Below are 72,089 nucleotides of genomic sequence, written 5' to 3' on the forward strand. Positions count from 1 at the left end.
AAATGTTTTTCTAAGCATTTTGTCCAAGATGGGTATTGACAACATCTTCCTCCCATCTTAAAGGGGGGTATTAGATTAGGATATCAGTTAGTTATTTTTATCTACTAGATATATAGATTAACAACTTTATATAAATAGTTTTTTAGTTTATATAGAAACTTACTTGTAATTTTCTTTTTGAGCAATTCAATGATGTATATTCAAAAAATTATTCTCTTCTTCCTCGCTTTAATTTCCTCATAACATCAAGATTATCATACTTTCAATAAATTGACAAGTATAAAGGATATTAGTTAAGATCAAGATTAGTTGGCATTTTTGTTATAACAAACTGTATTATTAGCTTTATAAACTCATATCTTGTATTTGTTTTTAACACATCAATAATAATTTTCTTCTTCAATTTTATTTTCTTCACATGGTATCAGTATAGCCTCTCGAACCCTAGGACTATGGCAGAAGCTTCCGCATCGCAACCCTTTCTTCCCCAAACGTTTTCTTCTTCCATCTCCACCAATTGGGCAATGATAACTTCCTTATCTGGTTTGAACATGTCGAATCAATGATTAAGGGCCAGAAATTGAAGCAACACATCATCGGTGTAGACGTAATCCCTCAAGAATTCCTATCAAAGGAAGATGAAACCAAAAATAGGGTTAATCCTCTCTTTGAGAACTTCAAACAACAAGATTCTCTTCTCAAATCATGGATGTTAGAATCCATGCCTCATTCAAGATTCAAGTAGCAGAGTGCACCTGGTGTTACCAGATTTAAAGTGTACTGAAAATGTATTTTGCGTCCTAGACGAAGGCAAGGGTCAAACAAATCAAGATTCAACTTCACAATGTTTGTAAAATGGGAACGATGAGTCAATACCTATTGCAGATAAAGCAATTGACGAAAACATTGGCAACGATTGGCTCTCCGGTATCCTCGGAAGAGCACATTGATTTTATTTTCAATGGATTTATGGAGGAGTATGACCCTCTTGAAACCTTGTGTCTAACGAGGAGCGAACTTTATATGGTTTCTAAGATTGAAGCTCTCTTGCTTCATCAAGAAGAGAGGCTTGAATGCCGCAAATAGAGAGAATCTGAAATGATTCAGGCAAATCTTGCACAAAACTCTAAAATGCCAAAGAGGGGAGGATCAAACTCTACAAGAGGAAGCGGCTTTGGTCGAGGACAAAATCGAGGAAGGGGTCATTTTGCAAAGCTAGGATACAACAATGGAGGACGTGGTCTTAAGATTCAATGCCAATTGTGCGGCAAGAATGGACATTCGGCTTTTCACTGCTAGAGAAGATTTAATGAGAATCTTTCTGATCCAGCCACGCAACAAAACACAACAATGAATCACAACATTGTAGAGAGTCAACAAGAAGCTATGTTGGCCTCTTCGCTTCATGCTCAAGCAGATGACATGTGGTACCCGAATTCAAGAGCATCCAATCACTTGACAAATGACATTTCCAACCTGATTACAAAGTAGGAGTACCAATGTAAGCAACATGTTCTTGTAGGTGATGGTAATAACCTTTTAATATCTCATATAGAACATTCCAAAATGAATATTGCTAAACCAAATATTATTTTCTCATTGCCAAACATCATGTATGTTCCTAACATATCAAAGAATTTGCTTAGTATATCAAAATTCACTAATGATAACAATGTATTTGTAAAATTTCATCCTAATGAATGCATTGTAAAATCTCAGGAAATAAAGATGGTGCTTCTCAAACAACATCTTAAAGATGGATTATATGTCTTTGATGATCTTCAGCTTGTTCACACACATTGGATTTGTAAAACCATCGGGTGCTGTCACTACTCTCTATAATATTGTATCTTGTAATGATGTGTCAATCTGGCACTCTAGGCTAGCACATTGTTCCTTTAAAGTACTGAAATGTGTAATGACATCTTGTAATATTTTTGTTACTGAGAATAAAATGCCATTTGTTTGCTCATCTTGTTGTATTGGTAAATCTCATACAATTTTTCAATATCTAACACTGTTTACAAAGACCCTCTTGAAATGATCTATTCTAATATCTGGGGCCTTTCACCTACACCAAGTAGAGATGGATTTAGGTATTATATAATATTTGTAGATGCCTTTTCGAAGTTTACATGGCTTTATTTCTTGCACGCTAAGTCTAAAGCTCTAAATTGTTTTATTCAGTTTAAGAATATGGTTGAACTTCAGTTAAACAAAAAAATAAAAACCTTACAAACTGACGAAGGCAAATAGTACATTGTGTTTTCTAAATTTCTCAAGCAAAATGGTATTCAACATAGATTTAGTTGTGCATACACTCATGAACAAAATGGCTCAACTAAGAGAAAACATAGGCACTTGACTGAAACTAGGCTCACATTATTAACTGATTCTGGTTTGTCTTTTCAATTTTGGAGTGACGCTTTTGCTGCAGTAGTTTTTGTCATAAATTGGATACCTTCATCTGTAATAAAATGGAAATCCCCTTTTGAAATGTTGTTTCATAAATCTCCTAATTATACTCTCTTTAAGCCATTTGGTTGTGTTTGTTTCCCTCATTTAAGACCATACAACAGGATAAAAATGGATCCAAGATCTCAATTGTGTTTTTTTAGGGTATAGTACAACTCATAAGGGTTATAAGTGCATGACATCATCTAGAAAGATTTTTGTCTCGAGATGTGATTTTTGATGAAAAAACCTTTCTTGTGAAAGAAAACAATTTTTTCAAAGAGAAGCATGCTACTCATAACCCTATGAATACCTTTTACCCAACTATACCTATTGTGCATAGTGTTCCACATCATATTAATGACACAATTGTTATGGATGAAAATCAAACCACCATACCTGAAAATACTAACAACTATCAGGTAGAAAGTGGTCCTACTACTCATCATAACATATCTAATAGTATAGATCAACATGTGACTGAAAAAACACATAATATAATAACTAGGTCCAAGTATGGTATATTCAAACCTAGAGTTTTCATTGCTGAAATCGAACCTAGTACTGTTGCTTTAGCTATACAAGATCCAAAATGGTTTAATGCTATGAAAATAGAGTACCTTGCTCTAACGAAGAATCAAACATGGGATTTAGTTCCTCTACCACCACATCGGAAAGCAATAGGATCAAAGTGGATATTCAAATAAAAATTCAAACCTGATGGAACAATATCTAAACATAAAGCTAGACTTGTGGCTAGGGGTTTTAGTCAACAAGAAGGCCTAGATTATACAGAAACTTTTAGTCTGGTTATCAAACTCATAACTATAAGAATAATTCTTTCTATTGCTCTTACAAAAGGATGGCCAATAAGACAAATTGATGTCAATAATGCTTTTCTAAATGGTTCATTAAAAGAGGATATATATATGAAACAACATGAGGGGTTCAATATTCAATATCCTACTCTTGTCTGTAGGCTTAAAAAGGCCATATATGGTCTTAAACAGGCCCCTAGAGCTTGGTTTGCTAAGCTAGCTTCTACTTTGATCACTTTTGGTTTTAAACCAGCAAAGTGTGATAATTCTCTCTGTATTCTTGTTAATGCTGTTCATACAATATATATATATATATATATATATATATATATATATATATCTATATATTAGTCTATGTGGATGACATTTTGATCACAGGGAGCTCTCAAGCATTAATACAAAATTTCATTAATAGATTGAATACTCTGTTCCCATTAAAAGATTTGGGAAAGTTACATTATTTTCTGGGATTGCAAGTTCACTATGACACACAGGGAAGTATGCTTCTAACTCAATCAACATATATAAATAATTTGCTAACTAGACTTAATATGTAGGATTCAAAACCAGTAAAGACACCTTTTCGTCCTAGCTGCAGAATGCCAACAGATTCAACAAAAAACTTTGACAATCCTGGTCTATATAAAAGTGTTCTTGGAGCTCTTCAATATGCCACTATGACACGACCCGACATAGCCTACTTTGTAAACAAATTGTGTATGTTCATGCACAAAACCCTGGAATTTCATTGGAGATGTCTAAAAAGATTGTTACGATACTTGAGCATAGGGATGGCAATGGGGCCCCATGGGGGCGGGTAATAGTAAATTCGTCCCCGTCCCGCTAGATAAAAATTGACCCCATACCCACCCCATATTTGCGCGGGTATCCATTAAGTGAGTATTCATGAATTTCTTGAATACCCACGGGTATCCATGAATATTTATAAATTTTTTAAGAAATTAAAAAAATTATATTACAAATAATTTTAAGTTTATATTTAATGTTATTGAAATATTAAAAATAAAAATTCAATGTTAATTTTGAACTTGTATTTAACGTTAATTTTGTTAAAATAATAATAAAAATGTAAGATAATCAATAACTTAAAATACATAAATCTCACAAGTAAGTGAAAGTCTCATCACAATAAGAGTGTATTTTTAGGGTTATGTGATACAAGGATAATTAGGATATTTAAGAAATATTATTAAACGGATACTTGCGGGTATGGATATCATCATACCCGCCCCCGCCCAGTTTATAAACGGGTAAAAAATTATCCGTCCCCATTATCCATGGGTACCTAATTAACCTATCTATTTATTATCCGTAGCGGATTTTACCCACAAATACTTGCGGGTGCGAGTATTTTTGCCATCCCTACTTGAGCGACACAAAAAACCAAGGATTACACTTCTAAAAATCACCCAGTTTGACAATAACTGGGTTTGCAGATTCTAATTGGGCAGCAGACAGAACAGACATGAGATCTACAACAGGGTACTGTGTGTATTTGGAAAAAAATCTAGTATCCTGGATAGCTAAGAAGCAACGCATAGTTTCAAGATCAAGTACAGAAGCAAAATTTAGGAGCTTGGCTGCCACAGTAGCTAAAATTATGTGGATTCAGTCTTTATTAACAGAATTGCATGCAAAACACACCAAACCACCATTAATTTGGTGTGACAACTTGGGTGTTGTCCTCCTTACTGCAAATCCAGTGTTTCATTCCAACTCCAAGTCAAAACATTTTGAGCTTGACTTGTGGTTTGTAAGAGAAAGAGTAGCTCAAGGTCTCATTGAAGTCAAACATATATCTTCATAGTTTCAAGTGGCTGACCATCTAACAAGTTTCCTTTAACAATCATCTTTCAAAACTTAAAACTCAAACTAAATGTTATTTCCACAAACAAGTTTAGTTTGAGGGGGACTATAAAGGATATTAGTCAAGATCAAGATTAGTTGACATTTTCTGTTATAACAGGCTGTATTATTAGCTTTATAAACTCATATCTTGTATTTATTTTTAACACATTTATAATAATTTTCTTCTTCAGTTTTATTTTCTTCGCAATAAGAAATAAGTTTGGGAAATAAAAACTAAAAAAAATTGTATAAATTTGCCTGAGCAAAAAAAAACGAAAGAAGAAAAAGTGACGAGATTATATATTTAATTTCCACACTGAAATGCTAATAACTAATAAGTGAAGAAGAAATCATTACTACCCAAAATGTGAACTAATCTTGGTCTAACTAGTATCCTGGATAGCTAAGAAGCAACGCATAGTTTCAAGATCAAGTACAGAAGCAAAATTTAGGAGCTTGGCTGCCACAGTAGCTAAAATTATGTGGATTCAGTCTTTATTAACAGAATTGCATGCAAAACACACCAAACCACCATTAATTTGGTGTGACAACTTGGGTGTTGTCCTCCTTACTGCAAATCCAGTGTTTCATTCCAACTCCAAGTCAAAACATTTTGAGCTTGACTTGTGGTTTGTAAGAGAAAGAGTAGCTCAAGGTCTCATTGAAGTCAAACATATATCTTCATAGTTTCAAGTGGCTGACCATCTAACAAGTTTCCTTTAACAATCATCTTTCAAAACTTAAAACTCAAACTAAATGTTATTTCCACAAACAAGTTTAGTTTGAGGGGGACTATAAAGGATATTAGTCAAGATCAAGATTAGTTGACATTTTCTGTTATAACAGGCTGTATTATTAGCTTTATAAACTCATATCTTGTATTTATTTTTAACACATTTATAATAATTTTCTTCTTCAGTTTTATTTTCTTCGCAATAAGAAATAAGTTTGGGAAATAAAAACTAAAAAAAATTGTATAAATTTGCCTGAGCAAAAAAAAACGAAAGAAGAAAAAGTGACGAGATTATATATTTAATTTCCACACTGAAATGCTAATAACTAATAAGTGAAGAAGAAATCATTACTACCCAAAATGTGAACTAATCTTGGTCTAACTAGTATCCTGGATAGCTAAGAAGCAACGCATAGTTTCAAGATCAAGTACAGAAGCAAAATTTAGGAGCTTGGCTGCCACAGTAGCTAAAATTATGTGGATTCAGTCTTTATTAACAGAATTGCATGCAAAACACACCAAACCACCATTAATTTGGTGTGACAACTTGGGTGTTGTCCTCCTTACTGCAAATCCAGTGTTTCATTCCAACTCCAAGTCAAAACATTTTGAGCTTGACTTGTGGTTTGTAAGAGAAAGAGTAGCTCAAGGTCTCATTGAAGTCAAACATATATCTTCATAGTTTCAAGTGGCTGACCATCTAACAAGTTTCCTTTAACAATCATCTTTCAAAACTTAAAACTCAAACTAAATGTTATTTCCACAAACAAGTTTAGTTTGAGGGGGACTATAAAGGATATTAGTCAAGATCAAGATTAGTTGACATTTTCTGTCATAACAGGCTGTATTATTAGCTTTATAAACTCATATCTTGTATTTATTTTTAACACATTTATAATAATTTTCTTCTTCAGTTTTATTTTCTTCGCAATAAGAAATAAGTTTGAGAAATAAAAACTAAAAAAAATTGTATAAATTTGCCTGAGCAAAAAAAAAACGAAAGAAGAAAAAGTGACGAGATTATATATTTAATTTCCACACTGAAATGCTAATAACTAATAAGTGAAGAAGAAATCATTACTACCCAAAATGTGAACTAATCTTGGTCTAACTAGTATCCTGGATAGCTAAGAAGCAACGCATAGTTTCAAGATCAAGTACAGAAGCAAAATTTAGGAGCTTGGCTGCCACAGTAGCTAAAATTATGTGGGTTCAGTCTTTATTAACAGAATTGCATGCAAAACACACCAAACCACCATTAATTTGGTGTGACAACTTGGGTGTTGTCCTCCTTACTGCAAATCCAGTGTTTCATTCCAACTCCAAGTCAAAACATTTTGAGCTTGACTTGTGGTTTGTAAGAGAAAGAGTAGCTCAAGGTCTCATTGAAGTCAAACATATATCTTCATAGTTTCAAGTGGCTGACCATCTAACAAGTTTCCTTTAACAATCATCTTTCAAAACTTAAAACTCAAACTAAATGTTATTTCCACAAACAAATTTAGTTCAAGGGAGGCTATAAAGGATATTAGTCAATATACAATTAGTTGGCATTTTCAGTTATAACAAACTGTATTATTAACTTTATAAACTCATATAGTGTATTTGTTTTTAACACATCAATAATAATTTTCTTCTTCGGTTTTATTTTTTTCATAATAAGAAATAAGTTTGAGAAATAAAAAATAAAAAAATTTATATAAGTTTATCTGAGAAAAAAAACGAAAGAAAAAAAAGTGATGAGATTATATATTTAATTTCCACACTGAAATGCTAGTAACTGTGAAGAAGAAATCATTACTATCCAATATTTATTGGACTAAATATCGTATTCAATCGATTAAAGTCCATGATTAACATATCGTGTACACGCTTTTATGATTAAATCAAATATTTAATCAATTAAATAAAAAAGTCGATTATTTAATTTAAAAATAATCGAATTTCGTTTTGTTTACTAATTTGGTTTCGGCGTAGGCTGACCGCGATGGCGAAGCCAAACAGCATTTTAGATCCTAAACTTTGAACCCTCAACCCTCCAATTTCAACCTTTCTCCTTCATTTTCCGTTTCCCAAATCCACTTCCCTTTGATTTCAATCGCAATTGGAAAGAGAATCAGAAGCAGAGGAATCGAATGGTTTTCCCCTAATTGAGTTGCAATGAAGGCAGGGAGTGCTGCCAAGTTGATCGTCGACGCTCTGCTTCAGCGCTTCCTCCCTCTCGCACGGCGTCGTATCGAAACCGCGCAAGCGCAGGTACACACTCTTTTTCCTTCTTCCAAAATGACCTTTCCATTTCCTCGTTTGGATTCGGTAACTGGTCTGAGGCTTCACCGTAGGATGGCCAATACCTGCGTCCATCTGATCCCGCCTACGAGCAAGTGCTCGATTCGCTCGCAATGGTCGCGCGCCACACTCCTGTTCCGCTGCTCGAAGCTTTATTGCGATGGAGAGAGAGGTTAGGTTAACTAACTCTTCCTTTTTCTTTGTTTCTGTTAATCTCAATTAGTTAATCTTAATTAAAAGATTAACTGACACGAGAGGTACCAGAATAATCTCGAGTTCAAGCCCTAGAGACATGCAGTAGTAAAAGATGTTTGAGGTTTCATACAAAAGAAAAATAATCATTTATTATTATTATTATTTTTTTAATGTAATTGGTATATTTTAGTTTTTGTGTTGTGAAACTATGCTTCTGCCTGTGCATCTCCAACACTGTTCTAGTTAAGTAACTAACTGAAATGATTATTTTTGTTTTTATTTGTTCTTACTGGTGTAGTGAATCTCCAAAGGGTGCCAATGATGCGTCAACGTTCCAAAGAAAGGTTTGTGTGCGAGAATTTTGATGGGTTAATGGATGCCTGGAAAATTTTGGAATTCAGCTCTTGCTTCGGTTTTGTTTCGAGATTTCTGTGGTTAGTTGGTTCTGAGGTTTTTGATAGCGTTTACTCTTTTTTTTTTTTTTTTTTTTTTGTGGAATTCAGCTTGCAGTCGAGTGCATTTTTTGCTCGGCGTGTATCCGCTTTGTGGAGTGTTGTCCACAAGAGGGGCTTACTGGTTTGTACTTTGATTGTGACAATGTTGTTGTGTTTGTTTTTTGAATATATTATGTGTGTTTATTGGGTGATGAGTTTTTTGTTCTTACTTAGCCCTCACTTGTTTATTGTTGCAGAGAAGCTGTGGTCTGGGCTTGAAAATTTTGTTTTTGACTGGTTAATAAACGCTGACAGGTAAAATGCTGTAGTCTATTGAAGTAGAAATACTGTAGTGTGCTTGTAGTTAATAAACAAGTTATTTTTTTTAGTGAAACTATAGTCATTCATAGAAACTCCAAGATGACAAAAATGTGTAAAAAATTACTGCTAGTAGTTAGTTTTGTATTAGAGACTGCAAGATGACAGTTATTTGTAGAAATAACTGCTGGTAGTTAGGTATTAGACATATATATCCGATAGTAAGGTGTTTAATTAGGGTTGTGAAGTTATTTTCAGTTTGTGGATAGAGAATACTCTCTGTAGGAGACTTTTGTCTCTAGGACAGCTAGTGCATTGCTGTTTTGTGTGTGATTTTAGTGTACAATATTGTCTATGACTTTTATAAATTGGTTCTCTATCACAATCCTAAGAGATCATATAAGATACTTTAAGATATTCTAACATAAAGAATGATATTATGAGATTGAGTTATTTCCTAGATATTCTATTTATAACAGATCATACACTATTTCTTTGACCAAAACCTCTTAGATGAATATAGAGAAATGGTCTGACAATGCTGGCCAAACTCACTGCTGCTACGAAATTGTTGAAATCCATTTCCAAAGCTGCTATTAGTTGTAGAGTAGTTAGTCTACTACTATTGTAATGCTTCTGTTGTCGATTACATTGTTAGAGTTAGTTAAAACTAACTCTAACTTGAGGCTGTTAGCTGTAGTCAGTTGTGGCTTCTGTTATTAGTTAGAGAGAGAGATCTAACTAGATATTGTAACTGTTCTCGGTTCAGATGTAACTTTGCCAATAATAAATATAATGCTAGTTCTGATTGCATCTCAGATTTCTTTCTGTTTTCTCTTTCTCTTGCTTTCATTTCTGTGAATCTCCAACTATATCAGCTGCCAAGCAACTTAAGAACAACAACAATGTTTAGTTATTTGTCACACTACTCTGAGAAATCATAACATAACACAGCTGAAATCTCCCTATTAGGAAAAACCCAAGTCTCACATCGACTAGAGATAAGGCAATTAAAGAATATTTAAGTGAAAAACAATCCTCACCTTACAAGCCGGTTTTGTAGGGTTGAGTTAGGCTTAAATTCACTATTCTAAAATGGTATCAGAGCTATCATAGATCCTTAATAATGGGCCGCCTATCTTAGATCATTCAAAAAGGGCACCCACCATTTATCCACGTACTAAGCCCAATAGTGTTAGACATGAGGGAGTGTATTGGGAAAAACTCAAGTCCTACATCGACTAGAGATAAGGTAATTAAATAATATATAAGTGGAAAGCAACCCTCACCTTACAAGCCGGTTTTGTAGGGTTGAGTTAGGCTTAAATTCACTATTCTAAGACTCACAATAGTTTCTTTAAAGTTTGTAATAATTGTATAATCCCTCAAGAAGATCTTCATTTCAATTTGATTTTTGGGGCATTCAACATTGGGTGTGTTTTCAATATAGTTAAGATGAATTACAGATAAGATTATATTGAACGCATTATTATATTTATTCTCATTTAGACCAGAAATGTTGTTTTATAAACAAAATATAAAGATTCATGATTAAGTTTGCTTAGAATTTTTAGTTCTTATTCTTCTATGAACTTTGCTGTGAACTTAGTAAACTCTTGTTGCAGGGTTGTCAGCCAGGTTGAATATCCCTCACTGGTTGACCTGAGGGGGCTTCTTCTAGACTTAGTTGCTCAACTCTTAGGTGCTCTGTCCCGAATCAGGTATCTGACTTATCAGAGATGTATTCAAAATTTATCCATGATTATTGAAAATTGTTTAGACTATTATTAGGTTAATACATATTTAATGAATACATCTTCACATCAATCAGATTCATTTGTTTTTGATACATGCACAATTTTGCTGTGTTTGACGAGTTATTGTTGGAAATAGGAATATTTTAGGAGATAGGAACTCCTTTGATGTTTATTTTTCCAAGTTGCCTAGATACTTGGTATAGCTGGGTTCAATACATCATAGAAAGTAGTGGTATCTTAATTGTTCTCTTGTAAATTGTTTTGGTGTTAATTATTTTTGTAATTCTCTTGTATATTAATAAATCTATTATGACAGGTGAAATTATCACTCAATTGTATTCAGAAAATGAGATATCAGTTTCTCTCATTTAACAGTTAGATAACTTGCACATTGAAATCTAATTGATCTTAATTTTTTTCTTTTAAATATATAGTTTTCTTCTTTAAGAATTAAGGTTTCATGGTGTGTACTGCCTTTTAAGGATAGGTGTTGTACTTGGTCGGTCCAGACAAATGTGGAATACTGGTTTTAGGGGAGAAATTCAACTGTTTTGGGATTTATTCTGGACTGAATTGTAGTATGTTAATTTGGTGAAAATTTTATCCATTGCCACTCCTGATAACTATTGTTTTTCTATGATTTCTTAGTTTATGCTTTTATACTAATTCTGAATAAAACAATGGGAATGGATTCAATACAAAAAGCAAATTGGGTTACTAATACACACTGACACTTAGAAATTCTCTTGAGACTTGAATCTTCTTCTAGTGAGCTTAGTGCTGGTTTTCCTTGTTTGAAAATTGAAATTCGAGGCCTATACTATGGGACTGACTCCACAGAAGAATATGATTTTATTTGGGTTGTTGTGTTTTTTATTCTGTATTGGGAATTTGGGATTACTAATGTTCTATTGGTACCTTACATTCATTTGCCAGCTTAGTGCAGTAACAGTAAGGCAACAAAAGTGTATCTGAAGATATTTTCAGAACATAAAATCTAGTGGCTTACCAATTCCAATTCAGTAGAAATGAATCTTATACTTCAGTTCTTATTAGAAAGAAAAAGTTTCTCATTCTGAATCTTGATGTTATTGATTTAGGAAAATACATACCATCACACAGCTCAGCTCTGTTTAAAATATGTATTGATACAGCTGCTGAGTTAGATTGATGTCAATGATGTGACAGTTGTAACTGTCACTAACTGATAGCTGGCAAAGGACAGTTATAAAAACTAACTACTAGCTAGCAGAATACAGTAGTAAGTTCCAAATGAAATTTACATAAAGTTATATTATCGCACATCCCCGCTAGATCATGGTGGTTGAAAATCCAAAGAGTGCCAACACATTGAGCTTGAACTCTTTGATAGGAAAATCTGAAAGGAGGGAGGCTTTGTTAAGTTAACAAGTCAGCAAACTGATCCGAACCTGGGATGTACAGGACCTAAATTTGTTTGCTAATGTCCATTTCACGAACAAAGAATAGATCGAATTCTGTATGCTTGGTATGTGCATGAATTACAGAGTTGTGTGCAAGATGCACAACACTCTGATTATCGCAGAATACCATGGAGTGAGGCAAGGAACAGAGATTTCCTGTAATAGAGTTTGAATCTAGAGAATTCTGCAATGATAGTAGTGAGACTATGATACTCTCCTTTAGTGCTTGAGCAGGCAGCCACAATTTCCTTGTGAGGTCACCATGTGATTAGATTAGGACCCAGAAATATAGCTGCACCAGAAGTTGAACGTCAATCATCAGGATCAGCAGTTCAGTTAGCATTACAAAAAGGACTGTAAAGAGAGAGGCTGATCAGGTGAAACAGGAAGAAATCGAGACCAGTGTGTAAAGAGCCCTTTAGATATATTAGGATGCTCTTGAGAGCAACTCAGTGTGCTTCCACTGGAGAAGCCATAAATTGACACTTGTTTGTTAAGTTTGAAACAAGCAACCACAGGGGAAGAGATAGGCTTGGATTGGGCATATTAGTGTGAGAGGGAAGGTCGTTGATATATTTTGTTTGGTGAGCAGAAGTTTCATCAGATTGGGGTTGAATATCAAGGCCAAGAAAATAATCAAGGGTGCCATGTTATTTTAATGCAAAAGCAGTGTACAGTTTGTAAGTTGTTGAATCAGTTAATTCAACTTAGTCTAGTAGACAGTCTTGTAGATGAATGTTGTGTGTACAGAGTGAGGGATCACAGTTTCTGTCCTGAAAACCAAGTCCAAGAAGAGTGGACTTAAGCTTCTCAAAACATCCACAATGAGCTTACTTAAGGGCTAAGGCCATAAATGGCATTATGACCTGCAAACAAGAGATTTGTTAGTAGATTCAAACCCAGGAGGTTGAATCAAATAAGCTTTTTCATTGAAAGTCCCATTGAGAAAGGTGTTGTTAATGCCCAGTTAGTATAAGATCCAAAGTAAAGATTATCCAAATGGTGACAGCCTTTCTGATAGGGGAGAATATTTTAGGAAAATCAAACACTTGGCATTGGGGAAACCCTTTTGCAACAAGCTTGGTCTTGTACTCTAAATACCAATGCTGTCAAAGTAGAGGATAGGAAGAGGGGTAAAAGATCGTAACTCGACTCGTAAGTGTCATGTGTATATGCAAAATTATATTTATACTCATGCATATGCATAAAAAATAACATAATAAATCATAAAAGATTAAGATTCAATACATAACACAACTCAAAATAGGTTCACAAGTCATCATATCATAACTACAATAAGTGCATAATTAAATTACTTAATACAAACACCCTAAAGTAGGAGACCATTTAAATTAAAATCAGGATCGTCATCCTGTATATGAGCTTCTATTCATTAATGGCATCTCCTCACCTTCAACATCATCAACAATTGGAGGAACCCCCAAGTCCAGATCATCTATAGGTACACTACCACCACCACTGGCCAGTGAGGGTCCTGCAAAGGATGTATAATACTTTTCAGTTCCACTTGAGTTAGTAAGACTGTAAGAGAGTAGGGTGAATCCGGGGTTTGAAAATCCTAGCTTTAGATCTAGTAATCATCAGGTGTATGTTGGAGGGCGTAGGTTCAGGTTGTTGGGCAGGAAAGAGTTGTTGGTCAGTAGAAGGTGGTGTGATAGACGCTGGTTGAGGAGAAGTAGAGACATTTTGTGAATGGGTGTCATGATTTGGTAAGGAGTTAGAGGTAGATAAATGAGGAACATTTGTGGAGAGTAAATGGATAGATGCAAAGGGAAGAGAGTTAGATGTAGGAGTAGGTTGAGGGTCTAGGAGGGAAACCTGGGGGTGTAGCAGTGGCAGTCGGAAAATGCCAAGGAGAATGCACATCATGCTGCTGATGGTAATTAATAAAAGGTTGCACAGGCTGATAATGTTGATCAAAAAATGATAACAGGTGGCAGCAGTGTGACTAAATTTGAAACAAACTTGGCACTGAATTGAAGATCAGCTACATGTCTGTGCCCTCTGCCATAGCAGCTACAATATCCATGTCCTCTGCAGTGGTGAGAAATGTTGGGGGAATTTGTAGAGCTCCAAGATAATGATGAAGACAACGTGCTTTAATAACCGTTTCCAGTATTAGAGAATAGCATTAGAGATCAATTCATGCTTTGTAATGAATATACTCTCTTCTTTTCTGTTTTGACTGTTGGCAGTGGTCTGGATCCAGCTTATCAGCTGACCCATAGTCTATGTTAGTCATCTATAAATAGTTGACTTCTATCTCTTGTAACTGACTTTTAACAGAATCAGTTTTACAGTTTATTTTCAGTTACATGAATTCTCTGAATTCTATTACAATCACCCAGCTCAGCCCTGTTTACAATATATATATAGATACATGTGCTGAGTCAGATTGATGTTGTTGGAGATCTCACATCAATTAATGATAAGACCTTAATAGAATATATAAGTGGGAAGTAATCATCATCTTACAAGTTGGTTTTGTAAGGTCAAGTTAAGCCAAAAACCATATTTTAAAAGATGTGACAGATGTAAATGTCACTAACTGACCTGCAGCTCTTATTCTAGCTACTAGCTAGCAGAATGCACTCAATACAGTGGTAAGTTCTAATTGAAAATCATGTAGAGAAAAGGTATATTCTCACAGTTCTCCATTTCAGATGTGGAGTTATGTCTCCCTCAATATTAGAGCTTTGTAAATTTTATGTGGTTAACTTTTGGTGTGTTTGTGTGTATTAAATTTTAAAATTTGATGGGTGATTCTGGTTCAGTCCTAGTGGGTTAAGGCTTTAATTGTTGTTGTTGTGGTTGGGTGATTTTGCTTCAGTTCATTTGTACTATCATTCAGTTAGTCATTGTTGATAATATGAAGCTGAGCCATTATTGTATTGTTTTGTGTCTCTATTAATAAATCATTTTGTCATTTCATGTATTGTTTGTTTTTGCTCTTTATAGGTTTAGTTCTGTTACGGAGCGGTTTTTCATGGAACTCAACACCCGTCGAATTGATACTAGTGCTGCTAGAAGCGAAACACTTAGTATCATTAATGGGATGCGCTACCTGAAGCTTGGGGTATGTTTATAAATTAAATGTTTCATGTAAAGTATTACGTGATATTAGTATAATTTAAATAAAATCTCCTTCTCAGGTTAAAACTGAGGGTGGATTGAATGCATCCGCATCCTTTGTTGCAAAAGCAAACCCTTTAAATCGTGCTCCTCATAAACGGAAAAGTGAGCTTCACCATGCTCTATGCAATATGCTTTCAAACATCCTAGCACCTCTTGCAGATGGTGGGAAAAGCCAGTGGCCACCTTCTGGGGTAGAGCCAGCCCTTACATTGTGGTATGAAGCTGTTGGACGTATAAGAGTTCAGCTCATGCATTGGATGGATAAACAGAGCAAACACATTGCGGTAAGTTGTTCTCATACCAATTTTATTTTATTTTCCCTTGTCTGTTAATGTTAATTTTGCTAGTTTTTATTTTGTGTTGTTGAGTAGGTTGGGTATCCATTGGTAACTCTTCTTCTATGTCTTGGTGATCCTCAAATATTTCACAACAACTTAAGTCCTCACATGGATCAACTCTACAAACTTCTCAGGGTAAGTTCAAACTCAATTCACTTGCTTAGTTTACATTTGAATCCTGGAAACAATATGGAGTTTATTATATAAGAGGTTAAATGAGATTTGAGCTTAAATTTGAATTAAACCGTTATCTAACATAAGATGCATGGTAAAATTCTCATGTTTCAGTTAAGTATTACTCTTTATTGCTAAACTTGTTTTTTGCAAGAGAAAAGAAAGAAAATATATATTTTCAATTTTTTTTTGTTCCTTATCCCTTTGCTTCGCTCTCTCTCTCTCTCTCTCTCTCTCCCTTTGTCTCTCTTTCGGTGTGGGGATCCTTCTCTTGAATTTACTTTGCTGAAATTAAGATTTTGTTTGATTCAATGTGGTTGGTTGAAAGGGTCTAGGTGAAAAGGGTATTGGTTGGCTACTTGTAAATATTCTATGATAAAAAAGGTTATGAACGGTGGATGGCAGATAAGTAGCCAACTGGAGTGCATAGTTGCTTCATTATTTCTGCCCATTATGATTTTTTTTTTAATTATATGAAGAATCTATTCCCTGGTTGGTCATGCAGGATAAGAATCATCGTTTCATGGCTTTAGATTGTCTTCATCGAGTTTTAAGATTTTACTTGAGCGTCCATGCGGCGAACCAAGCACCAAATCGGATATGGGACAACCTAGACAGTGTAACTTCACAACTTTTAGCTGTTCTAAAGAAAGGATTGCTTACTCAGGATGTTCAACATGATAAACTGGTTGAATTCTGCGTAACTATAGCTGAACATAACCTTGATTTTACCATGAATCATATGATATTAGAACTACTCAAGCAAGACAGTCCTAGTGAAGCAAAGGTTATTGGTCTTCGTGCATTGCTTGCCATTGTCATGTCACCTTCAAGTAAGCATTCTTGTTCGGATATATTTAAAGGTGCAATTAATCATATGCTCTAGAATAATTGTACATAGTTTTGCTTAATTTAAATAGTTGTCTAGATGTTTATTTTCTGCAACAAAACTGACAGTTTTGTTGAATGAGCAGGTCCTGATATTGGCCAATACATTCCAAAAGTGAAAGCTGCAATTGAGTCAATATTAAGGTCCTGTCACAAAACATATAGTCAAGCACTTTTGACATCATCACGGACAACAATAGGTAATTGCTTCTATTATAGCCAGCTGGATTGAAGGTGTTTAAGTATAAGCATGACAGTTAAAAAGGCTGAATCAAACCTCAAATTAAATCGTGGAAAACATAATTCTTTACTTATGACTTGCAGATTTCGTAAATAAATAACTTTATATTTTATGTATTTAAGTCTACTGCAAAATTTTCTTTAATTTATGATGTACAAATAAGTTTCTTTGTGCCTTCAAATTATAATTTGATAGATTAGTTTTGTGAAATATATAAAAGGAGGAAGGATGAGACATCAAGAATTGAAGATAGTAGAGACAGGGAACGAGAGAAGTGAGAAATTTGGGACAGAAATGGTGGATGTAATTATTCAAAATATTTGATCAATCAAGTATATTTAATAAAAAATATTATTATTATTATTATTATTATTATACTTTACAATTGAAACTAAGCTCACAATATTTATTTGATTAGCATTCAAGTGGTATATTCATGACAGAATAACACAGATTGAATAGTTGAAACTTTTAGGAGAGTGGATTTCTTGATATGGCATATAAAGTGTATTGTGTATATAATCAAAATCAAATTGTCTGGATTTAAATACTTACTACCCCATCCAAACTGCAATTGTGCCATCCATTTTTCTCAAATTAGAATTAGCATAAGGTAAAGTTGTTAAAAGAGAGAAATAGGGAACACATTTTCTGATTATGCTTGAGTGTTTTTTTCCACTCAGCACAATGATCTTATTTATAATGATAGTGGTTACAAAGATACATTGAACAAAGAAACTAGGAAGAGTAATAATCATTAAGTACTCCTATTTCCAACACTCCCCCTCAAGCTGGAGAATAAATATTTTCCATTCCCAGCTTGCATATTATTCTCCCAAAATCTGGACAGCGCAAGCCTTTAGTAAGAATATCTGCAAGTTGTCTTTGTGAAGGTACATATGGAGTACAAATCAAACCACTATCAAGCTTTTCTTTGATAAAATGCCTATCCACTTCAATGTGTTTGGTTCGATCATGTTGAATAGGATTATGAGCTATGTTGATTGCTGACTTATTATCACAATAGAGTTTCATTGGTCCATCCCATGTAATCTTCAAGTCTTCTAGGATAATTTTCAACCATAGTAGTTCACAAATACCTTGTGCCATAGCCCGAAATTCAGCTTCAGCACTAGATCTAGCAACAACATTTTGCTTTTTACTTCTCCATGTTACTAAGTTTCCCCCAAGAAATGTGCAGTATCTCGTAGTAGATCTCCTATAAATAATTGATCCTGCATAGTCAGCATCAGTGTAGGCTTCAAGACTTGTATTTCCATTTCTTTTATATAAAATTCCTCTTCCTAGAGTCCCCTTGAGGTACTGCAGAATTCTGTATATGAACTTCTCTCGGACTCTCAAATTTAGAAGAAATAATATTCTCTCTTATTATTTTACGAGGTTATTAAACCTCTATATATATACATGAATCTGCAGCCTATTTTAGGAAATATGGACAGTTAATTCTAAGGAGACAAATCCCTATAATTACGGGATTAATCTTGCATAAATAAATCTAATAATGGCAGCATAAGACTGTTACAGAAATACAGCATAGCAAATATAAAACTTCCTAAAATACACAACGCCAATCACGGTTTTGACACTCCCCCTCAAGCTGGTGAATAGGTGTTTTCCATTCCCAGCTTGGATATAATTCTTTCAAAGTGAGTGCAGTTCAGCCCCTTGGTGAGTATGTCTGCAAGTTGATTCTGAGTGGATACATATGGTGTGCAAATCATGCCACTGTCAAGTTTTTCCTTGATAAAGTGTCTGTCAACCTCGATATGTTTAGTTCTATCATGCTGCACCGGGTTGTGGGCTATGCTAATTGCAGATTTATTGTCACAATATAACCTCATAGGTTCATCCCACTTTATCTTCAAATCTTCCAATATAATCTTCAGCCATAGAAGTTCACATATTCCGTGGGCCATTGCTCGAAATTCTGCTTCAGCACTTGATCTAGCCACTACACTCTGTTTTTTACTCTTCCAAGTCACTAAGTTTCCACCAAGGAAGGTGCAGTATCCAGTAGTTGATCTCCTATCTACCACTGACCCTGCATAGTCCGCATCCGTATATGCTTCAAGACTTACACTCTTATTTCGTTTGAACAAAATCCCTCTTCCGGGGGTCCCTTTCAAGTACTGGACAATTCTAAGAGCAGCTTGTAAATGTGCTTCCTTTGGTTGATGCATAAACTGGCTGACTAGACTCACAGCAAAAGCAATGTCTGGTCTAGTGTGAGATAAGTAAATAAGCCTGCCCACAAGTCTTTGATACATTTCCTTGTCCACGGCAATATCCTCCTCCATACTTCCCAACTTTATATTTGGGTCAACTGGAGTACTTGCTGGTCTGCAGCCTGTCTTCCCTGTTTCTTTAAGCAAGTCAGTAATATACTTTTGTTGAGATATGAAGATTCCTTTCTTGGAGTGAGCCACTTCAATTCCTAAAAAATATTTAAGCCTCCCTAGTGTCTTGATCTCAAATTCCGTGGCAAGGCATTCACTTAACAATTGTTGTTCCCTTTTGTCATCCCCACTTACTATAATATCATCTACATACACTAATAGAATTGTTACTCCCCCTGAAACTGAATGTTTGATAAATAATGTGTGATCTCCTTGGCTCTGTTTGTAGCCCAGACTTGTCATAACTTTGGTGAATCTTCCAAACCATGCTCTTGGGGATTGTTTCAGCCCATATAAAGCCTTTCTTAATTTGCAAACAGTTCCAGCAGCAACCTGTCCATTGTATCCAGGGGGCAACTCCATGTATATTTCTTCTTCAAGGTCTCCATGCAAAAATGCATTCTTCACATCAAACTGCTGCAGATCCCAATCATAACTTGCTGCTAATGACAATATTACTCTGACCGTGTTCATCTTAGCAACCGGGGCAAATGTCTCTAAGTAATCAACTCCATAGGTTTGAGTGAAGCCTTTGGCCACTAACCTTGCCTTGTAACGTTCGATGGTCCCATTAGCCCTGTACTTTACTGCATATACCCACTTACATCCTACTGGTTTTTTTCTAGGAGGTAGAGTGACAAGTTCCCAGGTCCTATTTTTGTTTAACGCCTCCATTTCCACATCCATGGCATGTTTCCATTTGCTGTCAGATAATGCTTCAGATACAGAGGAAGGTGTTTGTGTGGAGTTGAGATTAGTGAGAAAAGTTTTATGGGTAGGTGAGAATTTTTCAAAGGATAAGAAATTTGATAGTTGGGTACATGTTCTAGTTCCCTTTCTAAGGGCAATGGGTAGATCAAGAGTTTGGTCCACCTGTGCTTCTAGATTTTCAGAAACAAACTCATTAGAATCATTGGAGTTTATAGGGTTCGAAGGTGTTACCTCATGCAATGATGGTGGGTTGGATTCTTGGACATTGCCAGATTCTAGAATGGCCTTTTCTCTCCTTGAATATACCAGATTTTTTCCAAATTTTCCGCCATTAGGTGCTGGAGGCGCTGGTTCAGGTGCAGGTTCTGTTCTTCCCTCAATTTCAGGGACAGCAATGCCATTAGTCCCAATTTCAGGTCCAAATGTCATATTTGGAAACATGAGAGTCTCATCTTCCTCTCTTACATTCTCCCCCTGAAGATGAGGCTGTTTGAAGTAGCTCTCTTGTTCGTTGAAGGTGACATCTCTTGACACATAGAATCTTTTTGAAATGGGGTGAAAACATTTGTATCCCTTTTGTGTGGTAGAGTACCCTAAGAAAACACATTTGACAGCCCTAGGGTCCAATTTTCCCCTTTCATTACTATGAACATGCACAAAGGATACACACCCAAATATTCTAGGTTGGAGTTTATTTGTAGGATGTAAGTGTGGGTAGAATGAGGATAGAACTTCCATGGGGCTTTTTAAGTTTAAGATTTTAGTGGGTAACCTATTGATTAGGTAGGTGGCAGTAAGGAGGGCTTCTCCCCAAAATCTCTTAGGAACATGGTTTTGAAAAAGTAGAGCTCTAGTTTGATCTAATAGGTGCCCATTCTTCCTTTCTGCAATCCCATTCTGTTGGGGTGTATTCACACATGAGGACTCATGGATTATCCCTTCTTTTTGGCAAAAAGAGTTTAGTACAAGATTAAAGTAGTCCTTGGCATTGTCAGACCTAATTCTTTTAATACCGACCCCAAATTGATTTTTAATCATTGAGATAAACCGAACAAGCACGGAGCTAACTTCAGATTTTTGTTTCAATAAAAAAACCCAAGTCACCCGGGTACAATCATCAATGAAGGTTAAAAACCATTTAGCACCTGAGATATTAGGAACATGAGCAGGACCCCATACATCAGTGTGAACAAGAAAAAAAGGGAAAGAACTCATCTTATTGCTAATGGGAAAAGGTACATGCTTGTGTTTTGCAAACTCACACACCTCACAATGGAGACTCTCCACATTTAAATTTTTAAACAAAGAAGGGAAAAGCACTTTTATAACTCGAAATGAAGGATGTCCTAGCCGACAATGGTATAGTTGAGCTTTCTCTTTGTTGGTCATGGTGGATAGGGAGATGAGACTCTTGGTAGGCAGATTAGGGTCCTCCATGTAGTATAGGCCATTCCATTCTCTAGCATGTCCAATCGTCCTCCCCGAGTTCTTGTCCTGCAATATACAAGAGTTGCTATAAAAAACAACATTACATGAAAGATCTTTTGTGAGTTTTTGTATAGAAATCAGGTTGGTAGAGAGTTTAGGGACATGAAGGACATTTTTTAATGTCATGGATGGGCTTATTTGGACCTCTCCTTGTCCAGCTGCAGTTATAAGAGTTCCATCTGCTGTGGAAATTTTCTTGTTGCTAGGACATGGGGAATATGTGGAGAAGTATTTGGGTAGAGGGGTCATATGGTCAGTGGCTCCAGAGTCTAATATCCAGTAATGTGTAAATGGTGTATCTGAAACATTAAGCCCAAAAGAAAGTGGAAACATACCAGAATATGTTAAGGAGCATGTACCTGTGGGCTTCTCCAATTTACTGAGGATGGATCTTACCCGTTCTATCTCTTCATGGTTCAGCTGGACAGATTCTTCACCTTGTCCATTAGCAATGAATGCTTGCCCTTGCCCTCCTTTTTTGGGAGGACCTCCTTTCGGCCCCCATTCTCGGCTTGAGGTTTTTCCATCTTTTATCCCCCATTCTCGGCTTGGGGGCTTTCCATGTAATTTCCAGCACTTTTCCCTTGTGTGGCGCGGCTTGTTACAGTGGGTACACCAAACCTCCTCATGTTTTTTCTCCATACTGGGAACCCAGTTTTTCCTCTGGTTAGCAACCATGCTTGTTCCTCCTTCAGCTATCATTGCCGAGCTTTCAGTGGTTGAGGTTTCCAGCATCAGCCCTCTCCTGCTTTCTTCACTTCGGATAATGGCTACCACTTCATTAAGCCCTGGGACTTTCTCTTTTCCCAGGATTTGGATTCGGACCTGGTCATATTCAGGATTTAGGCCTACCAAAAAATCATAGACCCTATCTTGTTCAATATATTCTTTTAGAATTGCTGAGTCTTCTGAACACTTTGCTTTTATAACTCGATAGTGATCCAATTCCATCCATAGAGACTTGAGTTGATTGCCATATTCTGTAACTGATCTATTTCCTTGTTTGGCAGCCACGGTTTTCACCTTTACATCATAAATTTGAGCAGCATCCTTGGCCTTAGAGTAAGTTTGTTCGACTGCCTCCCAGATTTCTTTTGCTGATTTAAGGAACATGCAGGTATCACTGATTTCTGGGACCATCGAATTCCACAGCCACGCCATGATCATGGAGTCTTCTTCATCCCATGATTTGAATTTGGGATCTGTTTCATCAGGTGCATTACCAGTCAGGTGACTGATCTTTCCTTTTCCTTTCAAGATGGTCCTAATGAGTTGAGACCATTTGAGGTAATTCTTCCCATTTAACCGATAAGCGGAATGAACATTCTGCAATTCTCCAGCAGTCTGGGGTCTGTCCCCAGTTTCCAGATTCACGACCTCAGCCATAACCAGGTATAATCAAGGCTGCAATGAAGGCTGCAACAAGGCTTAAAGGTAGCGCAGCAATGAAGACTGCAGCTTAGGTTAAAGATAGCGCAGCAATGAAGGCTGCGACTTAGGTTTAAAGGCACGGTCAGAGACTCCCAAGGATCGGGAGCTCTGATACCATGTTAGAATAGTGGATTAAGCCTAACTCAATCCTACAAAACCGGCTTGTAAGGTAAGGGTTGCTTTCCACTTATATACTATTTAATTGCCTAATCTCTAGTCGATGTGGGACTTGGGTTTTTCCCAATACACCCCCTCACGTCCAGCACTATTAAGCTTGGTACGTGAATAAATGGTGGGTGACCCTTTTTAATGATCTAGGATTGGCGGGACTTGGGTTTTTCCCAATACACCCCCTCATGCTTGTGAGGCATGCATCAATGGTGGGTGGCCCATTTTTAAAGTGGATCTAAATGGCTCTGATACCATCTTAAATTTAGAAGAAATAATATTCTCTCTTATTATTTTACGAGGTTATTAAACCTCTATATATATACATGAATCTGCAGCCTATTTTAGGAAATATGGACAGTTAATTCTAAGGAGACAAATCCCTATAATTACGGGATTAATCTTGCATAAATAAATCTAATAATGGCAGCATAAGACTGTTACAGAAATACAGCATAGCAAATATAAAACTTCCTAAAATACACAACGCCAATCACGGTTTTGACACGGACAATGCATAAATTGGCTGACCAAACTTACAACAAATGCGATATTTGGCCTTGTGTGAGACAAGTAAATTAATTTTCCAACCAAACGTTGATACATCTCCTTATCCACTGTTGCACTATTGTCTGAGTTTCCTAATTTGAGATTTGTGTCCATGGGAGTACTCATAGGTTTACAAGCTGTCATGCCTGTCTCCTTCAGTAAATCTGTGACATATTTCTGTTGAGATATGAAAATGCCTTTCTTAGAGTGAGACACTTCAATTCCCAAAAAATATTTCAATTTCCCAAGTGTTTTTATCTCAAACTCCCTTGCTAGTTGTTGGCTTAAGAGAAGTTGTTCTTTTCGATCATTACCAGTGACAATTATATCATCCACATATACTAACAATACAGTTACTTCTCCTAAGGAGTGTTTGATGAATAAAGTGTGGTCCCCTTGGCTTTGCTTGTATCCTAAGGCAGTCATGACCTTGGTAAACCTTCCAAACCATGCTCAAGGGGATTGTTTCAATCCATATAGAGCTTTCTTTAACCTGCAAACAGAATTGGCAGCAGCTTCATATCCTGGTGGGACCTCCATATAGATTTCCTCCTCAAGTTCCCCATGTAAGAAAACATTTTTCACATCAAATTGCTGTAATTCCCAACCACAATTTGCAGCAAGAGATAATAGTACCCGAACTGTATTCATCTTTGCAACTGGAGCAAAGGTTTCTGAGTAATCTATCCCATAGGTTTGTGTGAAACCTTTAGCAACCAATCTCGCCTTGTACCTCTCAATTGATCCATCTGCCTTATACTTCACTCTATATACCCATTTACAACCAACTGGTTTCTTTCCTTTTGGCAAAGAAACCAACTCCCATGTTTTGTTCTTCTCCAAGGCCTCCATTTCTGTATCCATGGCTTGCTTCCAATTTTTATCAGATAATGCCTCAAAAACATTGGTGGGAATTGAAATAGAGTTTAGATTTACAAGAAAAATTTTATGAGTTGGAGAAAATTTGTGAAATGAAAGATAATTTGAGAGAGGATAAAGAGGTTTTTTTGTGCATTTTCTGGTTTCTTTTCTAAAAGCAATTGGAAGATAAAGATCATTGTCAAGTTCTGGAATTTCTATTTCATTTTGGGAAGTTGAAAGATTATCATTTGAAGCTAAAAAATCAGAGTTTGTTACCTGATCTGAAGGAATTGGATTGGCCTCTTGGACGAGTGTCGATTCAGGAACGACCTTTGATCTTCTTGTGTAAACCAGATTCTTCCCAAACCTTTTATCATTTTCAAATTCAATTGGTGCATTTTTTTCTTGAGGTTCTGGTGCTTTTTCAGTTTCATGTTCAATTGTATTTGGTGCCTTTTCAGGCTCTGGTTCTTGGGTTAGATCATAAGAATTTAACTCAAGAGTTGGAAGGGTTGAAGCTTCAAACTGACTCTCCTTATCTTCCCAAAGACTCTCCCCCTGAAGATAAGGCTGTGAAAAATAATTTTGTTCCTCATGAAAGGTGACATCCCGAGTTATAAAGAATTTTTTTGAAGGAGGATAATAACACTTATACCCTTTTTGAGTATAGGAGTATCCAACAAACACACATTTTAGAGCCCGAGGATCAAGTTTGCCCCGATTTGGACCATGAACATGGACAAATGCGACACACCCAAAGACCTTTGGTACAAGATTGCTAGAGGTGGACATGTTAGGATAGAAACAAGAAAGTACATCCATAGGGCTTCGAAATCCCATAATTCTAGAGGGAAGACGATTGATAAGATATGTTGCTGTGAGAACAGCCTCCCCCCAAAAAGATTTTGGAACATTTTTTTGAAACAATAATGCTCGGGTTTGATCTAAGAGGTGTCTATTTTTGCGTTCAACAATTCCATTTTGCTGAGGTGTTTGGAAACAAGAAGACTCATGAATTATTCCCTCTTTTTAACAAAATGGAGTAATGATTTGATTGAAATACTCTTTGCCATTGTTCGACCTAAGTTTCTTTATGGACACACCAAATTGATTTTTTATCATTGAGAAGAGATTCTGAAAGACATTGCTTACTTCAGATTTGTGTTTAAGTAGGAAAACCCAAGTAACTCGAGTGCAATCATCAATAAACGTCACAAACCAACGAGCCCCTGACACATTTGGTATAGGAGACGGTCCCCAAACATCAGTATGAACAAGGTAAAAAGGAAATGTGCTTTTTTTTGTACATGATGGATAAGGAACACGCTTGTGTTTTGCGATTTCACACACATCACATTGAAGACAATCAATTTTTATTCCAGAAAACAAAGATGGAAACATAACTTTGATGGTTTCAAACGATGGATGTCCAAGCCGATAATGAAAGAGTAAAATTTTTTCTTTTTTTGACAATAAATATTTTGACATGAGAGAATGAGACTGGTTTTTTTTCTGAAATGGACAAACTTGGCTCCTCCAGAAGATAAAGGCCATTCCTTTCTCTAGCACGTCCAATTGTCCTCCCCGATTCCTTGTCCTGGAATACACAACAATTATTATTAAACACAACATTACAAGAAATGTCATTTGTAAGTTTTTCATTGAGATAAGATTTGTGTACAATTTGGGAACATGAAGAACATTTTTTAGGGTTATGAAGGGATTTATATGGATGTTTCCTATACTAGCTACAGTTATAAGAGTCCCATCTGCAGTTGCTATTTTCTTATTGCTGGGACATGGAAAATAAGTAGAGAAGAATTTAGATGATGGAGTCATATGATCTGTGGCTTCAGAATCAAGAACCCAAAGAGATGGAATAATTTTTGAGACATTAAATCCAAATGAAATAGGAAGCATACCTGAATACGCCAAAGAACAAGTACCTGATGGTTTTTCAAGGCTGCTGAAAAAAGCTCTCATCCTTTCTATTTCTTCTTGACTCAAGCTAGCAAGTTCCAGTATGCTAGAAGAATTTGTTTTTTCTTCATTTTTTTCAGCCACATAGACCTGCCCACCTTTTCGAGATGTTGCTCCTTTTAGTTCTAGATTAGGAGGTTTACCATGTAGTTTCCAACACTTCTCTTGGGTATGTCTTGGCCTATTACAATAAGTGCACCATAAATCTGATTTCTTTGACTGCCCATTTTTTTTCCATTTTAGCCACCATGGCTGAGCTTTCTACAATTGGAGAATCTAGCATCAAATTCCTCCTACTTTCCTCACTTTGTACAATTGCAACCACCTCATTAAAACTTGGGAGTTCAGATTTTCCAAGGATTTGGATCCTAAGTTGATCAAACTCAGGGTTTAACCCTACAAGAAAATCATACACCCTGTCTTGCTCAATAAATTCCTTAAGTACAGAAGCATCATCTGCACACTTAGTTTTGATAGCTCTATAATGATCTAATTCCATCCAAAGGGACTTCAGTTGGTTAGCATATTCAGTAACAGATTTATTTCCCTGTTTTGCAGCTAGAGTTTTCACCTTTACATCATATACCTGGGCAGCATCTTTAGCCTTGGAATAAGTTTGTTCTATTGCATCCTAAATTTCTTTTGCTGTGCTGAGAAACATAATGGTATCACTAATTTCAGTATTCATAGAATTCCATAGCCAAGCAATGATCAATGCATCTTCCTCATCCCATGCTTTAAAATTTGGGTCTCCTTCCTTTGGACCAGCACCGGTCAGGTGGCTGATTTTCCCTTTTCCTTTCAATATTGTGCGAATAAGTTGTGATCACTTTAAATAATTTTTTCCATTCAACCTATAGGAAGGATGAATGCTCTGCAAATCTCCAAATTGATTATTCGGGGGTGGATGAACAACTTCCCCTTCCATGACAGAAATCTGGTGGTCACCAGAAAAATAGCAGAAAAATGCTGGAAAAACAGAAAGGTTGCTGGAAAGTCGTCGGAAAGCTTGACAGCTTCAAGAGCCCAGCCAAGCTTGCTTAAAAAAAATATGCGTTGCGGAAGCAGAGCCCCTTAGATTAGGAGCTCTGATACCATGTTAAAAGAGAGAAATAGGGAACACATTTTCTGATTATGCTTGAGTGTTTTTTTCCACTCAGCACAATGATCTTATTTATAATGATAGTGGTTACAAAGATAATAAATGACATCAACTATTTCCAAGACAACAATTAAAAAATACCACAATTTCCTAAGATACATTGAACAAAGAAACTAGGAAGAGTAATAATCATTAAATACTCCTATTTCCAACAAAAGTGAACCTATGCATTGTCCACACTTCGAGCCAAAGGGTAGTTATGGGAGTTTTAGAGGGAAAGGGAAGAGAGGGTAAAATTTTCATTTCTGAAAAATATTCTCTAATTTGATAACTTTTCAAAATAAAAGAAATATAATGGTAAATTACCACACTTAATATCCCAATCTTTTGTTTATTTTTATAAACATTATATAACTATTTAAAAAAGAAAAAAAATGACCTCCCTTCTCTTTCTTTCTATAAAGGCATCCTTAACATACCATAAGGGGATCTTGTGTGAGGGGGAATTGTTAAGAGATAAAACCCATTCACATACATGCCTGCACATAATAGCTGAAGTTTTAGGGTTGATTTAGTTCTTGACAATAATAATAGTTGCACACAACTTTGGTTTGCTCTTTTAATTGTTCATACAAATCATGAACCTAAGGGCAGTATGCTCGTTAGAACATTAGCATATTTAGCACATATAAATAGTTTGTCAGCTGTATTCATCGGAGCACTTTAAATTAGCAAGTAATTAGCTCCCTGACTAATTGTATCCACACTATAAACGACTGATCTGTGTGCATACCTAGATTCAATTTCGTTTAGCACTCCTTGATTTTTGAATCAGGTTACCTCCCTATGTACTACTTTTTTCGCACAATAATTTGTATTATCTACAATTTATAAGATTTGAATTACTCAATAAAAAATATGAAAAAAAAAAAAATTCAAAGCAATTATTATTTTTCTACTCAAAGAAGAGTAATGCTACTTTTATTTTTGATGTTGTGTTTTTAGAATATTTTTCTTTCTCTTTTCAGTGTGTTGTGAAACAATGTATAAAACGATGTGTACTTTTGATTCTGAAAACAGACTTCTTTACAAGCTTATATTTGAAAGGATGGCCTTGGCTATTTTACAATTCACAACTACTGTGTTTAGGAACTCATCTTTAATAGATCTAAAGAGAGATTTAGGAGCATAACTACAAGGTGGCTATTTTCGTTTCCACTTTGTTTTCTTGATTTCAAGGCCTATAATTTATTATCTGTTTCTCCATTCCTGTTTTCTGTCTCCTAACAAGTTTCTCTTCTAATTAAAAAATAAATTAATGATGTTAATGTATATTAGAGTAAGCTTTTAATTTTATGGTAGTTATTCAAGTTTGTTATCAGACTTTATGCAGAGTCAGCTAGGCTGTTACAGTTGATGAGTAGTTAAGCAGTTAGTTTACATTTCCTAATCATAAATGTATTTTTTGTCTTCTTTGCTAAGTAATTCAGTAACTTTCCCAGTAATAGAACACTCAAAATTCTGTGAATTCTCTCTGAATATTTTTCTCTCACTTTGCTTCTTTCTTGCACATTTCTGATTTCTGTTAATGGAAGTTTACTTTGCGTTTTGCAAGTACTTTAGAACACTACGCTGAAATTGATAAAGTACAAGCTAATTTTGAAGAATAAATATTGTTTAGATTTGAGGTCAATGTGAGTAAGTTATATGGGAAATGTATATATTTTCAGACTGGTCTGCTTTCAGTAAATTTGTTAATTATGCCTATTGGTATTCCAAAATATGATAGGATTGAAATGGTACAAACTGGAAAATTTCACTCATTTACAAAGGATTGGAGTTAGTCTGTAGTTAATTTTTCTTTTTTAAATTTAGATTGTTCTATATTTGGTTGACTATTGAATTTCTGCTTGCCATCATGGCACCATAAGATCCGTGTGGGTGTGAAGATATTTTTAGACTGGTTTGGCTTTCAGTACGTTTCTTAATTATGTTCATTGGTACTTAAAAACACTGATAGTATTGAAATGATGCAAAAAGGAAAAACTACTTATTTGCATAGGATGAGAATTCCTTTGTAGTTAATTTATTTATTTATTTTTAAATTTAGAATGTTGTATATTTGGTTAATTGGTTGACTATTGGATTTCTACTTGTCATCATGACATAAATGCTATGTTGTAGATGCTGTAACCAAGGAAAAGTCTCAAGGGTATCTATTCCGCTCTGTGCTAAAGTGCATCCCAAATCTAATAGAAGAAGTTGGGCGAACTGATAAAATTACTGAAATAATACCACAACATGGCATAAGTATTGACCCTGGTGTTCGTGAAGAAGCAGTGCAAGTACTAAACCGTATTGTGAAATATCTACCCCATCGTCGATTTGCAGTAATGAAGGGAATGGCCAACTTCATATTAAAACTTCCTGATGAATTTCCTCTTCTCATTCAAACATCATTAGGGCGCCTGTTGGAACTCATGCGCTTTTGGAGATCTTGTCTGATAGATGATAGGATTCTACTTGATGCAGATGCAAAATCTCTTGGGCATGAAACTGAGAGATTCAGAAAGTCTTCCTTCCAACAATCAGGCGAAGCCATTGAATTTCGCGCATCAGAAATTGATGCAGTTGGCCTCATATTCCTTAGTTCTGTTGATAGTCAAATTAGGCATACAGCACTAGAATTATTGCGTTGTGTTCGTGCATTGAGGAATGATATTCGAGACCTGAAGATACATGAACAACCAAATAATATTTTGAAATATGAAGCTGAACCAATATTTATTATTGATGTTCTGGAAGAACATGGGGTACACATTTGCCTTTATTGTCTATATTTTTAGCTCAATTTTGTCAGAATGATATTGTCTTATTATGGGCTGCACTATATCATTTATCTTATTTTATTATTTGTTTATTGAGGTTCAATCATGTCATATTGAGCTTTGTTCCCTTAAATACTAAATACCTTGGCATTACAGGATGAGATTGTTCAGAACTGCTATTGGGACTCAGGAAGACCATTTGATTTGAAACGAGAACCCGATACCATTCCTCCTGAAGTGACACTTCAATCTATAATATTTGAGAGCCCTGATAAGAACAGGTGGGCTCGGTGTCTTAGTGAGCTAGTTAAATATGCTGCTGAACTTTGTCCAAGCTCTGTTCAGGAAGCAAAGTAAGTATTGTTTTCTTTTCCTTGTTCCATCTTCACTAATTCCGAGCTCTGTAGGACTAAATATATTTTGGTGGAAAATAATGGGCAAAAGATCCAGGGGCAGAGAGCAATCAAAATGAGACTGATCTTTTGGTTAAGAAGCCAAGAGAAGATACTAAATTTCTTTATGTTTGACCGATCCTACAACACTCCTGTTACAATTGTCAAATCCCTTTACATAGGTAGGAGCATGATATATAAAAAAAGTCAACCCTTAAATAAATATTTTTTCTTTGTAATATAAGAAATGAGCATCATGAATAGAAGAAAGTAGAAGGAATTTGGAAGATAAGGAATCCTCCCAAGAAAAAGAAGAATGCTTTGCCAATGATACATCCTCAAAAGTATGAGCATTATGCTCCAACTAAATGCCCAAAGAGTAGCATAGTGCACATTACATGGAAATTTATCATCGCCCCTTCTGCTGAAACCACAGAAGGTAGTCAAAAACATTGTTTGAAGAACCTAGGGCACACTGAACATTCACCAAAAAACCGTTCTATTACGTATATAGACAGAAGCAGAACATTGTAGTATGAGAGAGAGAGTTGAGAGAAAATCAATAGACTGTATTATGATTAGAAAATAAGATAATGATATCTGTGGGATATCACTTACATATATAGACCTAACATATTAATAAATACCTTTATTAGTTCTGTTTTAATATTGCATATCTTTTCTGTATCTTTTCTGTTTTTCTGTTTTTCTGTTTACTGTTACCAACTCATCAAGTTGGCTAGATTGTTAGGTCTATATATGTAAGTGATATCCCACAGATATCATTATCTTATTTTCTAATCATAATACAGTCTATTGATTTTCTCTCAACTCTCTCTCTCATATGGTATCAGAGCAGTGATTTCAGCTTGCATGGCAGCAAGCCAATTGGGATCAGTAAGAGCAGTTTTGACAGTTTTTGGTTCAACATTGGACAGCAAAAGTGTAGGGTTAATTCTGGGTTGAACAATCCCATTTTTTGAGCGAGTAGTCATAGGGTGAACATTAAGAGTTGTGGCTGGAGGTGAATTTGAAGAGGATGAAACAGTAAGGGAAGTAGTGCTGTCAGGTGTAGAAGAGGGAAAAGAATTAGACTTAGAGGAACCAGAACTGGCAGAGATGGCAGGTGATATCACAGGAGAGGAAGGTGGGTTGTGTGAACAAACAAGAGAGGGAAGAATAGAGACAGAGGTGGCAGGGGTAGAGGTTTGATTTTTTGAAATAAAGAGATCAGTATAGGGAAATCTGTCTTCATTGAAGATCACATCTTTGCTGATATAGATTCGGCCAGATCTGCTTAAACACTTGTAACCTTTATGACTAGGTGAGTATCCTAAGAATAGACACTCTTCGGACCGGGGTTGAATTTTGTGTTGATTATAGGGTCTGAGTAATGGAAAACAGGAACAGCCGAAAACCTTGAGAAACTTATAGTCTGGATCCTTGTTATGAATCAATTTATAGGGTGATTGAAATTCAATAGAGGAGGAAGGTAGTCTGTTGATTAAGTAGGTAGCAGTTAAAAAGGCATGATCCCAAAATTTTAGTGGCAAGGCCGAATGATGAAGCATTGCCAATCCAAGTTCAACGACATGTCTGTGTCTTCGTTCAACAGTGCCGTTTTGATGATGAGCATAGGGACAAGTGAGTCTGTGAATAATGCTTTCTTGTTGAAGAAATGGAATTAGAGTGCGAAATTCACCTCCACCATCCGTTTGAACAGACTTGAGAGGTGTTTGGAATTGTTTCTCAGCCAGGACCTTAAAATTTTGAAAATTGGAATACACATCTGATTTTCTACTAAGGAGATAAATCCACATGTATTTGGTGCAGGCGTCTACACACGTTAGAAAATACAAATAACCACAACTAGATTCTAATGATGCAGGTCCCCAAACATCTAGAAAAACAAGTTCAAGTGGATTGGAATAAACAGTAGTAGATAGTTGAGAAGGAAGTCTATGAGACTTGGCAATACAGCATGAGTCACAAAAATCAGAAATTTTATTAATAGTTGGAAGATGAATATTACAAGTTTGTAAAGCTTTAGTTAGGGAATCATGATGAGGATGCCCTAACCGTAAGTGCCACTGTTTATAGGTATTTGAAACACCATGATTACATTTTGCAGAAAGAAAAATACAAGGATCAGATTTTGGAAAGGCTGAGTTCTGCTCAATGTCAACAGTGAAGGATTTCTTCTTTGCCAGATGCGGGTGAAAATGATAGAGACCATCTTCACCAAGTTTCCCTTCAAGAAGAGTCTCGTTCAAATCCTGTGATTTGACAAAACAGGAATGAGGATAGAAAACGAAGTAGACATTGTTGTCTTTAGCAAATTTTGAAACACTTATTAGATTTTTGGTTAAACTTGGAACAAGTAAAAGGTCTTTGAGGGACAAAATTTTGGAGGGATGCATAGGGGACTGAAACATATTAGAACCTATTGAGGCAATAGATGTACCTTGGCCATTGGCCATTGCAATGTGTTCTGCACCAGTGAATTGAGCGCTCTGTAGAAGGTATTGAGGGTCTGGGGTTGCATGGTGAGAAGCACCAGAATCTGGGATCCATGCGGTGGCAGTGTTAAGAGTTGGAGGAGCATGAACATGTTGAGCAGGAGGAGCAGTGCGTGAATGGCTAGACTGATTGGAGGTTACTGCAGGAAAGGTGAATCCAGGAGGTGGAATACCAGGACCAGAAAAGGAGCCACCCAAAGGATAAGAGGGCCATGGGACAGGACCAGACTGTCCAAGCATATTAACAGTTCCATAGTATGGAGCAGCACTAGGACCAGGGTGCTGAGGCACATACCCAGATTGAGAATTGGGACCATAGGTGGGGTAAGGAGTAAACAAAGAATGAAAAGGCAACCGAAAACCACCCATGGATAGACTATGGGAAAGCTGATAGCACGTGGAGGCTTCATGTCCACGTTTGTGACAAATTTGGCATTGAACAGTGGACCCACGATTTCGTCCTCCACGAGATCCACGACCACGTCCTCCATGATTATTGAAGCCAGCTTGGGGCTGAGGTGAAAAATTCTGAACAGTATTAGGTGAAAGGTTTGACATCTGGGGTTGCTGGAAAGCCAAATTGACGTTAGGAACACCAGTTGGGACAAAAGTGGCTTGAGCAAGATTGATGGATAGGGGTTCTTGGACGACAGCAGCTTTTGCTTGTTCAAGTCTTGCTTCCTGAGCAAGAATCATGTTCTCAATTTCAGTAGGAGAAAGGATGTCATCACGGCTGATAAACGCAGTGACAGTTGAAATCAGAGAGTCATATTCAGGTGGGAGACCACCAAGAATGCACTCAGCATGTTCTCTAGGCGAAACGGGATTGCCAATCGAAGCAAGAGTCTCAACAATAGTACTGATGCGAAGGAGATAATCTGAACACGATCTTGTGCCTTTCTTGATGGTGCGAAGCTCTAAACGTAACTGTGTGGCTTTGATTTTGGTGAGTGACTGAAAATGCTGAAACACCATGTCCCAAATCTGATATGAATGACGACATGAGACAACACGAGCCTGAATTGGTTCGGAGAGTGTTGTGAGAAGCCAGGAAAAAAGCAGAGAATCCTTGCGATCCCAGACAGTGTATTCGGGATTGATGGCATTGGCATCACGATCCTCAACAGTAAGAAACTTCAGCGGGATTTTGGGATTGACAACAAATCGTTCCAGATCGTGTGCGCGAATTACCGCGGTAACCTGTTGCTGCCAAGTTAAAAAATTCCTGTCATCCAGTTTGCATGTGACAGACTGCGAGAAGGTGTGCGAGACAGAATTGTTGGAGGTTGCGGAAGCGGAGGCCATTGGAGCAAATCAGAGAGAAAGATCACAAGAAGACGCGCAAGACCAGTGCGAGCAGAAATCAAACGAAGCAGCGCTGCGAAGTCGAACAGAGAGGACGCGAGCAAACAGGGAATCGCGCAAATCAGAAAACAGAACGCGCGAAGGAGGCGCGAGATATAGAGGCAGCGCGCAAAGAGGGCGCGAAAGGCAAAGCCACACAAACTGGGAGAGAAGAAACCCGGATCTCACCGTGCTCACGATGATACCATATGAGAGAGAGAGTTGAGAGAAAATCAATAGACTGTATTATGATTAGAAAATAAGATAATGATATCTGTGGGATATCACTTACATATATAGACCTAACAATCTAGCCAACTTGATGAGTTGGTAACAGTAAACAGAAAAACAGAAAAGATACAGAAAAGATATGCAATATTAAAACAGAACTAATAAAGGTATTTATTAATATAATCTCTTCTCTTATATGTAGGAAGGCATGAGGAACCGATTCTGAACAAGCATCATAAACCACACATCAGGACCCTTATGTGACTTGTGAACATGAATATTTTAGTATACTTACTTCTATATCATCCGCCTCAATGAAATAAAAGATTTGACCTTACAAGGGAATGAACTATGGATTTCCTAAGGGTTTATCAAGATTTCCATGTAGCTCTATTGATGTAGAATGGGAAACTGAAAATGCTTATCTTGACAAGTTACTCTCTTGAGAAACAAGGCTAGTGTCCTCTTCAGAGCAACTGCTCGTTTGGCTCAGGTTTCAGATACAGCCTAAATATAGGAAATATCAGTTACCAGTTACGCAAAAAGTTTGAATAACATAAGACACCTAATGACTATTTAGGTAGAACTTTGGCTCAACAATTTTTGAGTTTCTCTTAAACAGTTAGGTCAAACCTAATTATACAAAAGCTTTAAAAAAATAAAAGGAGCTTTGCTTTTTAATTAAGAAAACATTTTAAAAGAGTTTTTATATAATCTAATTTTGGGACCTTTTCTTCCTCCTTTACTCCAAATTCCAACTATAAAATAACTTTTAAGCTAGAAATATTAAATTACCATATAGATTTAACTTAAATTTTATAGTTCTTTCTAAAAGGGAAAAAGTCAGGTCAAACACTATCTTATAACCTTTAGATGATAAAATTCTTGATAAATCATAATTGCAATTAAATATAAAAGCCTAGATAAATCTTGATTAATTTTATAAACCTTCAAAGTAATGAAAGCTCTCTTAAATAAGAAATTCTAAAATTCTATTAATAACATGATAATTTCTAAATAACACAATAATCCCTCAATATGCTTGTTCACTTTGCATCATTAACTCCTTGTACAAAAACTTGCCTTTGGACAGTTAAACATATTGTAAACATCCAAAGAGCTCTAGCAAGAAAAGCAGTTTATATTTCCATTGCTCATTGATGGAGAATGATAAGAAATCTTAAAGTTTATGACATGCATGAAAATTGGAACAGTGAATGAACTGTGGCAGGGGTTTCAAAAGTCAAAACAGGGAATGGAGCATGGTGGCAGGACCAAAATTAGTCTTTGATGCTTTGATGCAGAAATATAACCAAGAGCACTCCTTTTGGAAGAGTACCCTTGTGGTAAATAAGCCTAGAGTGCTCTTCCAAGGCAGCTCCTCTAACTTGGGTTTCAATTACTCTTTGAATAAATGAAGTATCCATCCATATATTCATAAAAACACCATATTGTATTGCATTGATGGTCTATGTAGCCAAATATTCTATTAAGATAAGTCGTATTCTAAACTGGAATAAGTTAATACGAAGTATTATAAAATCCCTAAATAGTAAATGATAACAAATAGTCCCAAATTAAAATCCCTATTTTAAAAATTAACCTAATACCTAAATCAAAACCCTAAAGCTACTCATCCAATCTACATCATCTATTCAATGAATGAGGTAAAAATTGGAAAGAAAGAAAAAGGATTTGGATGAAAATACCTCGGAAGGATCAAGAGTCCAAATCCTTTTATCCAATTACAAGACAAATGAAGATAGTTGATACAATCCAAAAGAGGCTACAATTCAAACCATTCCGTGTCATTTGAATTATGAGAAAAGTGGAAATTTTCTAGGAAAATGGAATCTTGAATGCTATTAAAATTGTGGTAAGAAAACTATGTACTGAAGTTGGATGATAGAGATGTGGGAAATTTCTCTCAACAAGCATTCTCCTACAATCTTGGTCCTATCCATTATCCAGTTGTCCTCCCAAAATTTATCACGAGAACCATTACCACTTCCTAGAGATGAAAAGATGTTAAGGACCTATAGAAGGTAAAGCAAGGCATGGACAGTAACCTAGTAAATGTTTCCCCTTAATCGTTTGGATCATTCTTCATTGCAGATTGCTTTAATTTCCCTTATTAAAATAAATGAAAATAACATATATTGTCTTGGTTTATTTTTTTTTTTGGTAAAGATAGAAAATATTACAAAGATGGTCGCAGTGAGGATTGAATCTAACTACCCCAACCTCTCCCCACCCAACCACTAGGCTAACTCTAGTGGTGTCTTGGTTTATGTATCCAACATCTATTGTGAAAAATGCATTGGCTTTTATAATCTTAAAGTATTCATTTCATTCTATTTATTTTGTTTGGTTTTGAGTACTTGACTTTTCTAGGCTAACAATATAAAGTAAGGTCTTAGTTTTTTACCAGTAATTTTTGTATAAACTATTTTTTTTCTAAAGAAACTTGCATCAAGTGATTTATGATTATGATGATGAAAAAAGAAAGAGATTTTGACTCACTTGAATTACTTGCCTTCCCCTCTTCATTCAGTCCATTTTTAATTGCTATCCAAAACTTAGTAATATCACTTAAATTTTGGGCAGGAAAGAGGTCATGCATCGTCTTGCTCATATCACACCTGCTGAATTGGGTGGAAAAGCTCATCAGTCACAGGATGTTGATAATAAACTAGACCAGTGGCTTATGTATGCCATGTTTGTCTGTTCATGTCCACCTGTTGCTCGAGAGTCTACCAAAGATCTTTACCATGTTATTTTCCCTTCACTAAAATCAGGATCTGATGCTCACGTTGTAAGTGCACCTCATTTAACTTATACATTAGTCTATCTTCATAAACAGTCTATGTCAAAGGATGGAGAGTTGCATGCATACTTGACATATTGTTTAGTATTTATTTACATGTTTTCTAACCCAACTGAATAAACAACAAACTGAGAATCTCTTTTGTTCTTTTTAGTTTTTACTACAATTTAATTGTTTCATATGATTAAAATTATTTAGTTCCATAATTGATTTAATGGTAAGAAATACCAATCAAATGTCTCATTCGAATAAAGAAATTCAAGTTGGATGTGAGTTTTGTATAGTACATGCCATGATTTCATAGTGTTTCTTTATTTTACTTGTAAGTTCAATTTTGTTGTGACATGTTTAAAAACTTTCACACTCATGTATCGAATATTAATCCTTCATTTTACCCATCTTGATCTCATTGTTTTCCTTTATATTTATTCTAATTGATGTATGAGGGAAGGGGAAGATGTCCTTAGAATGGTAACTGCCTATAGTTTGACCTAATTTACCAAATCCACACTCAATTAAACCCTGATAATTTTAAACTATTGATATTTCTTTGTGATTGAAGTTTATACTTTAATTTTTGTACTTTCTTCTAAGAAATTAAGTATTACCAACCATCTATTTCAAAAGCTTAAACTTGCAGTGTTTTAAAAACCGGTTCGGACTGGCCGGTTGAACTGGGAACCGGTGGTCTAGCCGGTCCGAGCCTTGAATTGGATCGATTATGCATTCGACCCGTTTCAAATTGGAGTAAACTGGTTAATTTTTCGGTTAGACTAGTGAACTGGTGGGTCAAACTGGTTCAACTACAAATTTTTTTTAATTTTTTCTAAGGGACCACAAACCACAAAAATACCAATGGGAGTTGAATCCTGTTAATGAAAGAGAAAGAGTTCTATCAAACATAACAATGATCACTTATTCTAATGTATTTGTTTGTAATATGTACAACTTAAATAACTTATATTATTAATTTTAAATATATATTTAATAATATAATATCTATATCGATATTAGATATATTATTTTGTGATATCAATTGTAAATATATTATTTATGTACAAATTATTTATATTTTTAATTTGTATTAATATACAATTTAACATGTAATATTTTTATGTATTTCTTTATACAAAATAAAAATAAAGATAATTTTAAATAAGATGGAAATTGAAATTTAAAATAGGATATGAATTTATTGAAATTTATAAGTATAAAATATATTTAACATGAATATTTTTTTTAAAAAATTAATAAAAACCGGGTCATGCGGTTCAATTAATGACTCACCGGTTCAACTTTTATCATGTTAGGAAACCAAACTTGGAAATACTTTTGGTTCTGTTTCTTGCATTTGTGCCTGTTGAATATTATCTTTGTGGGTATAGGTATTAGGAGGATTATTGGCTGCTAATTACTGCAGTTTTATTGATATAAAGGCTAACAGTGTCAACATTTTTATTCATCACTCTTGCTGGCTCTATTGCTAACAAGGTTTCTGATATAGCATGCAGCCACCATGGCTCTTGGCCGCTCACACTTGGAAGCATGTGAAATCATGTTCAGTGAACTTTCATCTTTTATTGATGAGGTTTCTTCTGAATCAGAAGGAAAACCAAAGTGGAAGGTATTGTTATGGATCTGTAAGTTTTGTTTTTATTTCTATCAGCAGTTGACGACTTGAGGTAGGTAATTATCATAAATCATAAATGATAAGGACAACATGATAGTGAAAGAAATTAAAAGAAAAAAATGAATTCTTAAACCTTTCCAGCATGCCTAACAATGTTATAGACAATATTTCATATTTCAACTTAAAAGCCATTAAATTATGAAATCTTTGTTGTAGTATTGTTTTAGATACTTCTCCTTGATTTTTGAATTAGAATTTGGCACTTACTTGTTATATTTTATTGATAGAGTCAGAAGGCTCGCCGGGAAGAACTCCGTGTCCATATTGCAAATATTTATCGTACTGTTGCAGAAAATATATGGCCTGGCATGCTAACACGGAAGCCAGTGTTCCGCCTACATTATCTTAAATTCATTGATGAGACAACCAGATTAATCTCAACATCTCCAGAAAGTTTTCAAGACATGCAACCGTTTCGTTATGCACTTGCTTGTGTTCTAAGATCATTAGCCCCAGAATTTGTTGATTCAAAATCTGAGAAATTTGATGTTAGAACTAGAAAACGACTCTTTGATCTTCTTCTCTCCTGGTGTGATGATACAGGCAGTACATGGAGTCAAGATGGTGTCAGTGATTATAGACGTGAAGTTGATCGATACAAATCTTCTCAACATGCAAGATCAAAAGATTCTGTGGATAAAATATCATTTGACAAAGAATTGAATGAACAAGTTGAGGCAATCCAGTGGGCATCCATGAATGCAATAGCATCACTTTTATATGGACCATGTTTTGATGACAATGCAAGGAAAATGAGTGGCCGCGTGATATCTTGGATTAATGGTTTGTTTTTGGAGCCTACACCAAGGGCTCCATTTGGTTTCTCACCAGCTGATCCAAGAACTCCATCATATACCAAGTACCAAGGGGAAGGTGGCCGGGGAGCTGCTGGCCGTGACAGGCTTAAGGGTGGCCATCATCGTGTTTCTTTAGCGAAATTGGCTTTGAAGAATCTTTTGCTTACAAATTTGGACTTGTTTCCCTCCTGTATTGATCAGGTAATATTTTATCCAACTGAAGAACTAGCAATGAAGTTCTAACACTGTTTAAAAGCCACTGGGTGGGTGTTATACTATTATGGATTAAAAAAGGTAATGACAAAAGTAAATTGTCTTGGTGCTGAAGGACTTGATATATAGTCATTCATGAGGTTTCACCTAATAGCTTATGGCATGTTTGTTTGACATTTTTCATGATGCCAACCCACATTTGTGCATTTACCCATGTGATTTTCCACCCAGTTAGTTGAGGCTACTTTTTCCCTATTAACGGGTTTTGGGGTTTGCCAATTCCAAATTCATAAACAAACATGAACTGATGCACTTGGCTCTAAGAGAGTTGGTCCTTGACATGTATCTGAACCTTGTGACCATAAGGTTAGTAATTTGATCTCTGTTGTCTCCATTCTTCTAAACAAAAATCAAATGGCCCTTAAGCAACCCCTTACCTCTTCTGGTCATCATTGGTCTAGAGAATGACCTATTTGTATGTGCTCTTCATATGACACCATGCCCTGTTCTTCGCTTGTGTGTGATTTGTTTTCTTCTTATATTTATATAAATTTTAAGTGTGCAAGGTTGAGAGATCTTAGGGAAGCTGTAAACTTGGAAGTCAAATAACATGAACTGGGAGGAAAGATCATTTTGTTCTATATGCAGTTTTGTTGTTATAGTTTTTCCAGATCTAATTTCCTTTAGCCATGTCCTTCTGATCTTTGGCTGAGCTATTCATTTTATCTATTTGATTTCCTGCTTTTCATATCATGCTTCCCTTGTATTACTTCTCATATGGAGTCATATGTTTTGTCATACTGGTATTATAGATTATGCAACTTTATACAACTTCATTGTTTTCTGCAGTGCTACTACTCTAATTCTTCTGTAGCCGATGGGTACTTCAGTGTACTGGCTGAGGTCTACATGCGTCAAGAGATACCAAACTGTGAAATACAGAGATTATTGAGTCTGATCCTTTACAAGGTAGTTGACCCATCAAGACAAATTCGTGATGATGCCCTTCAGATGCTGGAAACGCTTTCTGTCCGTGAATGGGCAGAGGATGGCATTGAGGGCTCAGGAAGTTATCGAGCTGCTGTTGTTGGTAATCTTCCTGATTCCTACCAACAATTCCAATATAAGCTTTCCTGTAAACTTGCTAAAGATCATCCTGAATTAAGCCAACTTCTCTGTGAGGAGATTATGCAGAGGCAGTTAGATGCTGTTGATATAATTGCGCAGCATCAGGTCTTAACATGCATGGCTCCATGGATTGAGAACCTTAATTTCTGGAAACTCAAGGAAGGCTGGAGTGAAAGGTTGTTGAAAAGTCTGTACTATGTAACATGGCGGCATGGAGACCAATTTCCTGATGAAATTGAGAAACTTTGGAGCACAATTGCCAGCAAAAATAGGAATATCAGCCCTGTTTTAGATTTCTTGATCACAAAAGGCATTGAAGATTGTGATTCAAATGCATCAACTGAAATAAGTGGTGCGTTTGCTACATACTTCAGTGTTGCAAAACGGGTAAGTCTATACTTAGCACGAATATGCCCTCAACGAACTATAGATCACCTAGTTTTCCAATTGTCTCAGCGACTACTAGAGGATAGCATTGAGCCAATTGCAAGTAAGGGTGATGCAAGTGTAAATTTTGTGCTAGAATTTTCGCAAGGTCCTTCTGTAGCCCAAATGACATCAGTTATGGATAACCAACCACACATGTCCCCATTGCTTGTAAGAGGTTCTCTTGATGGTCCACTAAGAAATGTTAGTGGGAGCTTGAGCTGGAGAACAGCAGGTATGACAGGCCGGAGTGTATCAGGCCCATTAAGTCCGATGCCTCCAGAGTTGAATATTGTCCCAGTAAGTGCCGGACGATCAGGGCAGCTCCTTCCAGCCTTGGTTAATATGTCAGGACCCTTGATGGGTGTTAGAAGCTCAACAGGGAGTTTGCGTAGCCGCCATGTTTCACGAGACAGTGGAGATTATCTTGTTGACACTCCAAATTCAGGTGAAGATATACTGCATGGTGGGAGTGCTATGCATGCCGTGAATGCAAAAGAACTTCAGTCAGCCTTACAGGGTCATCAGCAGCACTCACTTACACATGCAGATATAGCACTGATTCTTCTTGCTGAAATTGCATATGAGAATGATGAAGATTTCCGCCAATACTTGCCTCTACTCTTCCATGTTATCTTTGTTTCGATGGATAGCTCAGAAGACATTGTACTTGAGCATTGCCAGCATTTACTTGTTAATCTGCTATATTCCCTTGCAGGCCGCCACTTGGAGCAGTATGAGGTGGAAAATAATGATAGGGAGAACAAACAGCAGGTTGTGAGCTTAATTAAATATGTACAATCAAAACGAGGAAGCATGATGTGGGAGAATGAAGATCCAACAGTTGTCAGAACTGAGCTGCCAAGTGCAGCACTTCTTTCTGCCCTAGTTCAGAGCATGGTGGATGCTATCTTCTTCCAAGGAGACCTTCGGGAGACTTGGGGAGAAGAAGCACTTAGGTGGGCTATGGAGTGTACATCAAGACACCTTGCATGTCGTTCACATCAGATATACCGAGCACTTCGACCAAGTGTTACAAGTGATGCTTGTGTATCCCTTCTTCGGTGTCTCCATAGATGTCTGGGAAATCCAGTACCTCAAGTTTTGGGATTTGTTATGGAAATTTTGATGACATTGCAAGTTATGGTGGAGAATATGGAGCCAGAGAAGGTGATACTCTACCCTCAGCTATTTTGGGGGTGTGTTGCTATGATGCACACAGATTTTGTCCATGTCTACCGCCAGGTTCTAGAGCTCTTCTCTCATGTGATTGACCGCTTATCTTTCCGTGATCGTACAACAGAAAATGTACTCATTTCAAGTATGCCCAGAGATGAACTTGATACTAGCGATTTAGGAGAATTCCAACGATCAGAATCTAAAAGTGGCTATGAACCTCTACAAGAGGGGAATTTGCCTACATTTGAAGGGGTGCAGCCTCTTGTTCTTAAAGGACTCATGTCAAGTGTTAGTCACAGTGTCTCTATTGATGTTCTCTCTCGGATAACAGTGCATTCATGTGATTCTATATTTGGTGATGCTGAGACAAGACTCCTGATGCACATCATAGGATTGCTCCCTTGGCTCTGTCTTCAACTTAGCAAAGACCTTGTGATAGGTCCTGCTTCACCATTCCAACATCAATATCAAAAGGCTTGCTCCGTTGCTGCCAATATTGCAATATGGTGCCGAGCAAAATCTTTGGATGAATTATCTACTGTATTTATGATTTATTCTCGAGGTGAGATTAAGAGCATTGATAATTTTCTGGCTTGTGTTTCACCACTTTTATGCGTCCAATGGTTTCCAAAACATTCAACCTTGGCCTTCGGACACTTGTTAAGGCTACTAGAAAAAGGACCAGTCGAGTATCAACGCGTCATTCTACTCGTTCTCAAGGCTCTCCTCCAGCACACACCTATGGATGCCACCCAGAGTCCACATATATACGCAATCGTATCCCAATTGGTGGAAAGCACTTTGTGCTGGGAGGCACTAAGCGTGTTAGAAGCCCTTCTACAAAGTTGCAGTTCATTGACTGGTTCTCATCCATATGAACCAAGTTCATTTGAGAATGGAATTGGTGTTATTGAAGAAAAGTTGCTTGCTCCACAGACCTCATTCAAGGCCCGCAGTGGCCCTCTGCAGTATGGTTTCGGATCAGGACTAGGGTCAGTTTCTACACCTGCACAAACAACTGAGTCTGGGATGTCACCAAGGGAAGTTGCTCTGCAGAATACTCGTTTGATTCTTAGCCGAGTATTGGATAGAAGTGCATTAGGTAAGAGAAAGGACCAGAAAAAGCTAGTCCCTTTCGTGGCCAATATTGGTAACCCATGATTGTATAATTCATTTGCTGTATATATTATGTCCAAAGATGAAGTAGGGATTGCTACAGGATAGAGGCTGTACATACTACATAGGCTGGGATGAAAGTTTTGTAACATTCTGTGTAGTTGTAGACAAAATCCTTTTTATGTCAAATATCATGCATATTTTTAACTCAGATGATGACTCTGCCATGTTCTAAAGTTGTTACCACTTATCCTATAATATTTTGCTCAATTTATATTTCTTTTTTTCTTTCTCTTTATACTACCTCCATCTCTATTTATAAAAATCTTTTCACAAATTTACTTCTCCCTTTTTATAAGACCTTTTTCTAATTTCTAATGCATTAATTATAGTTATTCTAAAATACCCTTAATTAAATATACTATCTCCAAACAATAATTAGATGGGAAGCAATTAGGTGGAGAGATAATTAATTTCAAACATAATTAAGGGTACTTTTGAAAGACAATACACATTATTCAAAATTTTAATATAATTAATTAAATTAACTAAATGTGAATAGGTATACTTTTTTCTTTTGGTAAGTTTATAGGAGATTATTCTCTAGTGTCATGGCAAACCAAAATGGAAAGGATGAATACATGGGCGTTTATGTATTCACAGTTAATTCAATGTGATTATAAAAATATTGTATGTCTATTCCAATCATATGTTAATCATAAGAAAGAGTTTGACAGTTAAAATTATTATTTAAGAGATCTAATTTTTTTAATGATGCAATGATACATAAAATTAAAAAAGAAAAACCTCGATAATACATATGGAGGCTTTTTGGCCATAATAAATAAATAAAAAATAAAAAAATTACTAAAATAAGTTAATTAAAAAACTATTTACTAAAATAAATTATTTTGGCCACGTAAGATACAAGAAACGTTAATGGAAGTGACGAGTTTTAAAGGCGTCACCGGTTGTGACGCTTTGTATGTAAACATGCATGCTTACATGGCAACCGGTACTGAAGAAAATAAAAGGAAAGCATCACGATGAGTGACGACTTTGAAGATTTGAAAAAAATTTACACAAAACGTTAAGCCAGGTGACGTTTCCCATGTAGCTAGAAAACATCCGTCTAGGTGACATGTTCCAATTTATTTATTACCCAATTTTCAGCTCTCCTCTTTCCTGTCACAATGAACGAACCTCCATTATTAAATTGTCAAAAAGATACTCCATTATTAATGTCAACGAAGTAGCTTTTTTTGACAATTTAATAATGGAGGTTCGTTCATTGTGACAGGGAAGAGAAAAGCTGAAAATTGGGCAATAAATAAATTGGAACGCGTCACCTAGGCGGATGTTTTCTAGTTACATGGGAAACGTCACCTAGCTTAACATTTTGTGTAATTTTTTTTCAAATCTTCAAAGTCGTCATTCATTGTGACGCTTTCCTTTTATTTTTTTCAGTACCATTTGCCATGTAAGCATGCATGTTTACATTCAAGGCGTCACAACCGGTGACACCTTTAAAACTCGTCATTTTCATTGATGTTTCTTGTATCTCACGTTGTCAAAATAATTTATTTTGGTAAATAATTTTTTAATTAATTTATTTCAGTAATTTTTTTATTTTTTTATTTATTATGGCCAAAAAGCCCACATGGGAAAGAAAGGGGTAGTTAGTCACATGGACAATTTTAGAAAATCATTAATCATGTGACATATTCTACCATTTTTTAATGAAAAAATTAAACAAAAAAGTTTTCACTTTAAAATCTTCATGTATTGCACGAATAACCCAAACTACAAGATGCTAATATGTTTTTTTTTATTTTTTTTATTTTTAAATTTAATACTTTAAACATAAAATGCATCTTTTTTTTATTTTTATTTTTTTTAATCTTAATTGTAATATATAAAGCCTGGCAAAACACGCCATTGATTGACATGCCAACAATACCAAATTTCCTTCCATTGACGCATCATCAATATAGTTAATTTGTTAGCTTCTCTTTGAATTTCTTCTTTTCCAAAGTTATATTAATTTTCTTTCTATTTTCATATCATCACAACTGTCTTAATTGTTTGTGATATTTAGATAGTTTCTTCTGAGAACTAAAATCAATGAGGTCATTTACAACAAAAGTGTAGGAATAATGAAAATTTAAAAAAATGAAGACATCATCACCTTTAATAAAAAAAAATAGAGTTTAATTTTTATGAACTCTGAATATAAACATTTATATATTATTAAACAATAAAAAAATCATCCAATGCATGACTTCTTTAATGTAATTATTACAAAAATTAACAAAATTATCATACATGACAATGTATGATTAGATGATATCATACACAAATTTTATACTATAAGTGCACTGTAATTAAATTCTTTATTCTTTTTAACAACGTAAAGTTTTTAAAGGTCGATTTTACTTTTCAATTAAATAAGATTTAAAATAATTTCATTTCCCACAAAATTCACTGGCCTATATGTAATTACGGTAATACTCAAGTCTTACATGGCACGTACGTGAAGTGATTTTGTATTGTGTTCATTATCAAATTGTCATTTTGTCTTTGTTAGAATTCATTTCCCACAAAATTCACTGGCCTATAAACTGAAGAAGTAAGACAACTCATAAAACCAGTGGAATAAAAAATTGGTAAAAGAATTTTACTTATGTTACTGTATTTTTAGACAAATGGAAACTTACATATGTAAGGTACCTATATGAATGGTTATTATGTTTGGGGAGATGAAGCCTACAAAATAGACACACATCAACAATAACCTCTACAATTACAATACTAAATATCACACTGGACAAAGCTTTTTTTTTATCCATAAAAATTACAATGACAGAATCACATAAACATGATTCATACTCAAGACTCTATACATACTATCCAACTCTTTCAGTATTAGGTTGACCGTTCTCACTTGATTTTGAACATGTTATATAGAACTATAGAAGGTTTCTTTGTTTATTCCATAATCCACCCATCTGAAAGTATGAATATACCTGTAATGCGGCCTTCAAAGAAAATTTCTAAGAAATCACTCATGAATAAGTTTTGTTCTTCTTAATCAATGCATAAGCATCACTGTATACAGCCACAGCATTTGACAAGACTGCCAAGACTATCATAAAGACAGATAGAACCTTATCGGTTTTAGTTGCTATGTTGTGTCGATCCCTGTAATTAAATAAAAAATGCTCAATCATAATTGTTAATTAATTAGCAGAAAACCACAATTTTCTTGCATGAGAAAGTTTATGGTAGGCACAACAAATAAGCAACTCAAGAAAACATTTGAAGATACTCAAACTCACTTTAGAGAATAAAGTAAATAATCTAAGTCATTACTCATTAATAAAAAAATTAATGATCAATATACATGGACATGCATAACAGATTATAAAAGTGTTGAAATATCAATTGTTGATCTTCTCATCAATAACTGAAATAGTCATTTTAGAATCGCTAGTCGCCACCCAATTGAATGATAATGATCTCAATCCTCTAATCATTACTTCCTCTTCTTTAGTATTTAGTAAAGCCTTAAAATTTCCCCGTAATTTCTTTGTATAGACTAGTGGTAAGTTTGTAGAAGAGTGAATACCGTGACGGAATGCAACTTCCACCACTTTCCGCAGTTTTCAATATGTCAAGGATTCTGAGAATTCAGAAGCTGTTATTGTACACCATATAAAGAAGGTTAATGCCATCTTTCCTAGATAGTTATTTCCTTTACATGTAAGTTAAAGAACGAAATCCTACAATAAAGTAAATCGATCAAAAATGTATTTCTATTTCATCTTTCCATTTTACTCTACTAGGCGGATACTTATTTGAAAATCTTAAGAAAGTGGATTTAGGACTTTGTAGGACTAAACATCTATGAGTAATCTGATAGCGACTCGATTGCAGGTGACTTGATAAGCCCAACAACAATCAATAATCACTAAGATAGGCTTTAATGCTATTATAAGATAGTGAATTTAGACTTAACTCAACCTTATAAAATCGACTTATAAGATGGGGGTTGCTCCTCACTTATATACACTATCATGAATCATGATCATATTAGTAGTTGATATGAAATCTCCATCAGAAAACAACAAAAAAACCATATAGGAAAACCAAATTCATTGCTCAGCAAAAAGAATTTAGCAACCAAACTCACCGAATGGCGATGGCAGCTGGAAATATGAATCCTACACAAGCAGCTGCTGTTGCTCCAGTAAACTGGAAAATGTCCCAAATGCTGGGTATGAAATTTGCTCCTAGAAAGATAGCAACAATAAGTGAGGCAGTAATTGTTGCAAATCTGATGTTATCTTGAGCCAAAGGCCTAGATGATGAAAATATGAGACCATCTAGGTTGACACGCACTGCATAGAAGACAACTGGAAACACAAGCAAAAGATGTGCTGCATAGCTAAATCTAACAGCATCATTGAGCACAGAACCAAAAGGAATTCCAAGATCAGTGTCAAAGTTGGCAAGAACATCATCAAGAGTCCCTTCACCGAATAGGAGGAAGCCAAAGAAGCTTGTCAGTAAGTACACTGAAGCACATAGAACGAGGGAAGTACGAACAACGCCATGCATTTGTGAAGAGTCCTCAAGTTCATTGTCTATGTTGTGAACTGCAAATAAAGAGTGCATGCAATGCAACCATCAGACTATATGTAAATGAAGCAAACAGGTAGATCCAGAAAGCTAAGTGCAATCATGTCATGCTCATTTGTAAATGAAACTTTTACAACAGTTGTCATGTTTAATAGTACTTGGGAATCAGTTTGAAAATTCTGTCACTTCAAGCAACCAAGCATAGTAAGCAAAAGGTATACTTGCATTGATCATGCTCATGGTGTACAGCTAGTGTCAAACAAAAATGACATGAATATAAATTTTTAGCTTATCATAACTTGATTTGCATGGTACAATTCATGTTAACCTTCATTGGTGTGTGTATATATATATAGAGAGAGAGAGTGAGAGCTGAGGAAAAATCACGTTACACTGACAGTAACTCAAAGATGAGTTACTTGTGATAACTATTAGATTAAAAAAATGAAGGGTGAAGATGAAGCGTAATTCTTTTAAAGTTATTTTTGAGTAACTTGATCCATCCTCTCGTTCTCTCTCTACATATAAGGTTTGTTTAGATAAACATTTCTATAGTACTTCTAAAAGAAGAAAATAAGAAGGAAAAATAAAATGAATTTTTTCTCTGTAAATTAAAAATAAGCTTTTAAAGAAATTAATACAATGGAACTTTCACATTTCACAAAGAATTAATCACCTATACATTGCCCGTGTAAAGTTTTTTTACACTGGCAACCAATTAGATCTTTTAATTGTGCCATGTCACTATAAACACATTTACTTTTAACAGTGACATGACACAATTAAAAGATCTAATTGGTTGTCAGTGTAAAAAAACTCTACACTGGCAGTGTATAGGTGATTAACTCTTTCACAAATTAGTTTATGTATAAACTAATTTTATCTTTTTATTTTTTCTTTTAAAAGTACTTATAATGAAGTTTATCCAAACATGTCTATATATACACATATATTATAAGATTGACCTCACAACATCTTTCATGTACATTAATAACTAACTTAAAGTTACATAAGTGTGATCTGCATAAAAACTAAAACAAGGAAAGTGGTATCTACACAACAACAATAAATTCTTATGAAATGGAATCTACATAAAGGTCTAAAAAAATGTCATACCATTGGAGTGGCAGATATAGGCAGTCACAAGCACAGGAACTACAGTGAACAGTTCAAAAAATGATGTTACATCTGTAACGATCGGGAAGAGTCTGGGCTTCTCAATGCCTCCAATTATAATCTTGAAGATTGATATTCCCACTGCAATGACAAGAAAAACAACTGCTAGTCCAACTGATAATGCAGATGTGAATTTCAATGAATCTGCAACAACCACAGCGAAGGCATATGAAATTTTATGGATTTGTATAAAAAATGAGCCAACATATATATGTCATGACTAAATGGAAATTAAACCTACTAGCATTTATTCACAAAAAAAAAAAAAAGAAGAGCTAGTAGCATTCAATTAACAAGTGACATAGGGTAAATTTCTCCAAAAGTATTTCTAGGAAAGAAAAATGAAATAAGTTTCTCCATAAACATAAGTTAATTTGTAGAAGTTCTTCTTTATTAGCTTCTCCAAAATTTTATTTTTAATTCATATATAAGCTAGTTGTAGCTTATTAAGAAAATTATTTTTTATTTTTATTTTTTAATTTTTCTCTTATAAGTATTTGAGTTAATCACCTATACACTACTAGTATAAAAAATTTTTATACTAGCAACCAATTATATCCTTTAATTGTGTCATGTCACTGTTAAAAGTAATTGTATTTACAGTGACATGGCACAATTAAAAAATATAATTGGTTGCCAGTGTAAAAAAACTTTACACTGACAGTGTATAGGTGATTAACTCTAAGTATTTTTGGAGAAGTTTATCCAAGTATGTCCTTAGCTAATATGAAATGACCAGTCATTTCTTTTTTCACTTATATTAATGACATAAAAAATACTCACCAATTCGCTTAAAGCTGACCAAAGGTGCAAAGACAACAAGAGTTGAAAACAAAAGAACAAACATTCGCCCAGTCCACCAGTGGACTCCAAACCATCCTTCAAGAACACCAGAATGGTGAGTTCCACTTGAAGTTGTTCCAGAAATTACATCACCTTCAACATCAACAACACAATGCTGAATTAGACAACATTGATGAGTAATCAATCTAGGACAACCTAAACCAATGACAACAATGAAACTCCTAATAGGTTGTTTTGTATTTGTATTTATAGAAATATATTTTTGTCAACTGAGCTTGATATATTTTTATTCGTGATCTAGCTCTCTCTATATAATATATAATATAATAGAATTGTAATACAAAAATTCAAATACTAACATTATCTTAATCTTAAAATCAAACTGAGAATATCCTAAACCAAAATGATAAGAATATCATCCATCTCTTTATTTAAACAATATCCTAAAAATTCAAAACATAACAACCTTCCTAAAAACTAAATTATCTTTTATCAAACTAAAGACATACAGGCATATTCTCAAATAAACTTTGAAATTTGAAGCATTGGGCTTAAGAACACAGTCCTTACCAATAATAATCATGTAAATAATCAACACACCAATGTTATTGACTACAATACATATCTGCACCAAAGCTTTCCCATATTTCCCAAAAGCATCCCCCATGAGAGTCCCATAAGAAGAAAGATTCCCTGCTCTGGAAATCCTAATCATGAACTCAATTGACTTCTCTGTCATGAAAGCTGCTAAGATGATAGCAAGAAGACCAGGCACCATCCCCAACTTCTTCACACATGCTGGCAACCCCATGATCCCAGCACCAATAATTGTGGTGGACAAGTTGAAAACAGCCCCAGAAAATGAAGCCCCATTAAACTCATCAAATCCTGCACCATCACTCTCCTGAAACTTGGGTATCAAAGGGGCATTCTCATCAACAACTCTCTTGTTCCTTCTTGATTTTTGCTCCTCTTCCTTAGGTGCAAGATTTCCACTCCTCATCTTCAGCTTTCAACTTTTTTTTTTTTAATCAAAATTTAATATCAGCTTAGTAATTTTATCAAAAACAGAAAACACCCATTTTTCAAGTCGAAGAAAAGCATCAAACTTTGGAGCAATTAACCCAGCACAAATCACAAGCTCAGTGATACAAACCTGAACAATGATAATTCAAGACACCCCAGAATCAAGAAAGTAATTAAAACATAACAAAGATTAAAAATTTTGAAATCCAAGAGAGGTTTTAACAGAACCTACTAATGAAAGACAAGAAAATCGAAGTGTAATCAACTTCATAGTCTCTAGTACCTTTAGCCACTGGATCTTCTAGTTGAGCAAGAGAGGAGTGAATGAGTGGATGAATTTAGTTCATGCTCTTGCCTTCTTAGCAATAATAAGACAAGTAGTTGGCAAAATATAAGGCCAATTACATGTACGGAGTAGGTGCTGAAGAACGTTAAGAAATGTATTTTGCTAGTAGTAGTAACATGCGTGGGTCATACATATAAAAGCATGTGCGTATTCTTTTCATTCACTTTCCATTTTAAGGTTTTTTTACCCTTCTATAGTTGTATGCGATTTTCTTTTTTCTCTTTATGGTTAGCATAGAAATGAACATGGAATTTAAATTTCACAAGTAGAAAATATACGTACACATATATTATTATATTGATAAATATTATAGTAATGAGAATTTATATTAATAAATATTTACTAACAATAAAATTTATTCTTTTTGTTCTAATAAAATAAATATTTTCTTTTATTAACAATATATTTGGAAAATTTAGAATAAAAATCCACTTTTTCCTTTTAATATAAGAATCTCAATAATGACAAATTTTTAAAATTACAAGACTTAAACACATTTTTGGTCATCATAAAATAAACTTTTTTTTTTAGTTTTGTCCAATAATTTTTATTTGTTTTTTATTCTTTAATATTTAGAATAATTAGTTTTACCCCTATCAAATGAATAAATTTTAGTTTTGTCTTTTTTGTAGAATATTTTCTTTTTATTTTTATCCTTTTATAATTCAAAGTTATTTTTTTGTATTCCTAATTTTTATTTTAAGTTAAATATATAATATAGTTTAAGTACTTATCAAATTTTTTAAAGGTGTCATAGGTTGACATAGTAATACAGACAATTATGAGTGTCGGTCATTATTCAAATAACATCTATTATATTAAACATTTGTGTTTTTTATAAACTCTTGTTTAGTTATATCATATTAAAACTCAAATATTAAATTTGCTTAAAATCTCAAAATTTATTCACACGATCTGTAGGCTGGTAGCCTCATTTTAAAATCTATGCAAATAATTCTTGGCTTGCTTCATGCAACACATGGCTATATGATTAATTATGAAAACGATATTGAGATTAAACAAATAGATTTCGTTTCAATTGCACCACATCATCACTTATTGTTTGCGTCTTCTATTTTGTTAATTACTTTTGACTTTTTGAGTCATCTTTTATTTCTTACTGTTCATATTTAAGTAAAATAATCTTTATGATGAAAAATATCTTTTTAAAATAGCAATAAGGAAGACTACTTTTGATCTAAAAAAACATATTCTTTAATCTATAATAATATATAAACTGATATCATTATCTTTAATCGTTTTCGTTTCTACTTTATTGAGATAGTTTTTTTTTTCTTCTGTATTTGTTTTTTATTTTAGAAATTGTTTCTTTCACTTTTACACAATTTTTTTTATTAAAGATTATCTTTATATTCACTTACCAGTTACCAATCACATAATTTTCTTTCTTCTTTTTTATTTTTATTTTTATATAAATAAAAAATATATAAATACGTAGTGCCTATGCATGTGCCAGACAAACATAATCAAAAGCTGATAATAAAATACATGTAACACAACTAAATTTGTTGTCCCACGATTTCAAATAATCCGTGGCCGATTAACTACAAAAAAATATATAATGTTATACACTCATATGGTGTTGTTTATAGATGTTAAAAATATGAATTTATCTAAACTCTTAAGGGATACAATAAAGTACTTAATTATATGGTAGATTCTCACGTAACTTTCAAAGATACAATATGCTTTTTCTAGTATTGAATTAACTCTCCAAGATATAATATGATTTTTCTAATATTGAATTGAGGATACAAAACTCTTAATCCGAGAGTATATTGAGAAAGAAGGAAAAAAGAGTAATGTTTGCTACTTCTAACACAGTCTTATAAGTTCTCGATACTTGTAGAAAAGAGATATCATGTTGTGGTTATAATTAATAACAAGAATTAAAAATAATTAATTTTAAAACATTTCATAATTTAAAATTAATTAAAAATACAATGATCAAGTTATTGTAGACAACACATAATGATTTTCAATCATTTTAAACAATTGTCATATTACATCTTTTTTTAATTTTATATTTCCAATGGAATATTAGTTAATAATAGATTCTCAATCACTCAATCTCATAGTCAACCATCTTCAAAGAAATAAACTCTAGTTCAACAATTATTATTAGTTGATCTCAAAATAAATTTTTTAAATCAAAGTGTAATTAATGACACAATATTAATAAATTTTATCTTATATGAATCTAATATTCAATTAATCATCATTAAATTATATAATATAATAAAAAATTAACAATGTTAAATATCATAATTTATCTAACATACCATGATATATAAAATTTCTAATATGGGAAACACCACATTTGATATTATAGTCAAGTAAAATTATAAAATTATTCAAAGTGATTAACAATTCATTGATACTACCATATCACATAGATATTAACATATTTTTATCTATACTGGATTTAGATTAAGTTTCACCTTATTCATAAGAACTAATAACACATTAATAATTAGTCATTTTCTCTAAACAAAAAAAAATCTTAAAAACTAATTGTGTAGATTATTTTCATTGGGGTCTCACAATTATTCTTCTTACCTCTTTATCCACCTCATTTTCTTCGTTGGTTAACTTTAACTTAAATACATGTAAAAGAAGAAGAAAAAAAAACACTTTAAATATAAAGCCATTCATTGTTGTTCCCAAATTTCAATCTCTCAACAATATACATAGTGGAAATTTTAAAAGAATTCTAGAAACGATGAACATGACTTGCACAAGGCATGTTATTTAGATATATAAAACTCTTTTACGCAGCATTCACTGATCTCAAACAGTAACTTGTTATGTTGCGTGTAACCGAGCTATGCACATGTTCTCCATCTGCAGCCACAGTAACTCCTCACCAACCACTTTCCCATCATAAACTTTATTCCTCTTGATTCAGTGTTTCTTTATAGAGACCACAATAAATCATTTAGATTATTGTTTGTGAATGTTAAATTGTTGACGAATTTGACCTAAACACATGATATATCTGTGATGTCCTGTCCCAAAACATTTATTTGTAAACACACACGTAATCCACTCAAGATATAACAGTTTTTTTTTTTTTTTTTATTAAACTGAATATGCAGATTTGACAAATTCTTAATTAAAAAAATAAAAAAATAATAATAAAAACATGGAAAAAGAGAAAAAGGAAGAAGAGGATAGTGGTCAAGACATCTCATTGGTTCTTGATATTTGTAAAGAAGGATATCAATTGCCGTGATTATAATTAATTATGAAAAATAAAAATAATTAATTTTAAAATATTTAATAATTTAAAATTAATTAAAATTACAAAATTAAATTTTTATATTTTATTAAAATTAATATTAATTAGACTTTAAAATTTATAATTAATAAAATAATAATTTAAAATTTAAAATTTAAAATTAAAATAATTTCATAAAGTCTTTTAAAATATTTCAAAATATACACCACATGGATTGACCTATTTCCTTATTATACCAATAAATAAATTAAAAAATTAAATTGTACTTCTGATTTTTTTTTGTAAATATATAAATTTATTTTTTAAAAAATGCAAAATATTGATCATTATTAACTTGTTATTTATTGACTGTTAATATTAATATTAACCCATAATATGTCTATACTGAATTGACATAATATTAAGTTTATCCTGAGATTGAAAAAAAATATTTAGTAGCTGTAAGCTTAGACTTGTGAAGAATATTAGCCATGGAAAACATGGGACCCAGAAAAAAAAAACGAAATAATAAAAATCCAACTATATATATGGATGCACATATTATTTTTACTTAAATCTTTTGAGTAGTATTACTTTATGTCATTTTTGTAAGAAATAAGAAGCGTTGTGTTTTATATTATAACTTGTATTTATATAAAAAAAAATCCAGTATATTATAATTTTGCAGATGAATATTAATGAATATTTTTACAATATAGCTTATACATATTTTACGGTGTAAACTCATTTTATATTTATTTGTTAAATAATTAAAAAAATATAAATTATTTTTTACTCGTAGAGTTGTTTGTTTTAAGGTATCATAATAGATTCTTAGGAGCCTTACTTTCAAGAATATTTTAATTGAAATGACATTCTTAAATATATTTTTTAAAAAATGTTTGGTTTCATTTTAATATGTAACAAACCGTTAAAATCTCTATATTTAATAGTTTTACTATAAGTAGCAGAACTAAAATAATCAACTAAAGACTTAAGGATATTACCACACATCAAAGGAGTCTTTAATAGCTACTAGAAACATATATACTTACATATACTAACAACAATATATATATATATATATATATATATATATATATAGTACTCCATATGATTAAAATATTTCTAAGTGTTGTTCAAACACAACTATACAATGATTATCAAGAGGTAGTATCCAAATGGGACATCGACTCCAACACTACCAGGTGGCATCTATTTCACGTATGATCATCACAGTTCAAATCACATGAAAATGCGTAAAGATAAGCTAGATTTAAATGAAAAATATATACAATAAAAGAATTATAAGCAACACTATTTATCATCACATCGTATATTTACTAGTATCAACTACTCCAACAACATGCAACACTATCAACACAAGCAACTTAGTATATAACAATGTACCCAAGGTCAACACAAGCAACAAACATCAACATCTCATAACTCAACGCATCAACATATTTCATTATAGATCAATATTGCATATGAATAACATAGTTTAAGCAACACATCATATCCACAACATAACAACTATATGTTCATCACACATTTCAACTAAGAAATCTCCTACAAAATAGGGTGAGTAGTTTAAATGACTTAACCCAACCGAACCAACAACATAAAAGGACCTTTTCAATCCAACTAGATCAACAACCAAATTTGGATATTAATCCTCAACACAACAACTTGGCTTCAGGGATTTCGCTAATTAAACTAAAAAGTATAGTATTCTGTCAGGATAGAACAACTAGGTATGAGTCTATCATGACATTAAATAGCTTAACTAAGCCGTTTATGGAATTAGCCCACCGACTACCTTTCAAATCCTATGCCCTTCCGATATTCAGTTAGGAACTAAGCTTTTGGCTTCGTACTTTATTCAATTGGTTGCTTTATACATGTGTACCTCGATCTTGTAACACACAATGTCAACTAAGGTCCTAAAAGAGATTCAATTATCCTCTTCAAGGGTTAACTTCTCAAGAAAGACTTTTAACAAATAAGCTCTTGGAGCACCACAACAAAATATGCACACCATGGGATATGAAACTTTGAAAACATCATCTCCTTTAGTCCTAAGTTGATCAACAAAGTTTAACAAGACCATGCCTAAATGCCTAAATCATTTTCAACATATTCATCATCTCAACAATACAACAACATTATACTTCTTCAACATAGCTACACAATACAACTCAACTTCACCTTCATCTAGCATCATATACACCTAAACATCATCTTCACATATCAACATGTATAACATGAACAAAGCTTTAATCTCAACACATGCAATAGATAAATATACTTTATTCATATTAATCAATTGATGTACAATAAACAACATTAATTCCTTACCAAAAATTTGTACTTAACATAAATATTTTACTAACCCATATTGATGACTTGTCTTTTCACAATTGTATTCTTGAATTTTCTCATGAAATTTTAAGCTATGTGACGAATGCAAAACACATGCATTAAATTTTCTCATGATCACCCACTACCAGGTCATGAGTAGGCACTCTTGATGAACTCGTGCCTATCTAAGATTAAGCATATTCCTTGTCAGGGAGTACAATATTTATGTTAAGTACAAATTTTTGATAGTTGTCATTTATTCATAACCATGTTTCACATTTTGTTTTTGCCTTTATCTATTTAGGATATGTAATGAAGAAGCCTAACTTCAACTACCACTATTATAGTCTTTGGAATCAATGTACTCAGGTAGCTAATTGGATTGATGACATTCCTAGGGACAAATGGACTGGCGTGGGACGAAGGGTGAAAGTGAAGACACATGACCAACAACTTTGCAGAGTTTATCAATTCAATACTTAAGAAGACAAGGAATCTTCCTATTTCTACGTTGGTAACAGCTACGCACCACAAGTACAATCAATTACCAAGAGAAGCAAATAAGCATAAGCCATGATTGCATTTAGTCACATGTTTATAGAAGTTGTCAATAAGGCCATTGATGTTGCTCGGGCCAAGGTAAGCACTTACTTTGTTAGTGAATTTGATCAACAAAGCATAAGATTTTTGATCGAGGAGCGAATTAACCTAAGAAAAGGACGATCAACGAGAAAATTTACAATGAGGTTGGATCAAAAGTGATGCGATTGTGATCACTTTCAAAAACTTGTCATGTTTGCATGTGATTACAACATGTATTCACACGCACCAAACTATAATGTGTACATACATCAAATCTACAAGTTAGAAAGTGTATCCAATGTATACGGTGTATCCTTCGAATTGCTACAAAATGAAGCGTATTGACTTGAATATAAATGATCATAGTTGTGTCACAATTTAGATATGAGAAGGGATCCAAAAGGTCATTCAAGCTCCACGTGGATACATGCTGAAATGGATCTTAGGGAAAAAGATTATCCTAAAAGATGTTCATTATGTCGCACTCCAAACCATGTAAAAAATAAATGTCCCAACTAAGGAGGAGGATCAATAAAATATTTATAATTTATATTTGTGTTGTATGTTTTTCATTTAATTTAATGTATTTTAATTAACGTCATCAATAAATTTTATTTTTCTCTCTTTTTTTTTTCTTTAATACAATTATTAAATTCTATAAAATAAATTTTTTATCATCAATAACAATTTTAAACTAATTTTGACAAAAAAATATTTTTAAATTTATAAATCAGATTATTTTTCTAAAATATAATCCTTTAATTCTAAAAAATAAAAATTTAATTATAAATTAATATTTTTTTCACTAATTATTTAATTATTTTTATCATCAAAGGAGCATTCTCATCAACAACTCTCTTGTTCCTTCTTGACTTTTGCTCCTCTTCCATGGGTGCAACACTTCCACTTCTCATCTTCAGCTTTCAAATTTTTTTTTGCATATTTAAGTATATATATATATATATATATATATATATATATAAAAAGAGTGAATGAATGGATGAATTTAGTTCATGTTCTTGTAGTGTTACTTCTTAGCAATAACAAGACTCGTACTTGAAAAAATATACGACTAAGTACATGTAAGGAATAGGTGTTGAATAATTATGTTAGAAAATCTATTTTCCTAGTTAGTAATAACATGTGTGGGTCAAACATATAAAAGTATGTACGTTTTCTTTTTATTCACTTTCCATTTTTTATGGGTTTTTTCCCATCTATTCTATGCGATTTTCTTTTTTCTCTTTTATGGTTAGCACAGAAATGAACATGAAATTTAAATTTCACAAAAGAGGTATGATTCACTTACTCTACTAAATAACTCATATTTTACATCAAAGATCAATGATTTAACCAATAAATATAAAATTCTTAATGTATAGATTAGGTTTGTAAATTTTTTAAAAATTTTAAAAATTATTTGATACTCTTTCATTAATTAAAATCAATATATAAAATATTTTTATGATTATTTGTCCATTTGAATTAATGAAATGGGATATCAAATAATTTTTATATTCTTTAACAATTAATAGAGTTGATCTATGCTTTAAAAACTTTTGATTAAACAATTAAATCGTTGAAATTTGATGTAGAATATAAATTATTGAATGGAGTAAGTTTGAGTAAACTTACTCTTAAAATATGTTGATCCTTCTTTTATATATATATATATATATATATATATATATATATATATATATATATATATATATATATATAATCGATAAAAATTATTATAGTAATAAGATTGCATATTAAGTTGAAAATTTATTCTTTTTATCTAATAAGGTAAATATTTTCTTTTATTCACAAAATATTTGGAAAATTTAGAATATAAATTTACCTTTTCCTTTTTATAAGAATCTTAATAATGGTACATTTTAAAAAAGGTAATACTTAAATATGTTTCTGTTCCCCTAAAAAAAATATATGTTTCTGGTCATCGTAAAATGAATATTTTTGTATTTTTGTCCTTGAAATTTTTTACTTTTTTGATCCCTTTAATATTTAGAATCATTAATTTTGTCCCTATAAAGTAAACAAATTAGAATTTTGATTCTTGTTGAATATATTTTTTTTTAAAATTTTCATCACTTTAAAATCTAAAGTTGTTATTTTTTATTCCTAATGCTCATAACATATATTTTAAGGACTTATAAAATTTTTCAAAGGTGTCATATGTTGATATACTAGTACTTGATCATATGTATCTTTTACTAAATGTATAAGTAATTAACAAGATCACATCATAGTAAAAACTAAAATCAATAATTTTAAATTTTAGAGAGATAAAAATAAAATAATATAACTACATATACCAAAATAAAAAATTACTCATTTTATAGAGATTAAAAACACATTTAAAATAAATGATAAATCATGTAATGTTTACATAATATTTTACCAATAATTGTAGTTATGCAAAATTTAAAAAAAAAATAGAATTTGAGATACCCTATATCGGACATACTAACATAGGCATATAAAATAAAGAAGATGAAAAGAAAAGTTAAAAAACAAACTTTATTGAATTAATTATGGTTCACAAATCACCTCGAATAAAGGTATCATATAATAACATGTAACCAAAACATGAACTAAAATAAATGTCTAATAAAGTGATTACACGAGGAAACTAACATGAAGTCATAAACATAAAGAAATCAACAAATGAAAATCTTAACTAAATTTCAATGTCACATCCTATGAAAATACAACCTCCAGCACAAGACTTAAGCCTAATCTCCGACCTCATCATTCACGTGATGATCCTCACTTGCTAGTGATGACCGCTTTCCAATGAGCTAAACTTGTCATCATTTTTAGCCATTATTGGTTCACTGTGTCTTGTAGGCTCGGTCTCCTCTTCCCTTGTTTTTGGCCTTGATTAAATTTTGCCCTTGTTGTTGCATGTGAGGTGGCTTGTAAAGTCTTTGGTTTTGAGTCTGACTCCTTTGTTGACCACCTCGTGAAAAATTAGGGTGATTTCTAGTGGCAAGGTTATAAGTGGACGAAAAGGGATTTTCCTAACTCTTGCATGAGTTTCCAACATAGTTGGCTTCTTCCACTATTATAGCAAAATATTGCCATCTAGAAGTTCTTTTAGCTCCACATTGATCACACATCAGTGGTGGTACACGATTCCCAATCATTTGTGTTTGTGCCCTCATCAAGGTCTCCATGAGTTTGGTCAAGGCTTTCAATTTCTTATTAACTAAAGATTGTTCCTCCACAAGATATGTCCCCACTGGTTTCTTTAATATTTGTTTGTCTACATTGGAGGCCATGTCCTCAATAAATTCAAGAGCCTTCGTTGGAGATTTTTTCATCAATGTCCCTCCACATGCAACATTTATGGAAGACTTGTTTTAATAGGACAACCCTCTATAAAAGATTCGCACCAACTATCCTTTTGTGATATCCATGGTGAGGAAATTTTCTCAACAAATCTTGGAACCTTTCCTAAGTTTCTAATAGCAACTCTAGATCATACTATGCAACGTTCATAATATCTTGCATCTTGGTGGATCTTAAAGGAAGAAAGTATTTCATTAGGAATCTTTTTTAACATTCCTCCCATATGGTAAATACAATCATTTGGCTGGGATGACAACCACTCTAGCGCCTTTTCCTTCAGGGAAAAGGGGAATAAGCCAAGCTTAACAATGTCTACAGGAGCTTTGTTGTACTTAACTGTATCAATGATCCTTAAGAATCTCTTGAGGTATCCCAAAGGATCTTTAATAGGTTGCCCTCCAAACTGGCCACTACTATGTCTAGCTTCCATCGTAGGTCACCGGATATTATCAATTACCTTGAGGTTTGGGAGGAAATTTTCCTCCACGGGACATTCGTCTACCATGACCACTCCTTCCTCGAGCAATATGGTCGTGCTCTATCTCTCCTTCCTTAACTTGTGAGTTGTTTTTTCAATCTCAAAATTGTACTGCAAAATAGGCCCCTTTGAGAAGGTTAGCATACAACGTCAGAAAACAGGAATAGATTACAAAAAAAACCATAAAAAAATGAAAATAAAATTTTTAAATAAGCTTAAAACCCCTTTCAATCGATATTACTTGTGTGGAGAAATGAAAGACACTAGAAGGAGGTTGAATAATGTACCAATAAAAAAAATTCACACTTTTTTGAGTAGTAGCAAAATTGTAGGAGTGCAGAAAAAGAGTAAGTTAGAAGAACACAAAATATTTTTATACTGGTTCAACTCAACCACCAAGACTATGTTAAGTTCTTGATCAAACCTGATCAATTTCCAATATCTTTTACCAAAATACAAGTATTCTTTCATGAGCCACTTCTGACTCAACCTAAGTATTCTTTGACTTGTCTCTTCAAGCAACTACCCAAGTATTCTTTAACACAAAGTCTCTTCAGGCTTCAAATAATTGAGTATTATTTTATATTCAAACTTCTCCATGCTCAAAGCAATAGCAAAAAGTTAAAGTTAGGTAAGATAATTATGTTGTTCGGCTTACTTTCAAGGCGTGATACAACAATATTGTACAAGGTTTATGCATAGAAAGAATGAATGTAATTTTTACATGTGTTCTTCGCTACATCTTTCTGATTCTTCAAACTTTCTTATATAGGTGCTTTAGTGAAGATGATTGTTGCAAATCCTTAAGCGTCTTTCATAGGCTTTCTTTGTTTATCTTCAATTTTTGTTCCTTGTGTAGAGAAATGTCCATTGGTGCATTATATACTTACATTAAATGCATTTTTTACGAAATTGTCACTTTTTATATGATCATGAAGCTACTTATCACCTTTTAGGTACCAAACTAGTGAAGTCGTGCATGTGTTAGTGCAAAATAGCTTTTTCTAAGGGTTTCCATAATTTAAGGGATATGTTTGTCTTTCTTTAACGAAAAACATGTCTACCTTCTATTTTATCATTGTGAATATCGAGGAAACTATTTTACTTCAATCTGTTAAGGAATCATATACGCAAAGATTGATTTAGTTATCAAACATCATAAATGATATGAATTTGAAATTAATGTCTTACATATGAATTGTTTCATTTGTTAGACTTTTTACGTCAAGATAACTAATCGTCTTAGTGCATTTGTCTCACACTCATTCATCTTAAGGAATGATCTAAAAAACATTTTTATAGAAAAATATCTATGTTTGTTATCATTAAAACTTATAACTTGAGGGATATAAGATTACCTTTTGACTTAATTACCAACTTAATCTTGATTTTTAGCAGTTTGAAGAAATATAATTTGATTGAAAGAATATTGATTAATAAATGAAAACAAGGATTGGAAAATTGTTATTAAAGTTCATAGATAAATGTCCTAAAGTTGTAACTTATTGTTTTTTATTCCCTCCAAGATAAAGTTCATAAATTATAAAACAATGCCATCGATTTTACTTATGAAATTGTTGACAACTCTATAGTTCCAAGAAGCTAATAATATTTATCTTAAGAATAATCCAAACGGATTGTTAGAGACAAAGCATATGCACCCAGAAGTGAATCAAAAAATTAATTCGATTGGTAATTAAGAAAAAACTTGATCATGTTAATTTTCATTAATTCAATTACTATAGGGTTTTTCTAATTAAAAGAGTTTGATCATGCACTTTAATTAACTTATATAAGAAATAATATTCTAAAATAATTTGACAATTAATAGAAATAATTCATGAATTCATTATTGGGGTTCACAAGGAAGAATTACATCATAACTCTATAATAAGAGAACTATCTAGCATGCTAATAGAATCCATTAGACAAAGGAAAAGAATTAATAGTAATTGGAAGAATCCTTCTCTAAGGGTTTAACCTTTAACCTCTTATAAAACCTCAATAACGAATACAAGAGGGAAAGGAAAATATAAGAGAAAATAAAGCTAAAACTAGATAAAAGTATATGAAAATTGGATGGCCTAGACATCTTTATTTATAATATATATATATATGAGGAGGGATTTGTTTACTCTAAGAGTAAGTCTACCTAAACTTACTACATTCAATAACTTATGTTCTACATCAAATTTTAACGATCCAACCATTGAATTTAAAGTTCTTAATACATAGATTAAATATGCAAATTTTAAAAAAATTTGAAAATCATTTGATATTCCATTTCATTAATTCAAATTGAGAGATAATCATAAAATCATTTTACACATTAATTTGAATTAATGAAATGAAGTATCAAATAATTTTCAAATTTTTTATATAAGAACTGACTTTTAAGCATCTCGTGCGTAAGGGAAGCACAATCGTGCTCATGACAAACTTCAGTGTAGGGTAGAAGGGAACACGAGCGTACTTCTTCAACAATTTTGGGTGTGTTAATCAGCCAAGCATGGTCGTGCATATGAGTAAACACGATCGTGTTTCACAACACGATGAAAGGAGACATAAGCGTGCTTTAAGGAAAAGTTGTGCTTCATCAACCAAGCATGGTCGTGAAGCATGGTCGTGCTTGTTGTAAGCATGACCATGCTTCTTAACATGGGCATGTTTCATGGTTAAGCATGTAGAAATGGTGTATTTGCTACTTAATTGTGCGTATTTCACCTAAATTTGATTTATTCCTTTTTTGTTTACTTAACGAAAAAAAAATTAAGTATTGCCAAATAATTATTAGTAAATTAAGGCAAAATATCAATGAATATTACATCAAAATATAGTGTTTTGATGGTTTAATGCCTACAAATATACATAAGAACGTCAACAAAAGAAAAAAGAGTGAAAAATATCTCACTTTGACTACTGGAGTAAGATATAATCGTCTAACCAAACACATATTAAGGTATAACAATTTAGATATAAGCACAATATACTTAATCATGAAATCACAACATAGTTCAATAGATAATTACACATGAATACACGAAATGCAATGGACACAGACTTCGTTGTACAATATGCATGTGGTGCCAATAAAACATTTTAACCATATACAATTGTCTAAAGACACATAAGAGTAGCCTAAAAGAACATGTTAGATCAAACCATTACAACACTTTACACTAGGAGGTGGCATGTTAGGACAGTTGTGTCATGCAAGTTTTATCCCATGCACACAAGTGGGTGGAACTAAGTCTCCCAAACCCAGTTGTCCCCGAGGTCATGAATCTCCAAGCTCACATAGGGAGGACCTTCCTTGGCAGCATATTCCATATCTTACCTATCACAAAAATATTTTATGCTTATGATGTGTGTCACACAAGATTTGATGCAATTATCATGTTATCACAATATCACAAGTATACATTATACAAATTACTCATATCAGTACTAGGCCAACATTCCAAAACTTTATCCTTACTAAGTTTTAACTTAGACTTCATGTCACATGACCATCACATGGTTCACACATCACATATTATTACACACAAAAACATATCACGTCACCATCACATATACCTCGATTTGCAAGTCCTAATATTTAAGATCAAGTTTTAAACTAGTCACTCAACTCATCCTTTAATCATTCTCGTAGCACTATTATTATTATGAATCATGATCCTAAGTCATGCCAATTAGTATAAGAACATGTTTCACTGCTATAATTGTCGAACATTAACTCAATTACTTCCTTGTCATTATTAATAAGCATATCATATCCTTAAGCTAATCATCCTTAAGTTATCTCAAACTAATAAATATAACTCATGAAGCAATGGAGATGATAAAAGGGAGAAAAGATAAGGAAAGAAGGAGAAAAAAAGTAACATTATGTGTCACAACTGTGATTCACCAGTTACAACCATGACTTTCCGATCATGCCCTTAACTCACCAATCACAACATGACTCACCAATCATGCTCATAATTGGTTCGATATTTCTAAAAAGGGGTCAAGATCATAATGCATCACAATCGTGACACACTAGTCACACTTGTGATGTGATTCGGCATAACGAACTTTGATTATTTGAACCTTTTGCCTAATCACATCACCATATTTCGACAAAAGTGACTATCCAATTGATAGAATCATAAATTAAAAGTCTAAATCCACTCTATTAAACCACCAATTAAACATCATTATAACTTACTAATTTACTTTACTGTATACTTAGGGTTCTTATAGGAACTATAGGCACCCATAAATTCACAATTACATCAATTAACACGAAATTGAGCACATAATTCACTACAAAAAAAATGCTATTTATCGGAGGTTATTTTACGGGGGTTTTAAAAACCCCCTCAAATTAACATGAGTTGTGGCGTTTTCAAGGAACGCTTAAAATTGGGAAAATACCGGCGGTTTATATCATTTTTTGAGGAGGTTTATGCCCTCCCAAATTCAAATAATTTTTCCCGGAAAAATATTCACCACTTTCCCCCTTTTATTTTTCACCCAATCCCTCCTTCAGTCACCACGTTTTCCTTTTATCACTCTGCGCCTCCCATCCTCGTGCACCATCGCTCCTCCCATCCGCATGCACCTCTCCTCTTCTCCTCTGTAGACGAAGACGGTAAGGCCAATCTCCCTCCTTTTCGCATTTTCGAAGACATTCGTGGTTGGTTTCTTGACTATTTCTCTTGACCTCGCTTCTGGCATTTCAGGTTCGATTCAATGTGGTAGTTGTTTCCTCTTCATTTCCTCTAAAAAGTGGTCACAACCTCTGTTCAAAAATAGTGGAAGGAGTTTGAGTACATCGTGGGCATTGCAAGGGAAGTATCGTAAATGGTGAGGGTCCTAATAACTTTAATGAAATCTTTAATTTGATTGGATTCTTGTATGAATGTTGCTCTTGTTGAATAACTGTAATGAAATCTTTAAATTAATTTCTTTTTCTGCTCTGTTCGTGTTTAACAATAGGGTACGAAGGTTAGACTGATTTGTGAGTTGCTGAAATTTAAATGAGAGCATACGATAATTTACGAACACTTTCTAGAAAGTTTTTTGCAATTCGTTTTACAAGTTAATAGTAATTGGTAGTATTCCCCATAAATAAGGAAATATGAAGAATTGGGTATTTGGAAAATTTGGATTGGAGAAGAATGATGTGGATGCTTATGAACAAATAACATTATCCTTACACTTCTTAACTTCTGTGGCTCGCGGACAAGAAGACGTAGGAAATCTTCTACTGTTACTATTTTTGCTTGAATCAACTTTTTGTGAAGTGCTCCATCCTTGGCTATCCTATCCAATCTCCAAACCTTATCATGCAAAGCTGGTGGATAGTGTTTCTTGTATACTGCAAGTAGCAGATAGGAATTTGTTTAGAGAACTTCATTAAATAAGACTTGCCAAAAGCCTAAACATTGAAAATAATCAAAATATTGCTTCCTTAACAAACTAATGCAAGGAAACAACCAAATAGAGATAGAGATAAGTTTTCTAGGTTCATTATGTATGTAGCTGGATATAGCAAGTTGACGACCATACACATGTTATCTTCTATACAGTATCCACTCTAAAGAAAAATTATAGCTTTTCTAAATTTAAGGAAAGGCATTTTAAATATGAAAATTTATCGTAGACAATTAACCCAAGGCTAGAGAACCAACTCTCAAAAGCTTAAGCTGTTAGGTGATGAAACAATATCTGTTAGTTATATATCTCTGTCTTCTAACAAGTTTAGTAATTTGTTCCTTGCAAGGATAACTTGAGTGATCCAATATCTCCTAGCCTGGCCAATAAATAAAATTATTCAACCATAAGTATAAAATATCAAGTGCTAACTATTAGAAAACTCACATTCTCCTCTATGATCCTTAACAGCAAAGGCTTCAGTCTTTCCCTCACGAATACGAATCTCCTCACAATAACCGGAAGCCACCTTAATGCCAAGCCGGAATTTTCTGCTTCTTATCCAGCTAGAATTGTTTGTGAAGGTAAGATCACCTAAGGTTCCTACCCCTTCCTTTAGGCTAACCTGCAAATCTCCAGTTAGAAGTGGCCTTTTCCCCTCACGTTCCTTTACTTCATGGCTTTCAAAGTGCTCTTTTGTCCAATCATCATCTACTTCCTCATTAAAGTCACCTTCAAGTACCACCACATTCAATTTAGCAACAGATTCTGGTCCAACTTGAACAACACTGCCTGTGTTGGGATCCATTAACACAACATGGATTGTTGATCCTTGCTCTCCCTCAACCTTCCCCCCTGTGAACAAATGAGGTGGCATTCTTGTTCTGAAATGAAGCTGCAGATTCTTTGGCCCTGGTCCTTCTAATGTTGGTGGAGATCTGACATAGGTAGAATGTAATTGATGAAATATGGGCTAATGCGTGATAATTATCATGCAATTTTCTTACTAGGATCTTCATGTTTTTATGCAATTTTGCACCCACCAATTTACATCATATTGCTAAGGACAGCACATGCTCAAATGTTGTTACATCCATTAAATTGATTATCAGTTATCATCTATCAGCCTCGTACTAAACAAGCATTTATAACTAAAAATGAAGACTTTCCCAATTCTAATTTGACAGGGAAACACACCTTTCAGCTAATTTAGCATGGCCCATTTTTGCCAAAGCACGCTCCATTTTTGCAATCAATTCATGATAATTATTTCGTGATAATTATTTACTCCATTTTTAAATTAACCATCTCTTCTTGTAGAGGCTCATTCCAAATCAAAGAGGTAGCTTTGGTCATCTTAATTTTTTTACATGTTTATTTTGATTTTAAGGGTACTGGTAAAAAATCATATTTTTAATGAATTTTTTTTTTAGATAAGATTTTGTAAGAAAAATAAATGATGAGTCTGGTATATTTAACTTGATTGTTTACGCGAAAGAATCAATTATTCGGAGTAAGTTAATTATTAATGTCTATATACTCACTGAATATCATTTAGTCAATTATTAATGTTTAAAAGTTTTTTATTCGTTATTGCTTTAGATTTACAATTACATTTTTCTACTCAAAATTGAGTACATGTAACTTCTTTATTTTAGTCTCTCTTATTTCTGGTTTAATTTCTACTGTCTTCAACAAATTGACAACTCATTTTAAGTTTGATGCATAGCAAGATATATGTCTCATTTACTGTTGCAGTTCTTTCAGAATTGTGGTATGGTTAATCCATACACCATGATCAATTTGAACAGTTATTTCTTTCTTTTTCTTCAATCTGCAGCATGCTCAAAACACTTGAAAGGTACCAAAAGTGCAGCTATGGTGCAGTTGAAGTTAGCAAACCAGCAAAGAGCTTGAGGTAGTGATTAGTGAATGCCATCTTTTTTTCACATTAAGTTAATAACATCTCTTAGAAATTTCACTTTGGAAAGTCTTATTAATTCCTAGAAATTTGATGCCAACTTAAAATAATCTTATGTAAAATATGTTTCCCATTATATGTTCCAAAAAGTTCCTTTATTATTTTTCATTTGTCATTTGCCTTTGTATATAGCAGAGCAGCTACCGAGAGTACTTGAAGCTGAAAGGAAGATTTGAATCTCTTCAAAGGACTCAAAGGTGAATTTCATATAAAAGGATTTTAAAAAAATGAACAAAATGGTTTGAGAAAATTTTTTTGCATTCAGTTAATTACAATTATTAAATTTTTATATTTTTCAAAAATGGTTTACCATTTGTGGCTACCATGGTTTATATGATAATGAAGGAAGGAAAAATTGAATGCCCTTAAGGCCTATATGATAATGAAGGAAGGAAAAATTCCTGATGAATTGGCTAGTTTCTTTCATTCACAGGTAAGTATTATGACTTATTATTTGGTGATTGAATGTAATATTGGATGTGATTGCATAGGCTTAGGTTACTTGTTTTTTCTTTCTCTTATTTGTTGCTTCAACAAGTGACAATTTTATTCAATTTTATTTCTTAAGATACTTATTAGTTTCATCTTGGAGATTGCACTTGAATTATGGAATTATTTATTAGGACCAAATTACACTTCCTTTATCTCTAAATTGTACTGATACTAATTTATTTTTCTTATTTCAGCCTAGTGACATTGGAAGTGGACCTGAATCGCCGTTAGATGCTAGAGGATCATCTGGTGGTAGCAACTTGAATAGCCAGTCTAATATTTAGACCTAGTTTCTTATATTGTAGATTGCTTTAGGTTATCATGGTTTTTGAATTTATAGTGTTGTAAAAACGTAGTTTCTTTTGGTTATATATTGTGGTGTTGTATTTGCTGTCAACTTGGACTTCTGAATTAGCTTTGATTGTTGTTACTCTTTTGTAGTTATGTAACTTTCATTACTATCAATCCATTGTCCATTACTATTACGGATGGAGCAGAAATTTGAATTTAAATTGTCTACTCAATGTGATCTTGTTGTCACAGATATCAAATGTTTGATTACCATTGTTTTTTATGTTGTTATTGTCTTTTTTATTTGACATCTTGTTGTCTATATTATGGGTTTCTATTGATAGTTTGTATTCCCATTAATTTTTTTTTCTTATAAAAAAGTTAACATTATCTAATGGAATTTGGATTCTGTTATGAGTACCTCCTTATTTTTTTGTATACAGGTTAAATGTAATTTAGATTAAAAAAATAAAATATATTGTGAAATATAAAAAAAACATCATTCAGATTGAGGAGGTCAAAAACCCCCGCTAAACAATGGAATTTGGATTATGTTATGAGTACCTCCTTATTTTTTTGTATACAGGTTAAATGTAATTTAGATTAAAAAAAATTAAATATATTGAAAAATTAAAAAAAAATCATTCAAATTGAGGAGGTCAAAAACCCCCGCTAAACAAAACGCCGCAGAATGGAAAAGGTAGCGGAGGTTGGTAAAAATCGCCGCATAATGCTAGTGGCGAACGTAACTGCAGCGTTTTTGTAAAACGCCATTAATTATTTTGAGGGGGGCGAAAACCGCCGCAAAATGAAAAAAAAAACGCCGCAAAATGATGAATTTTTTGTAGTGATTATCGATCATCATAAATAATGCAAATTTGCATATTACATAACAGAATTGAGATTTCTACTTCTTTACAACATGCAAGAACAAAAAAGAGATTGAGACCAATTTTACTATCCAACATACAATTCATACCCTAAAGCGAAACTATTCACTTTCCTCTTACCTTGATAAACACTAATATAGACAAACACAAGTCTACTAGGTGACCTTCCTTATATTTAAGCAGTTCTTTAGTTTCTTCATAGCATAGAGAGAAACCATAAGTGTAAAAAATAAGAAGTGTAAACCATCTATACTTAAAAATCCCCTTTTATAACAAAATAATTCTTTCCCTTATGGTGTCAAAATTAAAAAAAAAATAAAAATCCTTCCCTTATTTCTTTTAAAAACAAAAACATGATTAAATATTTTATAATATAAAACGCTTATTTCCAAAATACAGTAAATTAAATAATTAATTAAAACACATATTTCTTCAAAATAATTACTATAACAAAATAATTTCACAAATATTTTTTTATTAACTAAAAATGATCATA

General features: G+C 33.7%; 2 protein-coding genes and 1 pseudogene across 7 annotated transcripts; 1 reads left to right on the forward strand and 2 right to left on the reverse strand.

Moving 5' to 3' along the window:
- The first annotated feature begins 7,830 nt into the window (after positions 1 to 7,830).
- Positions 7,831 to 44,798, forward strand: LOC109814268 (ARM repeat superfamily protein). Of its 2 annotated transcripts, XM_020378648.3 has the most exons (17): positions 7,831 to 8,130; positions 8,214 to 8,332; positions 8,654 to 8,699; positions 8,859 to 8,931; positions 9,047 to 9,104; positions 10,733 to 10,828; positions 15,286 to 15,403; positions 15,480 to 15,746; positions 15,834 to 15,935; positions 16,480 to 16,807; positions 16,949 to 17,062; positions 29,995 to 30,623; positions 30,795 to 30,991; positions 37,732 to 37,939; positions 39,456 to 39,575; positions 39,869 to 40,639; positions 41,501 to 44,798. In XM_020378648.3, exons 1-17 carry the CDS (start codon positions 8,035 to 8,037, stop codon positions 44,543 to 44,545), a joined length of 6,387 nt encoding a protein of 2,128 aa, XP_020234237.2. In that variant the 5' UTR covers positions 7,831 to 8,034; the 3' UTR covers positions 44,546 to 44,798. The 2 variants fall into 2 exon arrangements, with proteins under 2 accessions (XP_020234237.2, XP_082924028.1); XM_083067902.1 differs by lacking the exons at positions 7,831 to 8,130; positions 8,214 to 8,332; positions 8,654 to 8,699; positions 8,859 to 8,931 and adding an exon at positions 8,709 to 8,789.
- A 2,355-nt stretch (positions 44,799 to 47,153) lies between these two features.
- On the reverse strand, positions 47,154 to 52,589 carry LOC109814275 (amino acid transporter AVT6A). 5 transcript variants are annotated; one of them, XM_029274548.2, is made up of 7 exons: positions 52,431 to 52,589; positions 51,692 to 52,277; positions 51,101 to 51,253; positions 50,258 to 50,461; positions 48,902 to 49,158; positions 48,693 to 48,792; positions 47,492 to 47,701 (listed from the first exon to the last, which is right to left on the reverse strand). In XM_029274548.2, the coding sequence occupies exons 2-6, from the start codon at positions 52,122 to 52,124 to the stop codon at positions 48,724 to 48,726; spliced, it is 1,116 nt and encodes a 371-aa protein (XP_029130381.2). In that variant the 5' UTR covers positions 52,125 to 52,277; positions 52,431 to 52,589; the 3' UTR covers positions 47,492 to 47,701; positions 48,693 to 48,723. The 5 variants fall into 5 exon arrangements, with proteins under 5 accessions (XP_020234248.2, XP_020234249.2, XP_020234246.2 ...); XM_020378659.3 differs by having other exon boundaries at positions 47,154 to 47,701; positions 48,693 to 49,158; positions 51,692 to 52,137; XM_020378660.3 differs by having other exon boundaries at positions 47,154 to 47,701; positions 48,693 to 49,158; positions 50,258 to 50,398.
- Positions 52,590 to 67,560: 14,971 nt separating this feature from the next.
- LOC145954707 (calmodulin-binding protein 60 E pseudogene) lies at positions 67,561 to 69,183 on the reverse strand (annotated as a pseudogene).
- Between the last annotated feature and the right edge of the window lie 2,906 nt (positions 69,184 to 72,089).

This window comes from Cajanus cajan, chromosome 2 (assembly GCF_000230855.2).
Source record: "Cajanus cajan strain Asha chromosome 2, NIPB_CcT2T_4, whole genome shotgun sequence".
In the NCBI taxonomy this organism is placed as follows: domain Eukaryota; kingdom Viridiplantae; phylum Streptophyta; class Magnoliopsida; order Fabales; family Fabaceae; genus Cajanus; species Cajanus cajan.

Coding starts and splice junctions, on each gene's coding strand:
- LOC109814268 (XM_020378648.3), top strand. CDS start 8,035: ATGAAGGCAGGGAGTGCTGCCAAGTTGATCGTCGACGCTCTGCTTCAG. Junction 30,624..30,794: donor ATGTTCTGGAAGAACATGGG/GTACACATTTGC, acceptor TTGGCATTACAG/GATGAGATTGTTCAGAACTG. Junction 40,640..41,500: donor TTCCCTCCTGTATTGATCAG/GTAATATTTTAT, acceptor TGTTTTCTGCAG/TGCTACTACTCTAATTCTTC.
- LOC109814275 (XM_020378659.3), bottom strand. CDS start 52,124: ATGAGGAGTGGAAATCTTGCACCTAAGGAAGAGGAGCAAAAATCAAGA. Junction 50,462..51,100: donor GGTCAGCTTTAAGCGAATTG/GTGAGTATTTTT, acceptor TGGTTGTTGCAG/ATTCATTGAAATTCACATCT. Junction 47,702..48,692: donor CCAGCTGCCATCGCCATTCG/GTGAGTTTGGTT, acceptor ATTTAATTACAG/GGATCGACACAACATAGCAA.